This window comes from Urocitellus parryii, chromosome 10 (assembly GCF_045843805.1).
Source record: "Urocitellus parryii isolate mUroPar1 chromosome 10, mUroPar1.hap1, whole genome shotgun sequence".
Taxonomy (NCBI): Eukaryota; Metazoa; Chordata; class Mammalia; order Rodentia; family Sciuridae; genus Urocitellus; species Urocitellus parryii.
The window spans coordinates 91,159,147-91,231,235 of record NC_135540.1 but is presented as its reverse complement, the minus strand read 5'-3'; the positions used below and the strand labels follow the sequence as shown (position 1 = coordinate 91,231,235).

Genomic DNA, 72,089 nt, shown 5'->3' with positions numbered 1-72,089 from the left:
GTGACATTTTAGAACGGATATGAATTTAGCATATGAAGAAGCATGGAGCAAAACTATGTCAAGCAGAAGAAAGAGCAAATGCAATTTCATTGTGATAGGAATGTGTTTCTTGCATGTGGGGAAACTTCCCGGGGAGTTCAGCTTAGGTAGGGAAAGAAGGACGCAGACAGAGATAAATTACATCACAAAAGAAAGTGAAATACACCTTTAAAACTGTGCCAGAAAATTTAGTCTTTGAATTGAGATGGACACACTTAAGAACATGATTTAGTTTATATTTTGGAAGGGAGGCAAAGATACATTTCCTTTGACCCTACAGAAACTTCAAGGCCCTCAAGATTTCTAAAACCTTTTATGAAACCTATTATTTTTCTATTTAATGCCATTTTCTTCTAAACCAGGACTTGTGTTCATTATCCAATATGCATTTTCAATAAATGCAACAAATTCAGTGACCCTTGAATTTCAGCGTGTTTGATAAATTCTCCCTCTGGGAATCTTTAAATTTTCTACAATTCTGTGCAACCAAGAAAACTCAAATCTATAGGATAAAAATCTGCATTTTATGTTTTTCTAGGTGTAGAGTACAATGTTGCTTACCAAATTTTCTCCTACAAATCTCACATTTTCCTTATAATAAACTATGCTATTGTTACAGAGCTGAGGTCTGCTAGAAAACTGAGGTGGCATGGAGACTCCCCTTCACACCCCAGGAAGATTTCAGGCATGTCGCTCAGAGTAACAAGCTTAAGTTTATTGGAAGGAACAGGAAAGTGAGAAAGGGGACATTCTCAAGGAAGAAGAGTAGGTCCTCTCAGAGAGTAGAGGGACAGCGTGCCATGCCTTTCCTGCCCTCTCTCTAGTTTTATTGTGGGTCCCAGGGAAATTTCCAAAGAGTCCTGCCCAGGTCTTCCCTTGAATTTTTATTGACAACAGGATGACATTAGACTTTAAAGTTCCCCATTGCCATGACAACTATAGTTCACTTTGGACCATACTGAACTGTTCTGATTAGAACTTGTTCTTAGAGATTTTATGGTTGGGGCAATTGTCCTTATCTTCCTGAGTGCTAGAAACTGACCTGTGAATGGGTCACAAAAGTACCCTCCATACACACTTCAGGGTCACTTGTGTTCTTCTAATCAGCATTTCAGGCCTTCATTTCTCCGGCAGCTAACAGGTTGTTTCTGAGTAATGTGACATCTACTATTGATATAAGTCAAGGCTGCAGGTAAATTGCTTTTTAAAAGTAAAAGCATGTGGGGGATCATGACATTGGGTCTGTTTTATAGAATTATTCCCTTAACTTTATGTTGCCACCACTCATGTCTCTCTGTTACCTATTTCATCATTTACAAGGTTGTCCCCTAAAGAACAGGAGCACAGCTTGCCACTGCAATCTAGTGTCAAAAAAAGTTCTATGATGCACAACAATTACATGTTCTTCAATATCGTCAGCTGGAGTGTATTTCTTTCCAATAATTTAAGTAGATATACCATTAGATTTGTTTTTCAGTTAACTAAGATGAATTTTGGCAACAATTTGCACCAGGCTTTCATCATAGGCTAGACATGGTAAAAGTCAGGGTGGAGGAGGAACATTCATAACAAATATCACTCTAAATAACCATTCTTGAGTAGCATATTTAAAGCACCTATGAAATACCACACCTATGATATACCAATAGACCTTCAATGATATTTCCCTTGTAAATGAACACCATGGCATTTTCAAAGACCACGGTTTGGTTACAGATAATAAAATACCTATTTTACTTTATTATATAATATCAGACACATTCCTATCTATCGGTTGTCTAAAATGACCTATACTGTTCCTGAGGTTAAGACTATGAACTAGCACAGAAGTTTCCTTTTATAGTGTACTATTTCTGTTTCCCACTGTCATACACCGTCCCTGTTCTTCTTATACTGTCAAAGTAGAAACATGAGGGTAATACTGCCTACATTTTGTTGTTCTAATATCAATGATTTAAGTTTAATTATAGCTTCAAATAATTTTTATCCTCAATTTGTTGGCTGGTTAAAGTGTTGTCCTTTAGTGGTGCCTTGAAGCATTAGTGCTTAGTTACTAGGCCATGAATACCATAGATTCACCACAATGGTAACTAATCCTGCTATTGAAATGAATTAACAAGATAAAATGGAAGGAGGAAAGTTAAAAACAGAGAGAAGGAATGGCGAAAAAAGGAAGCAACTGGTTAATATTTTGAAAATTACTAAAGCTGGATTTATTTTTTAAAATTCAACATATTTTAATACTTACTGAACCCTGTATATCTTTTGTTCCATTGAGAGTATACTGGATATATATTTTTTTACTTTGCATATGACAAGAGAACATGTATCTAGGGTGATTATATGAAAAAAAAACAAGAATAATTTTAATCAAATTTGTTCTGAACTAATTTATTTTAAAAAACATTTAAATTTCAGTGTTACACAGAAAATAATTGTTATATTCAGTGTGTCAGTTCTAATATGGCATAAAAGATTCATTTAATAAACATTTCTCTATAAAATTTTAAGCAAAGTTAAAACATAAGTCTTATCTATGTAATCAAGTCTAAAAACACATGATGTGTGGATTATGTCATTTCTCCAACTTTATAGTTCACAGAGAATTACCTGGAGATATTCAAATGCATACCCTCAAGAATCTGACTCATCAAGCTGGAAAAGAGGGACAAAGAATTTGCATTTTAAACAGGCTCTTTGGTTGTGCTGATTCTGATGATCCACTGTGCCATATTTGAGTAAAAATGCAGGAATTTATGTAATTTATCTACATATTATAAATGACTTTCTGATAGTTTTGAGAACAAATAATTATCCAACCAGTAACAAGCAAGTGAATATTTATAAACGTATCCAAGGAATACAGTGATTTTTTTTATGTCTATTATAATCAAGTAGACAAGGTTTCCATTAAGGAACATGAGTACCTAAACACTCAATGAAAGGAATTTCATTCCCAGTCATAAGTACCCAGTTATTATGTAAGATATATGATACTAAGCACCTAGGGTCACTATATATATATATGAGAACAGTTTTCTCATAGAATATCCCAAAATTACTGAATTTCAGTAAATATTTGCATCTAGCATATGACTTCAAGTATTCTAAAGTCATATTCTAAAGTCATTGAGAACTAGAATGTTAAATCTATTGTTCAGAGAAAAATCAAATTGAAAAGGAAAAATGCTTTTAAGTACTTTGAGAAACTGAAGTGTATTCATTTATTTTGTAAAAATTGAGGATGAAGGAATGATTAAACATAAGTATTCTTCTACTATTTAGATAGATAGACAAACCAGCAGATAGTTAGATTGCTAGAATAAGGTAAAAAATATATTTTAAATAATGATCTATAGGAAATACATTTGAGATCAGTAATGACTCAACTCTTGTCTATTGGTTATTACATATTACAGAACGGGTAAATTTTGGTAAATGGTAACTAACATTCTTGGCATAGAATGGGATATCTTGGAAGTGATTTTGTTGCAACAGATTACATAATGATTTACAGAAATAGTTTTCATCATTTCAATCATTTCTGAGCTTGGTTTACTCCAGAATGCATTTCCCAAATCTTCACCTCCCAAGCCTCCAGTAACAGAGGGATTAACTTTTGATGGGTCCATTTGTTTCCAGGTCACTTGGTTTTTACAAACTTCTATTGTAAAATCACAATGAGTTCATACAGACAGATTTTGGACATTCTTTTTAGTTTCCTTAATATGATCTCATCCTGACATTATTTAGAAAACAAAGGTGGTATTTCAGTGAGTTTAAATACACCAGTTTTCTAGGGGAGCAAGCACATCATCCCTTGAGTTCAGCTTGGGCTCAGTGTCTCTGACGCTTCAGTCTCATCTGTGTACAGGTAATATATTCATATGATGTTTCAGTTGAATATGATATTTCAGTTGAATTTCTTCTTACTAAAACCATTTTTAAAAGCATTATTATGATGTGTGTTACCTACCAATATTTTTTCATAAAGAAGCAATTAAAAATTTGATGAGCCCATGGCAAAATCTGAATGTGAGTTTAGGATCTCTGTTCCTCTGAACTGACCTCAGAAATTGTTGTACAAAGTGAATGTTGATGAATATGGTGGGTGAGTTTCTTTTCCCTATTTGGTGGGAATGTTGCCAATTTTTATATCTTTTTGACTGGATATCTGATACAGACTTTCTGAATAATGACTTTTATATTATATTTAACAGTTAAATTCAAAGTTGGTACAAGTTCTCCCTTTCCGATATATGTATTTTGTTCATACTTTAAGTAACTTTTTCATAGTTAGTTTATTCCCATCAGTGAATACTTTACATCAGCTTTTCACAGCCTTTTTCAACATTGAACCAGATTTTTAAAATTCCCTAAAATTAACATTTTATTTGTATTTTTATGTATCATTTGTAATTTGCCATAAGACACTTCTTTGCAATTTCATATTTTTATTATTTTGTTCTTTGGGAAACAGCTCCTCATACTCCTCAAATATAAATTTATGTATGGACATTCATCTGTCCTCTAAATCTTTTTTATAGGTAGATAGATAGATCTATCTATCTATCATCTGTCTAGCAATCTAACTATCTGCTGGTTTGTCTATCTATCTAAATAGTAGAAGAATACTTATGTTTAATCATTCCTTCATCCTCAATTTTTACAAAATAAATGAATAAACTTCAGTTTCTCAAAGTACTTAGAAGCATTTTTCCTTTTCAATTTGATTTTTCTCTGAACAATAGATTTAACATTCTAGTTCTCAAGAAAGACACTCAGCTCCTTTCCAATGGCTTTATGTCCAATGGCTTATCATCCTACTTTCTAGATGCTTATTTATACTTTTGTACTCATCTGTAATGGTATTATAGAAGTCCTTGTAATCCTCAATAATCTATATGGTCGTTCTATGGCCAAACGGCCCTTCTTATATGCTGACAAATTTACGTTTTGGCCTGTTTTTTTTTTCTCTTAGATTCATTTATTTTGCATCTCCCAAAATGCCTATTACTCATCCATAATCAATTCAAAATTTACATCTCTTTATTTCATCTTCCCATTCTTTCAAATATTCATTTATGTTTTTTTAGTTATAAATAGACACAATAATTTTATTTTATTTATTTATTTTTATGTGGTGCTGAGTATCAAACCCAGTATCTCATATGTGTGAGGCAAGTGCTCTGCCACTGAGCCACAATCAGAGCCCTCATTTATGTTTTATAGTACTTTAATGTTTTCATATTAGAGCACACATTTTAGACATCAGTATTCCCTCCAACTCCTTTCCTCTGTGTAGGGCAGTGCATTTCAATGTCTTGAATCTCTAGGCTACTTCCCAGAGTTTTGGAGCACAGTGAGATCAAAAATGCTTTTTGCATGAGTGCAGGATTGAAGAGTTAACTGATTCTCACTTGTGCTTTCGCAGGACTCAGACCAATATGAGGTTCCTGGTCTTTGCCTTTCTCCTGGCTCTCATGGTTTCCATGATTGTAAGTATGTCAGGCAATTGTGAAGAATGTGTTCTCAGTAACTATCCCAGATTCTGCCTTATTTCCTGATTTCTGGCCTATCATATTGCACTTATCGGAATCTGATTTTATGAATTTTAATGATTGTACATGTTCATATTGCTTGAATACGTTTGTGTAAATTTACTAAGGACATCATCTCAGGCACTCAGATACAAATAATACAATTAGCTTTATGTTTAAAAACATTTAAAGTTGTTACAGAAATAGTGAAACTGAGAGCTTATTATATACATGGAAGTATAAGATATAAATCTTTCCAGGTCATATGAAATTAGTAAAGTTTTATAAAAGAACAAAGTCCATTAAAATGTAGCCCGATGCTTACAATATGTCAAGAGAATTTTCAAGTCAATTTTTGTACAGTCTATCTGCTCAAGTTTACAAACACTTATTCCTGCCTTGCAAAAATGAAGCTGCTGTTTTTCACCTTTAAATAAGCTGTAGTTCTACCAGCTTGTTTTCACTTACTGCTCTGTATTACAAAGAACGTCCTTCACATCTCTGGAGGTGTTTCTTGATATTCTTCTTCTTTCTTTCTCCTCTTCCTTCCTCTCCTTTACATCTGATGATGAAAATGAAGTTCCAAAAATAATAATATTACTAAAATAGCACACTAATTCTATGAGTATTTTAGACGACAAATTACTTATGAGAACATCATTTATTACATTTTGTCACAAAATAGTAGAAGGGAAAAAAATAAAATATTAAGAAGAATAGAGAAAGGTAGAATGGTAAACTATCATTCAATAAAGTATTTGAATGTTAACAGCATTTAAGCTAATTATGAATTATTCTTATATAAATAATCAAAAATTTTACTTAATAATCCAATTTTCACCTCCCATCTGTGGTCATAAATTTTTTCTCCATTTCACACATATAATATGGACAGAAGCAAATAGTCATTTGAATATATAAAGTAATTATGAAATGCCTAGGTTTCTCTCCTTTTAAAATAGCAAATTTAGTGTTTCAATCACTCAATATTTTGCCTTCATTATGTTTATTATAATTGTGGCAAATGGTGCATTTTATTTGAGAATTTTTATTTGAGAATATCTTGAATTATAAAATTAAGATGTTAATGTATTTCTTATTTCTTTTTCCAGAGTGCTGATCATTCTAAAGAGGTAAGATATGTACATTCCTGGAAAACTCTATAATCAAACATATATTGAATTTTAATATACCTTTTTTATTTTTACAGAGGCGAGACAGACATCATCATCATCATGTAAGTATTCCTCTGGTAATTTTGTAACTTTATATATTTTCTCCTAGTTATCTATTATATGGGAAAAAAACAATACATTCCTTTGAAATGAATGTTTATCATAAATGGTCAATGAACACACTGATTTCATTTGTTGATGATGAACTGAAAAAAGACCTACACATCTTGTGTGATAATTCAGATGGAAATTTAGTAACATTACTCTGAAAAATCCCATTTTTACCTTGTAACTAAACAATTTTTGTCTGATAAAAATTGCCTTGAAGTATAAATTTGTTGTAGTGCTAATTATATCAAATATAAGATATACCTAATGAAGAATAAAGACAGATAATGACATAAAATATATGATTTCTTATCTTTTGAGGTTTATAGAGTTATAAATTTAATAGGCTAAACTAAACATATTAAATAAAATAGAAAATTTTATTTATTTTACATTTATCTTAATATGTAGTTTCAATTCTAATTATTTTACTATAGCTTTATTTTTTATTCACATAGTAAATATACATGTAAATGGGATACAATGAAACTTTTAAAAAAATTATATAGAGTCTTTTTATCTTACTGAGGATGATCTCAAGCTTCTGGGCTGGCTGATATTCTCACATCAGTCTCCTGAGTAGATGGGACTGTACACAGAGCTACTAGGTCCAGCCAAATATGACTTTTCATTGCATATGTGTAATGTGCAATGATCAAATCAGGGTAACTTGTATATCTATTACCTCAGATGTTTATCATTTCTTGTGTAGAGAACATTCAAAATTTTTCTACAGTAGCAATTTTGAAATTTTTAATTATGTGTTGTTGACCATAGTTATCCTAACATACAATGGAACATAAGAATTTCTTTCACTCATTCAATTGCAACCCTGTACCCATTAACCATCCTTTCTCCATCTCCTCCTCCCTACACAATTCCCACTCTGTGGTAACCACTATTATCATCTCTATTTCTTTAAGATCAACATTTTAGCTTCACATATAAGTGGCAGATGCAGTATTAGTCTCTCTATTTCTGGCTTTTTCATTAGGTCCTTCAGTTTCCCTGTATGTTGTTACAAATGACAGAATTTCCTATTTATGTTTGGAAAATATTCCATTGTGTATGTACACCCATTTTCTATATCCATTTATCCACGGATGAACACCTAGTTGATTCTAGATCTTGAATATTGTGAATAGTACTCCACTGTACCAAGAAGTGTAGACGTCACTTTCACATACTGTTTTCAATGTCTTTGCATGTATGTTCAGTGGTGGGATAGCTGGAATATATGGGTGTTCTATTCCTAGTGTTTTGAGGCATCTCTATGCTGCTTTCCACAATGTCTTTACTGAGTTACATTTCCTTCAGTAATTTAATGAGTCCCTCTTTCCTCATCAGCACCTGTTCTTTACATTTTTTAGATAGTTGTTCTAACCAGAATGAGATGACATGTAAGTGTGGCTTTAATATGAAAGTTCCTGAGTATTAGTGATGTTGAACATTTTTTAATATTCTTGTTATTAATTTATATGTCATGTTTTGAAAAATACCTGTTGAGGCCACTTACACATTTTTTTTTTTTAAAAATCAGGTTAAGTGCATTTCACCGGTTTTAGTTCCTAACATGTTCTGGAAATTGAAAAACAAATATGCTTTCTGCGGGTTGACTTTTCCTTCTGTTGATTATCCCCTTGGCTTTTCAAAAAATATTTTGCATATGGATGTAACTGTGCACAACAACTTTGCTTTTGTTTTAAGTCATTAATCAATTTTTAATTGATTTTTTGTATATAATGATTTTTGGGGTCTAGTTTCTTTCTTCTTCATATGCATAGTGAGATTTTCAGGCCATAATTATTAAGGAGACTTTCCTTTCTGTACTACATTTTCTTCCTTCCTTTGTCAAATATTAAAATATCAGTTTGCCATGAATATTCAGATTTACTTCTGTGTTTTCTATTCTTCTCCAATTTTTTTTTCTGTATTTTTATGCCAGTATCATGATGCTCATGTTACTATCAGTACATTTTTAACCCAGGTATTATAATGCCTCCAGCTTTGATTTTGTTGTTTTCATTGTTTTTATTTGTTTGTTCAAGTTTGCTTTGTCTGTTTTGTGGCTCCTTGTGAACTGTGTAATTGTATTTTCTTGTTCTGTGAATAATGTCATAGATATTTTGATAAATTATATGGAATCTGTTTTGTTGTGTTTGGTTCTTAATCTATTCAGCCATCTAAAACATTTGAGAATTTAATCTCTACTTGAGGATATGACAGAGAGGTAGACATACACTGTCATTCTGTTAATTTGTTTCTGATAGTTCTATATGCCCTTTTCCCTTTTTCCTCTCTTGTTCATTTGTGAAATTCATTTATTTACTTTGCTTTGGGATCTGTTGTTAGAGGGTTATTGTGTTCCTTTGGAAGCATGCTATTGTTAGAGGGTTATTGTGTTCCTTTGGAAGCATGCTATTGTTAGAGGGTTATTGTGTTCCTTTGGAAGCATGCTATTGTTAGAGGGTTATTGTGTTCCTTTGGAAGCATGCTATTACCTTAATTTTTCATTTTTCTTGCATCCCCAAGTTAGTATTTCTACATCTGGTAGGTTATTTGTTTTTACTAATTTTATAGAGTATCCTTCATAGTGAAAGACTTTCTGCTATTGATGTGTCCTCCTATACCATTCAAAGATCGGCAAGGTAATGCCTTGGAGGTAATATAAAAAAGATTCATTGCCCACTTTAAGTTGTTGGCTGTAATCAATGATCCCATAAGTATTATTGAACCAAAACATTTTTAGTAACAGTATATATAAATGCTTTATCACTTTATCTTTCTAAAACTTTTTCATATAAAAAAGTTAAAACCTAAACAAAAGTTTGAAAACATAATCATATAATGGACATATAAGGCCTTATTGATTTAAATCATGTAGACTTCAATGACAATTATTGAAAAGTACTTGCATTAATGTTTCAAATCTCATTTCTCTTCCATGTATATGCAGGGAAGGTATGGCAGGGATCTGGTACAAGACTCACTATCATTACCATCATATCCAGAGAGTGCACAATCGGATTCATTTTCCCAGGAATTTCCTTACCCTCCTCCTCAGTAACCACTTAGGTGATAAAGAGGTGAGCTGGGTCCTGTGAGATAGATAGATAGATAGATATGTAAATAGATATGTAAATAGATAGATAGATACTTTTTAAACTTTCTGTGTCAATACTTACAGCTATAATAGAATAAAAAAATTAGACTTAAAATTGTTTTTATTTTTTTAAAAAATGCCCAGTTAAGAAGCTCTTCTGAAGATGATTCATCTATCTAAATGCTTCTGAGAGGAAACATCTGTTCTGCTTCTGGCTAAGAATCTGGTTAGGGATAGGGAGTGTCAGGGTAGTGGCCTGACAACCACTGGTCTGCTGACCTCAAAGGATTCTGAATACTTCCTAAACCTCAGCTCTGCCATTAACCAAATAGGGATTATAATAATACATAATCATTGTCTAAGATTGTGGCTCAGTGGTAGAGCACTTGCCTACCATGTGTGAGGCACTGGGTTCAATTCTCAGCACCACATATAAATTAATAAATATATAATTATTATATATATTTAATAAATTAATAAATAAAGGTTCATCAACAACTAAAATTTTTTTAAATAATTATAATACATAATCACCATATAGAATTAGTGAAACTATTAAAAGACATATCACACAAAAGATTATGGCTACAGGCTGCCCTGCCATTAGAGCTGTCCTGGCTGCTGTTTCAAACTTCTCCCCCTAAAATTTAATATCTAGAGCAGCTGCACAAGCACCATTTGCAGACTTGTGACAAATTTAGAACATGAAGCCACATCTAGACCTTATGAGTAAGAATCTTCATTTTAATAATATCCCCTTATGATTCATAACCCAATAAATATGAAAGTCTTACATTAAGAAATCTAGGGAGCAATTATGACAGCAATTATGACACCCCCCAAAAAAGAATACAAACAAGAAGGTATAGAAATATTGTTTTAATTTTTAGAAAATCAATTTTACCTCTTTAGATTCCACTTCAAATGTGCCAACTTCAATGAAAGATTAAATGTTTAAATACAAATTACATTCATATTTTTACAGATAAGAGAGAAATGTCACAGAATTAAACTGTGAAACACTCCATAGCATTGCTTTTCTTTTTAATTGCAATGGAATATTATTTTTAAATGATCTCCTATTGTCTTTAATGAAGGTGAAGAATTGGAACATTAGGCATTAGGTAGCAGCTGAAGATATTTATTCAGTAAAAGAAATATTAGAATATTATTTGGGGTAGAGAAATATAAAAGAAATGTCTAAGATATATGTAAGGGTGTAATGAAATATGCTGGCAATAAACCTAAACAAAGTTCAATTGTAGAAGTTGGATGATATCTTCAATTTCTTCATATTTTTACTTAATAATATTTCATTGTCGTTTCTATATGAGATATACTTTTGGACACTCGATTATACTCACTAAACTCATCTATATGTTGCTAGTCTACACCAGGCCAAAAATTGTTATTAAAGTATTATGAATTATAGAGATAATCTGTTATTTTCTATTTCTTCACAGGTTTGACTAGAAAATTCAATTACTACATGTGCTTTCTCCCTGATATCAAAGCAAGCTCCCATCATGTGTTGGTAAATTATCAAAAAAGCTACAAAACCATGATTTAGTATATTTTCTTCATCATACTTACCTTTCTAATTAATGTTCGATCAGATAGTTTCAAATTATTAATCTGGTAATGCTCATGATTCTGTGTAACAAAAATTAATTTCTTTTCTCAAATCAATAAATTTCAAGCATCATCTTATGTGTATGGTCTTCATTTATGCTTTCGTATTTACTTTAATCACTTCCTTTTCCTCATTTGGGTAACACCAAAGCAACTTTAGATAAGAGGTCCTTGAAGTCAATTAATTCCATGTAGTCTGTCACATTTCACATTCTCCAAATATTTGCTCCCCAACCTCAAGTATATTATTTGACTTAGTTATTCAAATATTCAATCTACTCATTCATATTTTTTCTATTGCATGTATCCTAAATCTCCGTGCGCTTTACACATTCTGTCTCAGTCCTTAAATGCAAGAAGATAACACCAGAATCCACTTCCAGCAGCAGGCCACACTGAGAACAGACTCTCTACTACTTCCATCAGTGCTGTCAGAAAGGAATTTCACTCCTCAAGTGTTTGTTCAGTGACACTCACTAGCTACAGGCAGAGCCTGAATATAAAACAAAATTCTGCTTTCGTGGAGTTTGCTTTATGTTTGAGTAAAGTGGATGGGAATAAATTATTATGTTAGAAAGTGATATGTGTGCTTAAAACTAGAAGGAAAGGCAGAGGCACAGAGACAGTTTCACATAAAATGGCATATTTTCTAGTATAGTGACATGTTTGAGAGCATATGGATTTAGGATTGAGCAAGCATAAAGAAAGAAAATTTCATGCAAAAGCAAGAGAAAGTGCAAATTCATTGTGGTAGAAATTACTTTGCTGAATTTAGGGAAACTTCAAGAAGAACAGAACAGGTAGAGATGTCAAGAAGTTGACAAAAATAATTTAGGTTTCATAAAAAGGGGTGTGCTGATAATTAAAGTTCTGTAGATGAAGTACAGATTGTGGGTAAGATGGACACCACTGGAGAAGGACATGATTTCATTAGTATTTTGGAAAGTAGGCAGGAGTTGAAGGAATTTTACTTATATTTTAGCTTACATAAACCTCAAGATCCTTAATATCTCCATATTGTTTCATGCTAACTATTCATTATTTATCTCACCTCTTTTTAGATAATCAAAGCCTTTATTTCTTCACTCAATAATACTTAAAATAACTGCAATCAATCACTAAACATCAATGAATCTATCTTCAAGTTTCCTATGGTCTATACTGTCTAGGTGTGACATCCTCCCTATTTTTACACAGCTCCTCTCACAAAGAAAGACAAATATTCAAATACAAGCAAATATTCATTTCATATTTTCTAAATGAGGAATACAACATTGCTTACAAAATCTTTCCTCGTATTTGGTCCTACACCTACACCTCTCATGCTTTCCCTCCAAAAATTTGAGATAATACGTCATTAATTAGGTGAAGCAGCTAACACATCTGACTCATCAGTCAACTCCAGAAAACAATCAACTTTGGACAATGAAATATGTCTTTTTGGTATGAACACTTTAAGCTCCCAGTACATTATTTTGTATAGAAATCTTCTATACAAAACTTCTCTCTCCTTGCATTCATGAGCACTAAGATGATACTCACGTGGTCAAAGAACATTTTCTGATTGATCTTTTGTTTTTCATTTTCTATATCATTCTTACAGAATTTTTTCATGAGGATGATCTTTCCAATGAAGACTATAAGGATACAAATTAAAATCGTGATGCTAAAAATGACAATGATGACACTTAAAGTTTATACTTGAGCCATTTCCACTGGCAGTTTGATTTATACACATTCTAATTTAATACTGCTATACCTATCATGATAACACGTTCCAGATAATAAAACTGCAGTTTTATGACTTTAAGCAAAATACAAGTTCACTGCAACATTTGTTTGTGGGCATTAAACTTTTCCTCTTGAAATTTCATCTACTTGGCTTCCATAATATTAATATTAATTGCTTGGAAATTCTCTTCTCCTCTGCCATTCTTTTTCTTCTCAGAAATTTCCATGGGCTTCTTAATATCCTTTCACAATTTCATCAATGCTATCTGTAGGATTTATCCTAGGTTTATTAATCTGAATTTACACATCATTCCTGGATGATCAATAATCTGGTAAATTACAAATCAGCAGCTGCAGAGTGAACCTTCTTCTCCCAATTTAAGTTCTTATCATTAACTTTCTCTTAGATTTCTCTCTGTGGTTACCTTTATCCTAGCCTGTTTCACCAATTATTCAGGAGGTTCCTCAAGAGATGGAATAGAGCTAGTCACCATGTATCAACAATGCCAAACAGTTTTGATATTATCTAAGACAGTCACATGTTATCTGTTACATTATTTTTCATTTTTGAAATTCTAGAAGGAAAATGAGATTGTTTTTCATTAAGTAAATAAATGTCATAGAATTTTTCATAAACTGTTCCCAGAAAATAACCATATTTTTCAATGGGGCTCCTACAACATAATGTATAAGATTTAATTAATAATTATTTCCTTAAAATATCTGATACCAAATTTAAACCACAGGTTTAGTTATGGCATTAGTTGAAAGATACGCAACGCATTTATAGTCCATTATGTGGTTACTTACTTCAACTTTAGAGCACACAAAAAAATCACCTGGAGATATTGTTAAAATGCATTTTCCTGATGCATTTCTAGGTTTTGATTCAGCAAGTTTGGAAAGGAAGACTAGGAATTTGCATTTCGAACATGCTCCCAGGTTGTGCTGCCTGGTATTCTCTTTCCCATGGGTCACAATCAGGTTATGCAACTTGCCTGAAGGTTACAAATGATTATCCTATATGCATTTCTGAGAATATTGACTGTTGGAAGGATGAGTATTTTTACACACACATGCTTTGATATATAGTAAAAAACTATATGTTTTTTTTTCTTTTTGTCTAATATCATGTTGACCCATGACTTACATTGAGGAAACTAAACCCCTAAAAACTTAAAGAAAGTAAATTAAATTTATAATAGAGTTTCCTAATAACTACGTGACGACACATAATGTATTAGTCATATTTAAGTTTAATTATGAGAATGTTTTATCAGCTGCCACAGATGTCCCTTCTGGCCCTGACGTCATTTCTCTGGGCACAGCCTCGGCTACCTCCAACCCTATCTCCAAGGTCACTGCCAATGACAAACGGAGGTCTCATGTCCAATCAGCTACAGCCTACATCACTACTGCCATCACTGCTGCCTCTGATGCCACTGCTGCCACCTCAACATCGCCCAGAAGTCGTCTTTCTGGGTGCTGCTGCCCTTGCAGCTGCAACCACTTGCTGCTGCCACAGAAAACACCGCTGCCACAGTCCCAACTGATGGTGACACCACTTCTGATTCCCAGAGATTGCCAGGTGATGCTGCCCCCACAGCTGCAGCCACTGCTGCTGCTGACCCACTGTCTGCTGCCAACAACCACCACCGCTACCACCATAGCCTAGAGGACTGAGGCAAGGGACACTCCAGGTTTGGTTGCATGTTGCTGCATACATTTTGGCACACCATCCAGGGCCCAGGGGCAGTGCCAGCAGGTTTACCACCACAAAGCCTCTCTCTGGGGACTCCAGCTGAGACCTGCAGGTCCACTGTAGGGATGCCTTCAGGTTTGGAGGTTCCTGAGATCCTCCTGCTGTGAGTGCTGGTGGCCCTTGTCTTGTTGCTGCATCTGGAGTTGCTCCTTTACATGAGTGTATTCCTGGTGGTCTCTCTGCTAGTAGAACCAGCATAGAGATCTTGGGACTGCAGCATGGTGGAGCTTGAGGTATCTGAAGCTCAGATCTGTGGGATAGTGACTGGGTCTGCGAAGGCTGATCTGGGTCTGGTGATCCTGAGAGACATCAGAGACAGGGCTGAGAAACATTTGAACACTGATGGAGACAGTTCAACTTTCCAGAGATATTTATTTTATTTTTGATTTGTTAATATCACTACCATATTTGGAACAGGATGTTTTTTATGCATCAGTGTGTGGAGGACAATGATATATGACTGGTGTTTTGAATTTTTATTGTATTCTTATGTCTTTAATTTTTTCTCTTTGTTCATATTCTTCCTCTCTCTTCCTCTGTTTTCTTGGATTTTCTTTCCAACATTTCTTCAACCAACAGCCAATCTCTGTTGGCACTTCTTCCACACTTCCTCTAAATTTTTGCTTCTATCTTCCCTCTTCTGCCTAGGAAACATCACGTACTGTGCTACCTCTGTTCTCTCATCCACTATTTGAAATTGTAAACCATTTTAACAAATTTTCTGTTTATACTATACATAGTTATTGAATTCATCATTTTTGGTTTAATGTGAGAAAGCAGTAGATGCCTTAGTGAGGGCTATTAGCTTTAAGGCTACACACACACTGGGTGCTATTGATATTGGTCTCACCATTAAAGGTGAGGGACACTGTAGGTCTACAGGGTAGAATTTGTGCTGCCTTAGGTCCATCCTTCTAGAAAGGAAAACACACAAACAACATGAAAAACAAGGGAATAAAGCACCCCAAACAAACAAAAATTCTTCAACAACAAAAGTCACTGACAACACAGTAGAAGAAATGTCCAAGGAGGAGTTCAAATGTTCATAGTTAAATTGATCTGTGAAGTAAAGGATAGTATAAGGAGTGAAGTCAAAGAAAAATACAGGAAGTGAAAGACTACTTCAATAAAGACTTAAAGAGTGTGTGTGTGGGGGGGAAACAAGCAGAAATTCTCAAAATGAAGAACTCAGTAAACCAAATGATAAATTTAACAGAAAGCATCACCAACAGACTAGACCACTTGGAAGACAGAACCTCAGACAATAAAGACAAAATATATAATCTTGAAAGTAAAATTGACCAAGCAGATATCCCTAGTTTTTCTGGCATTGTGAACATGAAAGGATGCTGTATTTTGTCAAATGCTTTCTCTGCATCTATTGAGATGATCATATATCAGGAACATACCTCAACATTGTAAAAATATCTTAAAAAAAGATATAATAATGATGCAAAAGGCCAACATCATTCTAAATGGAGGAAAATTGAAAACATTCCCTCTAAAAACTGGAACAACAGTGATCTCCTTTTTCACCACTTCTACTTAACAAAGTTCTTGTAACGATAGCCAGATCAATCAGACAGATGAAAGAAATTAAGGAGATATGGATAGGAAAAGAAGAACTCAAATTATCACTATTTGCAGATGATATGATTCTATACATAGAAGACCCAAAACATTCCACCAGAAATCTCCTAGAACTAATAAATGAATTCAGCAAAGTAGCTGGATATAAAATCAACACTCATAAATCAAAGGCATTTCTGTACATCAATGACAAATCCTCAGAAAGAGAAACTAGGAAAACCACCCCATTTACAATAGCCTCAAAAAAATAAAATACTTGGGAATAAACTTAATAAAAATGGTGAAAGACCTTTACAATGAAAACTTCAGCATGCTAAAGAAAGAAATTAAAGAAGACCTTAGAAGATGGAAAGATCTACCCTATTCTTGGATAGGCAGAATTAAAAATGTTGTCAAAATACTACCAAAAGCACTATACACATTCAATGCAATCCCAATCAAAATCCCAATGACATTCCTCATAGAAACAGAAAAAGTACTCATGAAAATCATCTAGAAAAATAAGAGACCCAGAATAGCCAAAGCAATCCTTAGCAAGAAGAGTGAAGCTGATGGCATTTCTATTCTAGAACCTTAAACTATACTACAGAGCAAGTAGCAAAAACAGCATGGTACTGGCACCAAAATAGACCTATAGACCAATGGTACAGAATAGAAGACACAGAGTCTAACCCACATATCTACAGTTATCTTATATTGGACAATGGCACCAGAAACATACATTGGAGAAAAGATAGTCTCTTCAACAAACCGTGCCAGGAAAACTGGAAATCCACATGTAAGAAAATGAAATTAAACCTCTATCTTTCACCATGCACAAAACTCAACTCAAAGTGGTTCAAGAACCTAGGAATTAGACCAGAGACCTTGCGCCTAATGGAAGAAAAAGTAGGCCCAAATTTCCATCATGTCAGATTAGGCCCCAGCTTTCTTAAAAAAACTCCAAGAATTAAAACCAAGATCAATAAATGGGATAGATTCAAACTAAAAAGCTTCTTCTCAGCAAAAGAAAGAATCAGTGAGGTGAATAGAGAGTGTACAGAATGGGAGCAAATCTTTACCACAAGCATATTAGATAGAGCTCTAATCTCTAGGATATATAAAGCACTCAAAAACCTAAACACTAAAAAAAAAAAAAAAATCCAATCAATAAATGGGCCAAGGAACTGAAGAGACACTTCTCAGAAGAGAATATACAATCGATCAACAAACATATGAAAAAAAGTTCATCACTAGCAATTAGAGAAATTCAAATCAAAACCAATCTGTTATCTCACTCCAGTCAGAATGGCAGCTATCAAGAATACAAACAACAGTAATTGCTGTTATATACATATTACCATTATGTATATAACACAGGAATGTTGCAAAAGTAGCTTTCAATTTTTCATTTTCCAGCCTTGTGTTATTTTTATCACACATTTTATTTCTACATATTGAAGCCCACAGAAAACATTAATTTTTTAAACAAAGTCAAATTTTAAAAAGTTTCATACATATATGATTTATATTTCCTCCACATATATGTCATTTCTAATTTGCTTTCTTTGAATAGATTTGGATTTCATTTTCTTTCTGCATGAAGGAATTCCATTAATTTTATGTCATGCAATACAATATTGAAAGATATTCTTTCAGTCTTTGTGATTCTGAAAAAGTTATCTTTTCTTTATTTTAAAAATACTTCTTCATTGGTTATAAAATGTTTGGCATTATTTTTCTTTCAGTTCTTGATTTTTCTTTTTAAAATTAACATTAATTGTACATATTAATGAGGTTCAATGTAAAATTTCAACAAATATATACGTTATGCATACTGTTCAAGTCAGATACTAATTAGCATTTCTTTTCTTTTTATAATTTCTTAAATTTTGGAGTCCTCAAACTCCTTTCTTCTACAACTTCATAAAATACATAATAGATTATTGTGAACACTAGTAATTCCACTGGCTCTAGAATGTGAGAACTGATTCCTTCTAACTGTTTTTGCTACTCATTATCCAACCTCCCTTTATTCCTCCATTACCACCACACTTTAGTAATTACTATTCTACTTTCAGGTTGACTATTTTTTTTAGCTTCTGCATTTAAGAGAGAGCATTATTTATCTTTCTGTGAATAACTTATTTCACTTAACCTAAGATTTCCAGTACCATCTATTTTGCTGCAACTGGCAGGATTTCATTCTTTATGGATTAAAAAAAAAAAAAAACATTGGTACATACACCAAATTTCTTTCTCCATTTATCCATTGATGGTTGACAACTTTGAATCTATGTCTTAGCTATTATGAATGGTGTCACAATAATCAAGGGTGTGCAGCTACCTTTTGGGTATGTTGGCTTTATTTCCTTTTAATATATTGGATATATGCACAGAAGTGAGAAAGGTGGAACTATTTTTTTTTTGAGGAATTTTCATCCTTTTCTCCATAGCTGTACTAATTTATATTCTCATCAATGGTGTATGGAGCTGCCTTTTCCCCACATTTTCACCAACACTTGTTGTTTGTTTTGTTTCTTTGATAATAGCCATTCTAATTGGGGTGAGGTGGTAGTTTTGATTTGCATTTCCCTGGTGGCTAATGATACTGATCATTTTTTCATATACTTGTTTGCCCTTTTGTTTTGGGAAGTGTCTATTAAGACCATTTGATCAAGTTTTAACTGAATTACTTGTTCCTTGTGGACATTTTTTAAGGTCCTAAGGTATTACAGATAATAATCCTTCATCAGAAAAATACCTGGCAAATATTTTCTCCCATTCTTCAGGTTGTCTCTTTACTCTGTCAATTATTTACTTTGCTATGCAGAGCTTCTTAGTTTGATATAATTCTTTTGTAAATTTAATTTTTGCTTTTGTTTCTTGTGCTTTGGGGATGGTATATAAAATCATTGCCTATAAAGACATTTTAAAGTTTTTTTTCCCTGGTTTTCTTCTAGCAGTTTCACAGTTTCAGATCTTACAGTTAAGTTTTTGGTCCATTTTCAGTGATTTGATACATGGTGAGAGGGATCGACATAATGACCTTTCTCATATCTTCTAAAAATGGATATCAAACACCATTTTTGAAGAGGCTGACCTTTCTCCAATTTTTTTGGTACCTATTTCTCCACTGTCTTCTGACTAATATTTTTATAATATCAAATCAGCTATCATTCACATATTTATTATTCTGTACATAACTATGTTTATTTTTCCTCTGGCTACTTGTAAATGTTCTCTTGATCACTGCTCATAAGCAATTTGTTTATGATGTACTTAGTTTTATTCGTGTTCTTGTACTTGCTTAGTTTTCCTAATACTATAATTTTTTAAGTTTTTTTAACCCTTCTTCTTCACCTTCAGTAAAATTGCATATGTCGTTCAATCCAGTGTACTTTTCATTTCAGATTTTATACTTTCAAATATGATATTCATTTTCTCTATTTAAACACAATATAATTATTAAGATGAGATTTTAATACCCTGTTTACAAATTCTATCATTAGTCTATTTACACTGATTGACCATGGTTTCATTATAAACCATATTTTCATTTTTGTTAAATGCCTAGTAATTTTTTAATTATGTAGAAGGCATTGAGATTTTGTTTTGGGGGGTACTGGATTTTTTTACTTAATTTAAATGTTATTGATTTGTTCTATGGATAATAATGAAGTTACTTTTGAATACTTTTGCATTTTAGAGACTGTTAAGGTTTATTAGGCAATCAGGAGTAGAGAGCCTTTTCACTTAGAACTAAACTTAACCTACTATCAAAGCAAAACTTTTCCAAGTACTCCAACAATGCTGCGTGTATTCCACCTGCATGCCACTCTCCTGTGTCAGCACAGTCTTTCCAAGTCCTCTTTCAGCTTCAGAAATTATACATCTGACTGCTTTCTAATATTCTTTCCCAAACTTCATGGATTTTCTCCACATTTACTTATGCTAATCAAAACTCTGTAGAAGATTATCTCAACCTTGTATAGGTCTCCAGAATTCTTCCTGTGAGTGATTTTCTCCTGTCTGAAATTTACTTCAATGTTCTGGGTTAACTTTACACACTTACCTCTACTAATTTCAATTATATCTTCCCAAGAGAATCACCTAGATAACCTAGTCTCTTGTTTCTTCAGGGTTTTTTGCTTGTTTGTTTGTTTGTTTGTTTGGTTTGATTCGAGTTGGATTTTTTTTAAGTTAGAAAATATCAAGGCTTTAATTTTTTTCTCATAAATAAGGTTCTGCTTGTTGGATAAGTGAGACTGATGTTCAAAGTTCTAATGAATAAAGATTTTCCTACTTTGGGTACATACAATAATGCAAAAGAAATGACACAAAAGGGGTTGAGGTATATAATGCTTTTTATGTTCACAGAAAAAAATAAACACATAACCTAAATAAACAAGAATAGAATGGATTTAATTAATCCTGGGAATTCACACAAGGAAAAGGCAATAGGACTTTAAATCAATCAATAGGGGTACTGTACACAATAATAAGTCCTATAAGGTTGAGGCCCCTGCTCCTTCTTAGCACTCTCACATGTGAGGTACACCAGTACAGAACCCACAGAGCTGGCAGTCAGCAGCATGGATTCCACAGTCCACTGAAATTAAGCAGGCAAATTCCTAAAAGACCAAATAACCTGGCTCTTCTTCATGCAGCAGTTTCATATATGGAACTTGACAACATACTCAGCATGAATCCTCTGCAAAGAAATAGAAAAAGGCTCAAAAGGGTACAATGTGAAGGCAAGGAGACCTCAAATTTTGTATCTCATGGAGCTGCTCATTAAGTTGTCTGGATCTCAAGCTTAAGCAATGTAAAGCCCCAGGCATAGAATCTTATGAGGTGTTCTCCACAAATCATGGGTTGCTCTGTGACTGACACCCACTTGTCTTCAGAGCTAAAGAGAGGTAAAACCAGATAGGAGATACCACTCTAATACCGGGTACGGATGGGGAGCTGACCCAGTAATCAGCTCACAATGTCTGTGTACTCTCTATACTTGCATTTATCATTGTGTCCTTTGAACTAGCACTGGATCTGCCTTGCAGCCTTATTGCTAGAAGCTGAGCACAGAAACTGGACTACACTGTGCAGAGAGCAGCATTATGGAAGAGATCACAGAAGTTCCAAAGAACTCAAAAGTCCATAAAAATATTTTCAAACACAGCAATCATCTCTGGAGTCACTATAGAGTATACGACAAAGAAATGTCACAAGAGGCTAGTGAGGGATTGTGAAAACACACCCTATACAATTTCTCTCAACAGCAGTATCAGCAGCAGGTCAATGAGAGATCCTAGATTCAACTGACTTTGTAGTTTACTTCTTTGATGGCTGATCTGAGTTTCCAAACTAATACCTCAAGAAGCAATCTGAGGTGAATCTGTGACCTGCAGTGTCACTACAGACCCACTGGTCCACTCAATAAACGTGGTTTTCCTCCAGAGGCTTCTTTTTCCACATGTATAGCTGCTGCAGTTGGTCAGAGGACAGGAAGGAACACATCTTGGCCATTGTGCTACCATCCTGTTATTCCTGGTATCCCAGGTATGTCAGCAGCTGGTGTTTCAGGGATTGATGAAAGGATCCTTAAAGGGATTGAACATGATTGTCTTGTCCCTTTGCATCTCAGGGAAAAGAGCCAACACAGTGTCATTCTCATAGCAAAAGCTGCCATGGTCCACACATCAGTGAACATGACTTCTGGAAGACAGTGATGGTCTTCCTCCTGCACTGACAATATAGCCAGGATGTTTTTCTAAAAGTGCAGCCCTTGTTTATGTGAAAGGACCACTTCTTTTACATTGAGTAGGAACATGTCACATAGTCATCAGTGGAAAAGTCAATGGTGTAAAGAGATTAGTCCTCTAGAGGGACCATGAATTGAAAGTCTCTGACTCATGGTTGCAATATGCCTCATAGGAAAAAAAAAAAAGTAAGTCTTCTCTGGGAGGATAGGCAGCAGAGCCTGCGATGACACACCGTCAGTCAGCAGTAAATAGACAACATTCCATGTTCAGGTGCTCACCATTGGTAAGGTGCTGAAGGACAAAAGAGATCAAAAGAGCCACCCAAGATGACTGCTGGTCATTGCCATTGGACAGGATCCCCTCCCCATCCCACTTATATCCTTACAGTAAGTAGGTCCTCTATCCCTGCAAGTCCTGGCATTTACAGATTTCAATAGATGGCTGGCCATAAGAGAAAAGCAATAAAGCAGTGTCCATTGCATAGGAAACAGGGTGCTTTTCAACGTTGACAATTGTGAAGTTGGAGAGGACTCTGGTGGACACGTACCTGGTGCCAATGGTTACCTACCTTCCTGAACTGATCCTTCATCATTCCAAGCAGTGAATGACATTTTGGTTTTGGATTTCTCAAAATGTATTATTGGAAACATGATGTTCTATTTTCACATCTCTTTCAGGTTCAGCTAGTGGGTGGAAGGCAAGGGACACCCCACCTTGCTCTGTGTCCTTCTCCTCCCACCTCCTCATTACTCTCTTTAGGCCCCATATTCCTCAGCAGCCATATGTAAATTCTTTCCAGATAATAAGCTTAAATATCATTGTATTCATTTTGTTTTTTCCCTTTCTCCCAGGGATCACTCTTCCGCATTTCTTGCTTAGTAATATCTGAACATTTTCTTATCATATATTTTGTTATTCTTGTAATTCTTTAAAGTAACAGGGAAAAATCCATTTTTCATATGCTATCAGGACTGAAGCTAAAATCCAGAATAAATGGATTTTGAAGTCCTCATACTTCTTCTAAAAGTCCTCTATTATCTGATCCATTTGCTACTCTGACTTCAGGTCCACAAAATTTCTCACTCTACCTACAATGTCCTGTTCGGTATTTTTTAAAAAATATTTCATATCTGTTCTCATTACAGGTTCTCCAATGCCTTCTATGTGCCTATTTCTTTCCTCATTTCCTTTACTTTTTTGCTCTTTTGCTCAAGGAGGGTTTTCTGGCCATAATCTAGTATTGACTCTCTATCCCTACCAAGACTTTCTATCCCCCTTTTCCAATTTGGTTTTCTCCTTAGTACTTATCACTAGCTACATATATAACTTGTCATCTTTGTTATGTCTCCCTTCTAGAGTATATCTGCATGAAGTCTAGAATTTTTCTTTTGTTCCTGGCTTTATGCAAAGTATATAGAAGAGTTCCTAGGATATATTAGGAACTCAATAATTTTTACATCAAACAGTTTTATATTGGTATATACCTACACAAAATTTTATGCATTCTCTTTATTAAGTACATAGTGAATTGGACACAAACAATATAAGGAACTGTGTTTGTATGAGATGCACAAGATATTTTTGTAGTTGTGTTCAAATTGCAAAATAATCTTAAAGGGCACATAGGAATTTATCATGCATTCCTTGTAACAATATGAAAGGGCATTCAGAGCAAAGATAAAGATTTACAGAGATGTGAGATTATTGATGTGTTCAGGAAAGTGTGATTGAGGCAATAAGAGTAGCAGGAAATTAGATCACAAATATCTGCTAGGCAAAACTTGATAATGGGAAAGTAGGAAATTAAAAAACACTATCTTGAATCAAAAAACTACTTCATGGAACAAGTGAATCTGAACTCATATTACAGATAACCATTATAGTACTACAACCTCCTTCTTTCCTGTTATCATGTTCTAAATCAAACTTTGCTAAAGTACTCCTTGGAATCCATGGAACAAAAATTGGAAAGAAAATTTCTAATCATACTGACTTCTCAGAATTTAAATGGAATTTTAGGTACTTGAAACCACAAAATTAACATATCATAAAGGAACAGGTTTAAATAGTATTAAAGTGATCCACAATAGATTATCCCACTGCCTCATCTTCTAGTCTTCCATTGGGGAAACAAGGTAACATTTTACATTTTCTTTCTCTTATACCATGTACTTATGAAAAATATTTCAAAATTGATGACATCTTCTGCACAATAAAAATAAAAATATTTGTAAAGATGTTAATGCCAGTGTATTATAAATTGCTTCATAAATTTTCTTTTAATTAATATAAGGTTGTGATTCATCTTCTATGTTTTTAAATATAGTTAATATCTAGACACTGGGGATTTCATTGTGATTGTGTCTCATGAAGTGCTCAGGTTTTATTTTGAGACTAAGATACTAAGATACTAAGATACTAAGGTTTCTAGAAATCTTGCAACTGCTTACTTTGTTTATGTTTCCTGAACCTCCTTATCATCTAAAAATTAGAGAATAAAATATTTACACAGCGACATACATGGTTATTCTGAAAATCACAGATAAGATTATGAAAAATCTAGCACAGTGATTGCCATGTATCAGTTGCTTAATAACGACAGCTATTTGAAATTTTCTTCCATGTCAAATTAATTCTCATTAAGAAGTAATAGTTTCCATGTTTTAATTTCCTACATATAGGTAAGATATGACCTCTAAGTATAATAGATTAGAAAAATGTTAACTTCAGATAATGAATGAAAGGCAATAAAATATATCTGAAAAACTTAAAGCTTTGTTATTGTAAAATATCCTATGTATATTACATGGATGAAAATATGATTTTAATTTTTACAGAGTAAGTGAATATATTTTCAACATTATGTTGTTATTATTCAGTATAAATATGAGATGTTTTATGCCAAAGATTTGGAAACTATGGTAAAATTATAATATACAAATATCAAGGCAGATAATTGAGTTCCTATATGTATTCACCCTCTATATTCACATGATTGTTAATCACAAAAAATTTAGGTATAGCTTGGGTAAAAAAAATATATGTTTTGTGAATTTTAAATATGCATATTATAAGGAGTAAAATATATCAAAATTACATTAGAATACCTTTATTTCTATTTTAACTCATCTGTAGGTGGTCAAAAGGTCTGTGGACTTATAGCCAAAGAATTAGAGGTCAATCTATCTGGAAAGTGATTTCAGAGATTATAACTAAGGTCACTTTTGTTAGATGTATTAAATGTGGCCTGGTGGAACTCAGGGGCTTGCTTAAGCTTCAGCAGTCAGAAGGAAGCCTGATTCCACTAGGGTATTATTCCCACCTGCAACTCTCTACAATTTGTAAGGGAACCTGGCTGCATGTCTTGGCTCACCAAAAAAAAAAAAATGATATTAAAAGGAATTCTGGTTAAATTTTATCTTTATGATAATCATTCATCACAAAATGCCCATCAGTGAAGATTAATCCTATTAATTGACTATATCCATATTTTAGCAAGCATGACTTAAAATTATGCACTTTAGATGGGAAAAGTCTCTTTTGAAATAAACTATGATATTCATATCTGTAGTCATGAAATTATCAAAACTATTTCCTGTAGTTAACATTCATTGCTCTTTTCTCATCATTGAGTAGAAAGATAATAATAGATAAATTAGTAACAGACAACAGACGTCAATAAATAATATATAATCTCCAGAAGATAAAAATATATTCTGTATGTTTCTGCAGGACCAAGTAGCCATGAAGTTTTTCATCTTTGCCTGCCTGTTGGCTGTTGCTCTGGCAAAGCATGTAAGTATATGGGGATACAAGTTTTTTAAATTTAAATCTATAAAAAGAATGAAGTTTTTACTACATGAAAAGGATATGAACATTGGAAGTGATGAACAGAGACCAAGTGTGTGCCTTGTAATCTGTGATCATTGATAACATGTTCTGCCTACACAGAATATGAAGGTTAAAAATTATTCTACAAAGCGTCTTTGCTGTAATGTTGTAGAGGTTAAAAATATAAGAAGAACAGGAAGAAGGAAGAAGGGATAACTTATCCTCCATGATATGTTGTAATATAGTTCAGAACTTTCTGGAAAAACCATTCTCACTTCTCATCATGTTTCTAAGGTTTAAGATAGCTCTATCCCAAAGCCAATTGTCAAAGAAATCCAAATTCCAATGAATTTACCCACAACACAGTGTTTTAAAATTTTATTGCCATTAGACAGCAGAGAAAGAGATTCACCTTGGCATTGCAGTCAATAAGTCATAAATTTGTGTTTGTTTTTTTTTAATTATGTAGGAGATAAAGCCCTGCTTCTCTAGTGAGGTAAAGCACTAATTATGAAGACAGATGCTGACAACTAATAGTACAAAAAAAGTCTCTGGTTTATCTCATTCCCAATAGTCATTTAATAATTGTGACATTAGTACAAAAATAATGATGAGCACTCCAGATTCTACAAATGCAATTCCAATCCTTCTGGAATAAGGACTCATGCCCATCTGCAACTGTATTTGGCATCAATTTCTGGATGTGTTTGTACCCACACATACATAACAGATACCCAAATTTCCTCAGGTGTCACCCAAAGAATTGGTTGTTCTCTTGATATGTATTTTATATAAAAATCAAAGATAAAAGAAAACAAATATATGCAGAGGACAATTAAAATTTTTCCTTCCATCTTTGTTGTTGACATTTGCAAAAATGTGTGATATGTTCTCACATAAAAACATTGAGAGTACAGAACAAGTTATTTTACTGGAAAGTAATGAGTTAATTATCCATGAGAGTAAAAGTTTGGCAATGTAGTCAAAGGTTAAGTATTTTATTCTGAATTATTGTATAATGGGTGTGAAATAATGCTTTTTTGAATAGCACCAAAAATCACAAATAAGGAATTAAAACTCATTATCAATTTCTTTTTCCAAGGAATCTGCCAGCATTGAGCAAGAAGTAAGTCATAACATCATATGTTAAATATATTTTAAAATAATTTATCATTTTATATGGCTGTAAAAATGGATGTCATTTATTATTTCAGAAGTGTAAGAAGGACAGAAATGTGATCTTCCAAGCAAATCAGGTAAAATTGATCTATTCATGCCTTTGTGATGATTACTTGAGATGTATTTTATGTCCATTATGAGTCATTTTTCCATTACCCATGTGAGCATTATTTTTTAATCTCTGTCAAATAGGTGATTTTTATTGTCTTAACTGCTGTGAAATAACATGAAAGATCTCAGAAAAACATATTTATATTTCAGTTGTGACCGTGTTTTCAAAGTGTCACCCATCTGAAAGAATTTTTTTACTTATTTTTTCAGTTGTAAATAGACACAATAACTTTATATTGTTTATTTATTTTTATGTGGTGTCGACGATCAAACCCAGAGCCTCACACGTGTGAGGCAAGCGCTCTACCACTGAACCACAACCCAGCCCCAAGGAATTCTTATTAATGGGCCCTCACTTTGCCTTCATTCTGAACTTTTTAAACTACCATTTTATATTTTCTAAGCATTACTTTATGCCAAAAAATGTTATTCAGGAATTATAGGAAATTATAAATAAAGTCCTCTTTTATTTATAAATAAAGACCTCTTGAATCAGGACTTTAATTACTCCCAATTTTTTTAATGTCAGTAGGCATGCTACCTTGATTTCAAGTCTGATCATATGGTGTTGTATAAGTCTAGCTGAAATTACCATAGATGAAAATGTATTCAATGTCAAAGAAATTTGAAAACGAGGAAGGAAATTGGCACTTGCCCTTCCTATTTCAATGAACAATTCAATTGAAAAATATTAATTTGTCTATAAACCAGCTAACCCACTAAATACCTCCCCAATAAGTTTCCACAAAGAACAGAGATTAAGTCATTTTGTGACTTCAATTATTTACAGTTATTAAATATTTTTATTAAAATTTTCTCTTTTAAACTTAAGTAAATTTGTTTTTTAAACAGTGAATACAGCCCACAAAATTCCTTCCTTACAGTACTTACATTTCAATTCCCAACATGTTTCTTTCTAATTGAAATTTTTATATATAATAATACATACCCACAAAAAATGAATTAATTATTATGCTTCCCTCTGTGGTAGATGGATTTTATCTTTATATTCAGCAGACTACATTTAAAAACAATGATATAAAGATATGCTAATTCTTTTAAACCAGGAAGCAACAAGCAAGATAGATGAAATGGTAAGATGCTTATTTAATCTTAACATCATTAGATTGACAGCATTTATGCTTGATTTAAAGATTAATAGTATTCCCCTTTTACTAAACCAGAAACTAATACTCACAATGGAGATACTGCCTTTGAAATAACAGATAATGCTTGTTTCTCCCATTTGTGTCTCAAAGGTGATAACAATTAGTACCTATAAAACCTGATTTTAATGTTTTTATTTAAACCCTTCTGTTGAGGTTCCATATTAATTAATGATTAGGTAGATAATTAATATGGAACATACCTAAAGCAGATACTGATATTTGAGGAACACTGTTGAAGATTCCATTTCTTCTTCTTACCAATTTTTTAAATTTTTGTTTCTATTTTTGAAGGTATCATCTCACAGTTCATCTAGTGAGGTAAGATATTATTTCCTTTGAAATAAAAAAACTTTGCTGTCAGTAAATAGCAGCTTTCCAATATTGTTCTACCTAATGCAATGATCTCTAGCAAATACATATCTGAATATTAAGGGAAGAAATGGGAACAACTTGCAAATGACTCCAGACCATATTGGGGAGACTTAAATTGACTATGTTCAGAAGAAACATCATTTATTCTACCTTTTATATTATATATATCTCACTCCATAGGAAATTGAATTTTAAATCAAGTCTGAGCGAAATCAAGGGATTGTCTTTTGCCTGAAGCATAGCTTTACTTTGGAAACCTTAATGTGATTTAGAGGTGAGGTTCTCAAACAGGAGAGTGTTCCCTGATAAGTAGCATCAGCAGCACTTTCTAAAAAAAAACTAAGTGAAAAACAAAATCTTGGGCCCTATGGGAAAACTTACAGAATGAGAAACTCTGGATTGGGGATAAGCAATCTATTTTAGCAAGGCTTCCGGTGGTACGAATACACATTAACCTTTGAGAAACATTTTTTTAGAACATTAAACAGAGTTTGGGTTAGAAATTATGCAGATTGCCAATACCTGAAACACCTCTGTTGACAGAAATAGGTTACAAGGGAGTCTTGAAAGAGCTGGCAGCAGCATCATGGATCATGGCCTTGTGACCATAAGTAACACCTAAATTCTTCATAGTCAGTGTCTTAGGAAGCATACCTCAGTTTCACCAATTTAAGTCTCACTTTACCAAGTCGGGTCTATATTGTTTCTCTCTTTTATTTATTTTTTGGGGTTTTTTTGGGGGGGTGGCAGTGTCACTTGGCCTTACTCCATAATACACAAGAAATTCTCTAAATAATATAAAATTGTTAAACTTTTATTTACATTTTATTCAAAAAGTAAACATATTTAACTCATGCTGTTATTTTGGCAGAAAGGGAATGACAAAGAGACCAAGTTTTAATAAATATTTAATTTACTTAATTATTAATAAATTACTTAATATCTTACTATATACTAGTGGGTTGAACTCTGAATGTGCTTTGAATTTTCTTGAAAAAGTATTTAGTGATAACTACTGCTATGCCTTCAAGTAAAGCTACTTCTCATATTGTTCCTTTAGGAATCTGCTGACGTCACTGAAGTAAGTAATCACAATTCAATTAAATTAATATCATTAGTAATATACTTGCTTTTTATTTCTCTTACATGTGCTTTGTTTTTTAACAGAAAAAGGAGCAGTCTGAGGAAGAAAATGTCTACCTAAAACAGCTGGTAAGTTTTTTATGCAATTTATTACTTCAAATAAAACAATATATTTTACAATTCTTTCTCTTCAAGATGATCACATCATTTCTTCTCAATAAAAATATTTAGAACCAAATTTATGATAAAATTATTTTTTACTATTATGACTATGACATGAAAATGTAATCTTAATAAATAATAATGAAAACAACATTTTTTGGAAAAAAAATCCTAAGTAAACTTAGAAGAGTTACAAATCTCAGAAAACTATTTAAGTAATTTACTTGAGCCTCCACTATTTTATCAAGTAATCACATAATTAGTCACTCAGCTTCTTTTTCTCAATAAAAAATTCATGAGATATTTTTATTCACTTTTTATTCAAAGTTTTCACAAAATAACATGATTCCGCTTCTTTTAAAAGTAACAACAAAATTGATTAGTTAAGGCCAAAAGCTATTAAGTCCTCTCATTCTAAGCCCTATGAGGTCATGTTACCTGGCTGCTGTGGACAAGAGAAATATGCAGTAAAAGAAAGAATGAGACTTCAAAGTCAGGTGATTTCATTTCTGACTTCAGGTCCCCAAGGTCTTACTTAATCTCTTTAAAACTATGTTTTCCTTAAATGAAAATGAAGCTAGTAATAATATTTCTGCAGGCTTTATAGGGTGATGTCAGAAGACATACATAAATTATATAACAGAAACCTCAAAAATTCATGAAAAGATACCAATTATTATTAAATTGACATATATGCAGAAAATGTATTCTAAATCTTTTAAAACAGAGATAGCTTCATATAGAGTAGTTCAAAACAAAAACTCTAAAGTAAAGCTGTTGTACAGAAAATTAATTTCTCAATAGTTTTTTTCCCTAAATTCTAATCAAATTCTCTTCTTGTACTACTGTCTAGCCAACATTTATGCCCAATTTTAAAAACATGTTGATATTCTACACACCACCTTACTTATCCATGTGTATGAAGCAGAAGCCAAAAATGAAATTGCCATTTTAGGTGATTCCATAATTATTACTACGGTAACTTATGGTCAAGAAGCCATTGCCAAATCAAAGTAGGAGCACACTATAATATTTATTCAGCTGGACACACATGACAGGTGCTATATAAATCATTTGGCATGTCTTTCATATAAGCTCATGAGAGGTCAACAACTAGCCCAGGGAAAGGAGAATATAAATTGAATTGTCCCTCAGTCTGAGCCCAGCCTTCTTCAACCAGATATGGGAAAAAAATTGACAAAGTGAGATGAATTTCAACAAATTCTCCACTTCTTTTCTTATACATTATTTTGTTTTTACATTTATCAAAAACCTTACTTCACTAGAATCCTAAATTATCCAGATGATTTGCTTCAATTCTGAAGTTCACTTTATTCATATTTATAGTGAATTTTATATTTAAAATGTCTTTTATTTGGTTCAATTTGGTATAATTTAACTATTATCTAAATAAAAATTTAATTCACTTGATTTTGTCCAGATATGTTCTGATCATATTCAGTACTCATAAGTACATTTCTTTCCTTCTAGAACAAAATCAAACAATTTTACCAGCAAGCTTACTTCCCCCAATACCATCAGGTTTATCATCATCAGCAGAGAGTTTTGAACCCATGGAATAGCTTTAAGAAAAATGTCAATCGTGCTGTTTCCATTCCGGTGAGATGTGCATTTTTGCTTGTTTTTATTTATTATTTTTTTAATAAGTTAACTAGAAGAAAAATATCCAGTCAGTATCAATGTAGATAGTAAAGCAAATTTCAATAACATTTTCTAAAACAAACTTTAAAGTAAACCTATTAGAAAGAACTAACAGTAATTACAATGTTTTCAACTGTCCTAAATATTCACTTACATGTCTTTAACTTGATTCTGACAACAAGTCTCTGAAGTGGATAGCAGTAAAGAATATCATCTCCATTTTTAAAAAGGAACTGAAATTTTTAAAAACTGAGATCAGTTGCCAAAGTTTTAGTTAATATCTCCCTTTAATCTTATAAAGCCTTTGGGGCTTAAGGAACTCTTTCAAACATGAGGAACAAGTTCTAGAGGAGGAAATAGAACATGAGGTCTAAATAACAACTTGAGATTTGGGTTCAGAATACTAAAGATTGGGTTCCACATTCACTAAAAGCCTAAGTGACCTTGGGCACATGCTCTTCCCCTTTCTGTGCTTCCTATTTATTGGATATGAATGGCTTTCCTAGGTATCCCTTAGAAATTAAGGAACCACCATCATTAAAGGAAATATTCTTATACTGTTAGTTTGAGCATTAGATGACTAAGGAATATTATAAAAGTCAAAGTCTGTTTTCATCAAAAATAGAAAAATAAGTAATCGCAATTCAATTGAATTAATATCACTAGTAATATATTTGCTTTTTATTTCTCTTACATGTGCTTTGTTTTTTAACAGAAAAAGGAGCAGTCTGAGGAAGAAAATGTCTACCTAAAACAGCTGGTAAGTTTTTTATGCAATTTATTACTTCAAATAAAACAATATATTTTACAATTCTTTCTCTTCAAGATGATCACATCATTTCTTCTAAATAAAAATATTTAGCACCAATTTTATGATAAAATTACTTTTTACTATTATGACTATGACATGAAAATGTAGTCTTAATAAATAATAATGAAAACAGCATTTTTTGGAAAAAAAATCCTAAGTAAACTTAGAAGAGTTACAAATCTCAGAAAACTATTTAAGTAATTTACTTGAGCTTCCACTATTTTATCATATAATCACATAATTAGTCACTCAGCTTCTTTTTCTCAATAAAAATTTCATGAGATACTTTTATTCACTTTTTATTCAAAGTTTTCACAAAATAACAGGACTCAGCTTCTTTTTAAAGTAGCAATAAGAATTGATTAGTTAAGGCCAAATGCTACTGAGTGCTCTCATTCTAAGGCATATGAGGTCATGTTACCTGGCTGCTATGGAGAAGAGAAATGTGCAGTAAAAGAAGGAATGAGACTTCAAAGTCAGGTGATTTCATTTCTGACTTCAGGTCCCCAAGGTCTTACTTAATCTCTTTAAAACTATGTTTTCCTTAAATGAAAATGAAGCTAGTAATAATATTTCTGAAAGCTTTATAGGGTGATGTCAGAAGACATACATAAATTATATAACAGAAACCTCAAAAATTCATGAAAAGATACCAATTATTATTAAATTGACATATATGCAGAAAATGTATTCTAAATCTTTTAAAACAGAGATAGCTTCATATAGAGTAGTTCAAAACAAAAACTCTAAAGTAAAGCTGTTGTACAGAAAATTAATTTCTCAATAGTTTTTTTCCCTAAATTCTAATCAAATTCTCTTCTTGTACTACTGTCTAGCCAACATTTATGCCCAATTTTAAAAACATGTTGATATTCTACACACCTCCTTACTTATCCATGTGTATGAAGCAGAAGCCAAAAATGAAATTGCCATTTTAGGTGATTCCATAATTATTACTACGGTAACTTATGGTCAAGAAGCCATTGCCAAATCAAAGTAGGAGCACACTATAATATTTATTCAGCTGGACACACATGACAGGTGCTATATAAATCATTTGGCATGTCTTTCATACAAGCTCATGAGAGGTCAACAACTAGCCCAGGGGAAGGAGAATATAAATTGAATTGTCCCTCAGTCTAAGCACCAGCCTTCTTCAACCAGACATGGGAAAAAAATTGACAAAGTGAGATGAATTTCAACAAATTCTCCACTTCTTTTCTTATACATTATTTTGGTTTTACACTTATTAAAAGCCTTACTTCACTAGAATCCTAAATTATCCAGATGATTTGCTTCAATTCTGAAGTTCACTTTATTCATATTTATAGTGAATTTTATATTTAAAATGTCTTTTATTTGGTCAATTTGGTATAATTTAACTATTATCTAAATAAAAAATTTAATTCATTTGATTTTGTCCAGATATGCTCTGATCATATTCGGTACTCATAAGTATTGATATATTTCTTTCCTTCTAGAACAAAATCAATTCTATTATGTCCAGAAGATGGCAGAGTTGAGAATCAATGACTATAGATTAACTAGTGGATCTCAGCTCTTAATCAATAAAGGAAGTGGTGACCCTGTCATGAACAGGGTAAACAAGTCAGTTAACTATCCTTCATGTTTTATGAATTATATTCACTGGTGGTGAAATGCATACATTTTAGTTTTTATTCCTGGGGATTCATTTCCCTGCCAGGCAAATCCTGAAGCAGCATGAGCAAGGTCCACAGCTAAAATGGTAAATTTCAAAGTTAGCCTTTAAATCAGCATAGAATTTCACCATTTTGCTAATAATCATCTGAAATATTTAATAATTAAGAATGCATGAAAGTAATGAAATTAGTAAGCAAAAGTCTGGACTAACATAATTAGACCACTGTTTGCAAAACAATTCTGTAATATTTATGAACATTATATTCTTGTAAGTGGAGTAATTACAACTTCAATACATGATATAGGTAAGTGATTTTTTGATAAAGAAACTATATGAACTTATGTCAACATCATGAGAATTTAATAAATTATATATAAATGAAAATGCCTAAGTAATTTTAGTGTAAATAAAATAAAAATTACTGCATGCCAATTCCAACCCAGACCCAAAAAGTAAAATCTCAGAGTTTTGCTACTTCATTTATCTCTTAAAAAAAAAAAAGAGAGAGAGAGAGAGAGAGAGAGAGAAGAGCGCTAGGGTTGTGGCTCAGCAGTAAAGTGATCGCCTAGCATGTGTGAGGCCCTGAGTTTGATCCTCAGCACCATATAAAAATAAATAAAATAAAGGTATTGTGTCCACCTACAAATAAAGAAAATATATTATAAAAAAGAGAAGATAGTTCAGTGATCAATTGGACGTATAGAACATTAGTTTCTTCTTTGATTGTACTAGTCTTAACCAACCTCTTCCTTAACTTTTTGTTCTGTACATGACCTCTATCACATCTTTTAATAAAATACTTTTATTTAACTAACTGTAAATTCCAGTTACTTGAAAGTAACTAATATATTATTATTTTGCTATATTTGGATTTTAAGTCAATTAATTATATCAAAAATGCTTGTTCAAAGCTTCTCTTTACTAGATATTAGAAGATATGTGCAGGATATTATTGTTTTCAGCATGTATTATAAAACAATGCATATTTCCTTACCAGAAAATATATAATATCTTAAAACATTGTAATACTCTTTAGCTGGTTTCCATATACAGTATTTTATATTTTTAAATGCAACAACTTAAAAATCTATAACCTAACATCTAATGCAGCTCTTAAATATAAGAGATATATTGTTATTCCCATAATTTTTGTCACATACAGAATCACGTGTTATTGCTATCATTGGAAAGTATGGGATTTTGCAAAGAAAGCTCAGATTCAGATAAATTGTCCATGGAAAAGAATGCATATTCCAGGTGGCTATTTGATTAAGCCCTAAAATTGAAACTTTTTTTTTTTACATATAGAAAAAAGAGGCACACTCCTCCACAGAGGTAAGGTACTTTCACATGAAAATAAAACCTTTGTATCCAGTACCAGATATTAAATTCTGTATAAGACTGTCTTTAAATTATTTTATGCTTAAGATTAGAGTAATAGAATTAGAGAACATGGAAATTTTAAACTGTAGCAATGTTAAAAGTCATTTTAGGGGAGCAGCCTAAAACTATAACAAAATTAGCAGAATTATATTTGTGACTACCAGACACTAGCAAAAATGTTCAATACCATCTCCTTTACTGGAAGTCACTGAATAATCATATTACTTCAGGAGTCATGGTGTCTGTTTCAGGTTGTACAAACTGACCAAGAGGGTCCCTTCTATGCTTCCAAGTAAGGACTTGAGCTTATACATTTAGTGCTAATTTCCAGAAATCTTCCTACCAATGCTTCAGAATACATGTCTAAAGGCACCCTGAATGTTACTTAAAAATTTGGTTAATTTTGTTGGGTTTTATTTTTCTTCTAAAACACCAAAAACAGCATGGTAGGAAACAACATTTGAAAAATATGTAATTATTTTTTTCCCCTAAGGAACCTACCAGAAACTCCCAAGAGGTAAGTCCTAACTAATATAATTAAATAAATTTTAAGGGTTTTTTTTAAAACTGTCATACATAATAAGCATTGTTTACTTAGCTTGATTATATGCAGTACTTAATTGATGAACTAAATTCTGTATTCCTGCTATGAGAAATGGAGATCTTATTATTTAGCAGTTTTAATTCTTATTAATTCCTAGAATTTTAAAATTTATTGTTACTCTAGCTGCTTAATTGTGTAAATATTTACCAAATATTTTTATGATATTTACTCTAACAGAAATTTTATATAAATCCTACCCAAAACATATGAATACTTTAATACAGAAATGCCTATTTAATGAAATTGTGATAAACGCAGTATTATTTAAATTCTTCTTTAATATATTAACTAAGTTAAACTTATCAATTTATTCATTTAAGAAGCATGCATTTAGCAAGTACTATTTCCCTTACATGATTTTATATCTTGAGGATTCAAAAATGCATAAGAAGGCAAAATCACACTCCATGTTACATTCCATTAAAGTCATGAATATGTGTTTTTTTCTTTGGAGAACTCAGACCTAATTTGAACAATAAAAATAAACTAGATATTATTTTTCTCAATTTTTTTTCTTGCTACATCCAAGAATAAAATCTGTCTTATCAATAAAGTGGAAACACACAACAATGTTTTTAACTCATGTATTCTTTGTTTAAGGAAACCTTAAAGAAGACTGCTAATTTGGTAAGGGTGTTTATTTATATACAACTATATTTGATTTAAAATTTAATGGGAAGAAGAAGCATGCTTACGAACTTCTTTTAATAAATAAAGACATCAGTTTCATTGCATAAAAGCACAATTTTTATTAGGCCCCTTGACTACATTTTTCTTAATTGTTCTTAATTCTCTCAGTTAAAGAGTTCCATCTTCATATACATCTTGTCTACGTTTTACACTATTTTAACAAAAAATATGGAATTTTTAATTTTTTGAAGAAAAAATACATTTTTGCTGTCCCATTTTGTCCATTAGAATGATGATCTTGTTGGTAAAGCCAAAAGTCCTATCACACTATTGTTTTTTGAAAAAAGTTTCCAAATTCAATTAACTTGCTCTTCATATTTTTATTCTTTTTATTGTTCTTTTTATTTATCAAGGACACTTCTAGTAGCTCATCTAGTGAGGCTGGATAAATGGCACTTTGTTTTAAGTTAAAGAAACAACCAATCCATCAAGAAATAACACGTTTTCTACTGCAATAATTTTTAGAAAATTAATAGCTGCCAATTTTTAACAAAGTCACATCAAAACATATAATAAAAATAACAGAAATACTACGGATAATACATATTTACAAACTTATAACTCAAGTAATTGAATATATATACATGTATATAAAATCAGAATTTTCTTCCCATGAAATATGGGAATAATTTCAAAATAAATTATCATTGTTGCTGTGGTATGAATTTCTTTAAAAATAAATAAGGATCTATTTTTTAAGAAAAATACTTTTGAGCAATTATTGATTGATTCTGGAACACATGCAAATCTCAGAAATGTGTTTTCATTTCAAATGGACTAGATGAGATTACCCATAGAACACAACTGCATTCTTACTTCTCTTGAATACTATGATATGACTTAATTTCTCAAATTGTTTTAAGGTGTTTGTCAGAGTGTCAAACCACAGGCAATTCTGTAACCAGCTCTTGTGGTCCAAAGACATACATGTCTCAGTAAAAAGACATAGGTTTATAGTCAGGCAATTTATATTCCAACTCCAGCTCTATTGCCTTTTCTATCTGTGATGTTGTTTATTGAGTATTTTTAAATGTCCATTTATTTCCCCATGAAATACAAACTGAACCCATCTCAGAGCCTTGGTATTTGTGGAAATAATTATTTGTTATATATTTAACTTTTAAAATATAAGTAGTGCTTATTGAACACTTACCTTGTGCCAGGTCATGCCAGGTGCTCTGTATACATCACCTTTTTAAATTTTTTTTAATATAACTGGTTTTAATTTATTCTTTTAGTTATACAATACATTAGGATTCATTTCAACATAATTATAAAAGCATGGAATATAATATTCTCTAATTTCATTCCCAGTACTTCCCCTGTTCCCTGCCTTCTACACTATTGATCTTTCTGCTATTTACTTATAAGGTGTTTTTTTTTTTAGATTAGTGCCTTATGGATATACATAATGGTGAAATTCCCTGTGGTATATTCATATATGTTCTGTAACATTTTTAAGTACTTAATTCCTGTTAGCTACAGTATCTTCAACTGAAAAATGAACACTATTAATTCTAAAAACTTTTTGTAATGATCATTTCAGATAATATGCAGAGTCTACAACAGAATGCTGGGAATACAATGAATGTATTATTAGCATAGGCATTGTTATCATCATTCAGCTATACACTCTAGAAATTTCCTCTAAAACTTTTATACTAGAAGCAGTATTTTCTTCACTGAAACCACAGTCCTCCCACATAAAGAGCTACCTCGCTTGGGAAAGTTCTGATTCCTGTGTAGACCTTTATGTTTTGTCAGAGTGTCTCCAGCAGCAGTCGAACCATTGTATCCATTACTTGCCATCCATTGCCATGAAGCCATTTAACAGTCATTCCCTGGGGGTTCAAAAATATCTTTCCACTTACAAAAACTGAAAATTCAACTGTAGGAAGTTAGGAGTTTAATTTTGTATTTATCTCCTACATTAATCTATGATAAAGTAAATGAAACAGACTGTTAAAAAACTTAAACATGGGGGAAACACCTTGTACATATAATATGTGACAGGGACTACTCAGAATGCTCTCTGAATATTAACTACTAGAATTCTGCAATGTAAATGATGCTTAGAAAGATGAAGCAACTGCATCAGAGTCGTTCCAGAGAGGGAAATCATGAGAAATTATGCTGAACTTCTCTGGTCCTAAAGATCAATATGGTAAAATAAATGATAAAAGGAGACACTTATCTTTCTTATTCAAAAAAAAAATTTTTCTCACCTTCTTACATACACATTTGCTTTTTTTTCCTCTTAGAAATTTTTATATGAGTGCCTGAATTAACTAGAGGATTTCTTGAACTTTATAGTCACTCTACAATATAGAAAGGTTTACAGTGACTTTTATATTAGTAAACTGCTTTCATTGGGACCTACTTGGAAATTGCCTAAGTACCTAAAGTTATAATTAATTTGATTCTCTCTAGATTTCTTGTGAACCCTGGAGGACATTTAATGTGAAGTTACTGTTAATAATTGTATTTCTTTGCAGATCAAGATCAACCAATTTCACACATTCGCCGTCCCCAAATATTTCCAGGTTTATCATCCACAGCAGATAGCTATAAATTCTTGGGCTCACATTAAGAACCTTGTCCACCCATATATTCCCATTGTGGTATGTTTGCCTTTTTTAAATCATAAAATAAAATTATAATTATTATCTTTTATAAAACAAAAACATGATGTAATGAAATGAAATAAAAATAATCCCACATTCTCACATAAAAATCAATTCAAATTGAAATAAATATGTCAAGGCCAGTAATGAAATACAAAATATATGCTTCAAATATAATGATATATATAATCATAGCAATGGTGACAGAGAATTGTACTTATATTGGAATTTAATTTCCTAAATATGTTGTTAAATATGGAGTTCATGTAATGAAATACAAAATATATGCTTCAAATATAATGATATATATAATCATAGCAATGGTGACAGAGAATTGTACTTATATTGGAATTTAATTTCCTAAATATGTTGTTAAATATGGAGTTCATGTAATGAAATACAAAATATATGCTTCAAATATAATGATATATATAATCATAGCAATGGTGACAGAGAATTGTACTTATATTGGAATTTAATTTCCTAAATATGTTGTTAAATATGGAGTTCATGTAATGAAATACAAAATATATGCTTCAAATATAATGATATATATAATCATAGCAATGGTGACAGAGAATTGTACTTATATTGGAATTTAATTTCCTAAATATGTTGTTAAATATGGAGTTCATGTAATGAAATACAAAATATATGCTTCAAATATAATGATATATATAATCATAGCAATGGTGACAGAGAATTGTACTTATATTGGAATTTAATTTCCTAAATATGTTGTTAAATATGGAGTTCATATATATATATATATATATATATATATATATATACCCTAGATAATTCTAGTGACACACAAATATCTTTAGTGAGTTAAAATATCTCATAATTTATTTTTCTTTCAGGGGAACTTCTAACATTCTTGAACTAACAGCTGCTTCTTGAACTTAGGTAAGTCCCTTTAGGCCTGGATATTGAGCATCGATTCAAACAGGATTTTCAGCTGAAAAGACAACACTAAAGAAAAATCACATTTAAAAAATTTAGTTAAACTTTTAAGTCATAGTTTTATTTGTGAAATATTTTAACTTTTTCTATGAACTTTGATTCACAGATGGAAGGTATCTGTGTAATTTGCACATGTGAGCTTTTTATAAATGTTTAAAAGCAAATTACAGACAATTTCTTTTGTGGATAGTTGTGTCCAGCCAACAAAAAGGTTCTGAGAAGAAATCTCCCTAAACATGGATGGCCAAACTGGTTCATTCTTGACAGTTTCCTTTCACCTTACACCCCTAAACTCAAATTTTTATTTTTGTCAGGGAATGCTATGTGTGCATATATGTGTATAATTTAATCCTATCTTTCATTTGGGTCTCCTGATAATAGAAAGGGGTCAGCAAATTTTCCATATTAAGTTGAGAAAAATCATCAGAATCACTAAGGATGAAAGCTGAGATTTAAGTTTCATAAATCACAATATTCACTTTAATGCTATTTAGTCTTTCACTATTTTGCAATTGCTTATCATGGACCCAACAATATAAAACACTGAAATAATGACCCAACCTTCCTTAATCTCAGTTTTAGGAGAAATAAATTTACCAAGAAGTTTACTAGGTGCAATATTTGAATTACAAGCATAATATTGTAGTAGAAAGAAAAAGTTAATTGATTAAGGCCTGAACCAATAGGAAAACCAGAAGTAAACAAAGCAAAGGATGTCAGAATACCTTAAGGCAAAAGTAAATGAAATTGGCAAAATATTTATGAAACTAAACTATAATAAAAAGGTTTCCAATCAAATGGATTGTGAAGGATTTACTTTTGAAGAGTTTTAGTAAATTTTTCTGAAAGGACATTTTGCTAAATATAATTATTTGACAAATAATTAGTCCAAATAAGTCAAGAAATCATCAATTATTTTAGAAATTAGATATATTTTATGCCTAGTAAACTACTTAGAAATTAAGAATAATTAAAATGTTCCTTCAACATTTTCTCAGAATTATATTTTCATTTAGTAGAATTATTAAATAGAATTTTTTGCATAATACTGTATAGAATTTAGCTATTTAACCATAATTTAGTCACTTGTGAAACAAATTCTTAGTAACAACTCATTTGGTACTAGAAATCATTAATTAGTGATAACTATAAGTAATTATATTAGATCTGCCTATGTGTTTGATGTATATGTATATTATATACATAAATATGTCTAAGAATTTTATATCTATATATTCCAGAATATACATTTTAGATAACCTAATATGTTCTCTTTATTCATAGGTTTGCCTAGAAAAATCATTTCTATATAGTTTTCTCATCTATCACATCATCTCCTACTATCAACATTTCTTGATGTGCTTGTTGAAAAGACAACAATATTGAACTACAAGAAGTTTGTGTGGAATATTTTCTATATTGTTAATATTCTTTTTGGTTTATGTTGGATATGTCAGACCTGGATTGTGTTCATATTAACTGTACTGATGATTGAGGTCTTTTCATCACTATTTCTGAGATATAGAACACAATAATGTTGCCAAAATATTAAAATATCAAATGCACTTTTAGCTGCGTGGTCTTTCTTCTATTCCTTAGACTTAAAGACCAGGTCACTATTACTAGAATAACCTGTTCTCTAACAACTAATTTTACTTAACTTTGAAACTGGCTTGGATAGCACAAAAATAACTTTGTATATATTTGAGGCCCTTAATTGCAAGTGTGCCTCTCATATCTGATGTACTTGAATGCTGCATATTTGGAGGCCTCAACCATAACTTACATTCTCAGCACCATTGAGGCAACTTCCACCAGAGTTCTCAAGTCTCAAATCACAACCTGTGCTTACAGATGGTAACACACAATATCACACCATAAGAAGAAGATCTAATGAGTACTGAAACATTTAGAGGCCATCTATCAAGGGTTTAGACTACTTTCAACAAACATTGAGCAGGCATTATTCTAGATGTCATATAATACAACTATGATATGCCAGGTGTATTTCTAGATGCTTTATACTGGAAAACCAAACAAAGACCCTACTCAATGGGGTTTACATTTTAATTATTGGAGGAAAAGAACAAATATGAAAAGAAGCAATACAGGAGGGCCATGTGATGATAACCACACTAAAGAATAGGCAATGGGAGGGTATTTTAGATAGCATGATCAAGAAAGACAATGGTGGCAGGTCAGAGTTTGAGCAGAGAAGTGAAATAATGTGTGAAAGAGAGGAATACAATTCCACAGTAAAAGCAAATTCACTGAGGCAAGTCCTCAAATACTGTGAAGGAAAAGTGCCAAAGAGTTGAGCACTGAGAGAACACCAGGGGACATCAGATAGAGCACTAATCTCTAGGATATATAAAGAACTCAAAAAGCTAAGCACCAAAAAAAAAAAAAAAACCCAAATAACCCTATCAATAAATGGGCCAATGAGCTAAACAGACATTTCTCAAAAGAGGATAACAATCAATCAACAAATATATGAAAAAATGTTCATTATCTCTAGCAATTACAGAAATGCAAATCAAAACTACTTTAAGATATCATCTCACTCCAGTCAGAATGGCAGCTATTATGATATAAACAACAATAAGTGTTGGCAAGAATGTGGGGAAAAAGGCACACTCATATATTCCTGGTGGGACTGCAAATTGGTGCAGCCAATATGGAAAGCAGTATGGAGATTCCTTGGAAAACTGGGAATGGAACCACCATTTGACCCAACTATCTTCTCCTCGGTCTATACCCAAAGGACTTAAAAACAGCATATTACAGGGACACAGCCACATCAATGTTTATAGCAGTACAATTCACAATAGCTAAACTGTGGAGCCAACCTAGATGCCCTTCAGTAGATGAATGGATAAAAAAATATGTGGCATATATACACAATGGAGTATTACTCAGCAAGAAAAGAAAATCATGGCATTTGCAGATAAATGGATGGCGTTGGAGAAGATAATGCTAAGTGAAGTTAGCCAATCCCAAAAAAACAAATGCCCAATCTTTTCTCTGATATAAGGAGGCTGATTCATAGTGGGGTAGGGAGGGGGAGCATGGGAGGAATAGACAAACTCCAGAAAAGGAAGAGGAGTGGGAGGGAAAGGGAGGGGACAGGAGTTAGCAAGGATGGTGGATTGTGATAGACATCAGTTTCCAAAGTACATGTATGAAGACATGAATATGTGTGAAATACTTTATATACAATCAGAGATATGAAAAATTGTGCTGTATATGTATAATAAGAATTGTAGTGCATTCCGCTGTCATTTATTTTTTTAAAAAATCAATTAAAAAATCATCAAGGATATCAGCCCCCCAGTCTGACCCTTCATGACTAAGTATGAGCATTGCCCCTGTCCTCAGCCACCATCTCTTCCACTTTTCACTCCCTAGGAAAGCTCTTTCTTTTCTTCATTATTACTCCTTTCACCACAGTCATTTATAGTGAATGTAGCATTAATGACCCTGACACATAAAATTTGCTGAGTAATTTTCAGGTGCAGTGTGACCAATATTCTATTGTCTCTATTCATTCTCACAGTCACTAATAATCACACAGTGGAGGCTATTGTAACTTATCCCAAAAGCACTACTGTATTTGGTCCTTTGTTAGAATCTTAACAGCAAAGTAATGCTTACAATTCTCTTTCCCTGACTACTTCTTCCACATATATTGAATTCACTGTTTTTTGTTTGTTTTGTTTTGTTTTATAATATAGATGTTCTATAGGGTTCTCACCTCATCATTTTTTTTCTTTTTTTTTTCTGACTGCAGCTATTTTTTTTCTATTTAAAAATTGTAGCCATACTCTGGTTTCTCTTCAGATCGAATAAATCTTTCGCCTTAAAAATTGTAGCCAGGCGTAGTGGTACACACCTGTATTCCCAGAGACTCTGGAGGCTGAGACAAAAGGATAGCAAGTTCAAGTCCAATCTCAGCAACTTAATGAGACTTAGCAATTCAGTGAGATTATCTCAAAATAAAAAATAAAAAGGGCTGCAGATGTACCTCAGTGTTAAAGCTACAAATCTTTAGGTATGATCCTGAATTTTTACCTACCAATTTGGACTAACATACCACTTCCCTCTTAGATATTTCAATTTTTATATTTCACAAATTAAAATATAATCACCTTGAGTAACATTTCACTTGAACTCCTCTTACACAAAATGCATCCCTGTGAACTCACATGTCATAAATTTTCAGGTTTATATTTTTATTATAATAAAATAAAAGAGGAATATATTATTCTATATAGATGTTTTTTGCAGATAATAAAATAGTCTTCTAGGAATTGGGCTCTCTTCTAGGACTCTCTAGGTTCCCACTTTAATCATTAGTGTAGGTTGACAGTAAGACATGTTTTTCTACTCATTGAAGTAATTTTAAAAAATTAAAATACAAAGTTAGAATAAAATCTTGGCAAATATTACATCCTGTGGCACCATCCTTATAAGACTGCAATAGCTCTTCATTATGAATTTATCTTTCTAACCAAAATAATTTTTCAGTTTCCAAGACATGGATTGGGTCATCAATCCCAGGCTCCCTTCTCCTTACCCCACTATGAATCAGCCTCCTTTTCCCCTTGTTGCAAAACAGCAGGACATATTCTTCCTCATATGTCTGCTAAAGCCAACTTTTCATGGAATATGAGATTTGGGAAAAAAAAAACAGAAAGTATTCCGTTTACTATTATTCTTCTTGTTTCTAGCTATGGATCATACTCTCACATTTTTATAGTGTGAATTAAAAGGAAGGAATAAATAATAACTCTATTTTAAAAAATAGGAATCTAGCTACATTTGCAATTGGTCATTAAACTTTTTCTTTTATAGAATAACAGTTCTTTGGAACTTCAATTCAAATGCCTCTTAAGTGTCTTTGTTTTTATATTAGTTTCTATCCAAAATATCACAAAATCTACATATGTTTTATTTCCTTGAATAATGCTTAAGGACATATATTTCCTTGAGAGCAAAGTTATTAAATTATACTTATTAAGATGCTGAATTTTGGAAAGAGGTGTATCTATTTTATTGTTATAAAGGAAAAATAATGAGCCGGGCATGGTGGCCCATGCCTGTAATCCCAGAGGCTCTGGAGGCTGAGTCAGGAGGAGCGAGTGTTCAAAGTCAGCTTCAGCAAAAGCGAGGCACTAAACAACTCAGTTAGACCCTGTCTCTAAATAAAATACAAAATAGGGCCGGGATGCGGCTCAATGGTGGAGTGCCCCTGAGTTCAGTCCCCAGTATCCTCCCAAAAAAAGAAAGAAAATGAAATAGCAAAATATAAGTACTAATTTTAATAAAGTTATTCCCCTTATCAGCCCTGAACAATTGCAAGGGTGCTCCTTATAAGCCTGAAATCCACAAAAGGGACGTTTGGGGGTCTAGCCAATGCAAGCAAGTCAGGTTACAGAAGCATAAGAGTGTAGTCAGGAGGCAGAATGCTTAGCTAGTCACAATTAGCCCAGTCACCCCAGTTACAGAAACAATGCCACATTAGGTAGTTCCATGTTCTTAAGGGTTTCTATAGCAAAAGGAAAAGAACAATTTGCCCCAGTCATGACCTTTCTATTTGGCATGGTTTTTACAAAATGGAGTTACTAAACAAAATAGAGTCACTTTGGCTTGACTATCACACTACAAGTAACGGAGATGCTTATGGAGAGAACTGAGTTTAATGATATTAGCATTAAATGCCTTTACTCCATAGAAGTAAAAATGGTGGCGGTGTAAGAGCAAACACAAATTAAAATTTAAAAGCTTAAATGTTCCTTGAAGGGAAAAAAGAAGACCTCTCCTTTTTATTAGAACATTTAATTTAAAAATCTTATATGTTCTTTCTCTTTCTTTGAAATAATGTCAATCTTTGTGTGTGAGTGCACATGAAAATACATGAACCACCTAAACATTTTACCATTATGAGCTACAATAGCAATCTTATTAAAAGCAAAACAAGACTCTTTCCAGCTCTACAAGAATAACTTTCTCAAGGATCTAAAAAGCCATCACTGGAAATGAAATTATCAAGGAACATAGTACATATCTCCCAGTTTTTGTGAGAAGATGGGAATTTAACTTTGGCCATCTGCTTCCTTCCATGTTGCAAGACCTATAGTGATAAAGATCTGTGAAGTTTATTTTTCCTTTGGCTCAATCCAACACTTTAACAAAGATGATCACCCAATTACCAAACAAATTTGGGATGAACTATATGTGAAAAAAATGATGTCTTCAAGTCTTACTTGAGGAATAGTTATTGTTTATCTTAAGAACATGTATGTAAACAGTTGTGTCTACCTGGCTCTGTATAAAGGTGAGATTTATTTGCTTTTTTTTTTTTTAAGAAAAAATCTTACTAAATTGCATAGGCTGATTTTGAATCTACTTCAGCCTCCCAACCCACCAGGACTTTGGACATGCACCATGATGCCTGAATGAGATTTCTTCTTGTCCTCTCAATTTGCTTAGTGAGTTACCTGTGATGGATTTCATATTCTGACTTAAAGTTCATTGAATAAGAATCTGTTTCCTTTCTCTTATGGTTTTATGGAGAGGTTTCTGGAATGACAAAAGATTTTGTTTTTATTTTACTTCCCCAACAACGGACAATTTTAAAAAATTTGTTCGAGATAGAGAAGGAAGCAAGCAACCAAATAAACAAAAATATTCTCATTAAAAAATGTGATCTGTTATATGTTTGACCACTTCATGAAAAAGCTGATGACTCTCTATGATTAAGAGATGGGTTCTAGAAGGAAAAAGAATCAGTCATTTATCTTGTCTTTGATAGCTACTAGCTTAAAGATATTGACCAATAACTTATTCTCTTAAACCTTCATTTCCTCATTGAGAAAAAATGGGCATAATATACTTAATCATATCAGATGGATAAGAATATTAAAAACTTTAGTACATATAAACCTTTACTCAGAATTGTGTATAATAGCAGTTTCAGGATGCCCTGCCTCTAACTGTCCATGGACATTATTTAAAGGCTTCTGTCTAAAAGGTAGTGAGTTGTTAGAGCAGCAGCACCAATACCATCCCAACAGGGAGCATATTGAAGACTCAGAGTCTGAAATCACATCCAGACCTATTGAATCAGGATCTACGTTTAACAGGAATCCCTACATAATTCACACACAAGAAAGGTAGAGAAGTCTTTTCCTAAAGTGTTCTATGCAGAAATAAAAATGGAAATTCTCAGAAAAACATAGTCACCTGCCATTTCTGTAGTGTGCTTATTGGTTTCCTTGGCTCACAGAAATTTTGAAATCTAGTCTTAAATAGAGGATTATAGCAGAAAGACTTTCAAATATAAATGCCAAGTAGACTGATATTTAGAACTGAACCTCAGTTGAGAAGTGAAGCTTATAAATATCTGGTATATATGTGTTCATTAACTATGTATCAAATACTTATTGTAACAGTTTGAGCAGCTTCCATATAACTCATTAATAGCTATGGTGCTTAAAAACATGGGGGAAAGCTTTTGAATGAATTAAAGAAGAACAGTTTTGATTCATGCTATGTTTAAGTGAGGTTTATTCCTGGGACATCAATATGTTTCATCATTTTTAAAAAATCAATAAATTTGGTTCAACACATTAGCAGAATGAAGAATGAAACTCATTCAGTTATCTCAATAGATGTGGAAAATACATTTGGCAAAATTCAAAAGCTTTTCACAATAAAACTGTCAAGAAGTTATGTCTAAAAGGAATATAACTCAACACAATAAAAGTTACGTATACCAAGGCCACAGCTGACATTATACTCAACATTGAAAAGTTAAAAGACTTTCCCCTGAGATCAGGAACAGACAAGAATGATCATTCTCATCAGCGTTCCTCAGTGTAGTATGGGAAGCCCTAAAGAGAGCAATTAAGAGGAAATGGAAATAAAAGGTGCCCTCCAAGCAGAAAACTAAGGAAAAAACTTGTTACACTTCTCACTGTTTGCAGATGACATGATCTTGTTTATAAGAAACATAAAGGCGCCCCCCCAAAAAAATTTACAGAATGAATAAACAAACTCAGTAAAATTTCAGGCTGCAAAATCACTATACAAATATCAGATATGTCTCCATACACAAATAATGAACTATCTAAAAAATAGATTAGGAAGACAATCCCATGTAAAATAGCACCAAAAATGATCAAATATTTAAAGGATTTGCCTGGAAGGTTTAATGACCTCAATAATTTCCACAAAGGAAAAAGGAACATTATATTTTATTACTAAGTGCAAGAGGAAGGCTTGATTAGCTATCAGAATATAGAGTTAATCTGAACGCAAACTTTCCCTCCAGTTTCAAATAATATGTTGATTTTTCTCTTATTTCAAAACCAACTTGTCTTTTTATTCCTTACATAAAACATGTACTTAATGAATTTACAGGTAATAAAAGTAAGAATGAAAATATGTATCCTAGAATTCTCTGATCATTTTAATAAACAATGGAAAATGTATACAATTTTCACAATTTATTTTTAAAACAATTACTATAACATCTTGCAGATGAGAAAATTACAGAAGAAAGACATTAATTTGCCCTTGACATCTCTATTTTATTCAGTAATGTTTCTCTGCTTGGTGATTCTCCTTTAACAACTTTGATTACATTTTATCCTTCAGGTATTTTCATGGACCCTCTTCTTTCTTATATATAACATTAATGTTCTGTATTATTCTGACTCCACTACATTTCTTACCTTACTAAATTTGGGTAACAAGTTTGAGGTGGAAGGGCATTTGAGTTTGTTTTCTCTATGGATTAAGGAACAATTTATAAGATATGGTTGTAATATTCTTCGAGGAGGATAACAAATGTGATGAGATAATACACTAATTTATTTTCTTAAATGCACACAACACTTTCCAATCCTTACCTACCATAATATTCAATATTTTCTATAAGCATTAGTTTCTCACATCTGATCCAAAAATAAAACTCAATTTGGGGCTACAGCACTTGCCTAGCATGTGAGGCATTGAGTGCAATCCTCAAACCACATAAAAATAAGTAAATAAGATAAAAGTATGTGTCCATCTACATTAACAACAAAAAAATAAAAAATTCAATTTGAGGTAGTTTTCACTAGACAACAGAGATATTAACTTGCAAATTTTCCTGTCAAGATATCCATGTACACGGCTGTATGTCTGTTACATATTGCTGTTTTTCAACTACCCATCAAGGACACTGAATTATTGTTAAAAATATGAAGAAAATAGGACATTATTTTGACAAACCATGATGTATATAGCTTGCCAATGTAACATGAGTTCTCAAGAAAATCAACACATAGTGTATAATGCATATTTTTCCATATTAAACTATAACTCCAACTCCAGACCAATAGCACCAATATTTTAAGAATACAGTGGAATTAGCACACTTTAATTCTCTGAAAAGAAAGTAGTTATGTTGTCTTTACTTACTGCTCACTAGTTCAAGATAACAGACTTTGAGTATAATCAGTGTTCCTAACATGTATTCTGTTGATAGAAAATAATCCCAAGATTTTCTCTCTTGAAATCAGAGCAGACATGATGAAAGTTCCTTATGCTTATACTTTCCAAGAAAAACTGGCAGAAGGCAGGCAAGGATGAGCAACTTCATGTTAATTTATTTCTGTGGAAGCAGGATCAGGAACTCAAGAGTTTTCTTACATTGTATGTTTCACTTTCTTCCCTCATTCTCCACTAATTCATTTACTGAACTTTATGGGGGCACTGTTGTAGTACATCTCTGATATTCATGGCCTTCTAAACAACAATGCTCCAAAGACACTACAAAGAACAGCATCCTACCAACATAAAAAAATGAAAATGTTAATTATATACATTTAAACACAGAAGTAAACTTTTTATATTTCCTTTGGTACCAGGATGGAACTCAGCTGCACTTAACCACTGAGCCACATCCCAGCCCTTTTCACTTTTAATTTTGAGACAGGATCTCACTTAGTGACTTAGGGTCTATGTTGCCAAGGCTGTATTTGAATGTAAAATTACCCTGCCTCAGCCATGAATTAAACTTAACTAATGTATATTTAGGTGGGAACAACAAAATAGTGGGGGATTTTTTCCTTTGTCTCATACTTCCTGCTATAAGATGTTAGAAAATACAGTTATGAATGTGGTAAACAAGAAAAATGAACTATAAACAGAAATATGATTCTTATTGGAGTTACAATTTTACTCCAGGGTAAAATCTGTGGCTGAGAACATTACTTCACATTTTATAATTAAATAAAGCAGATATCTTAACCTCTATCACTAAATGTGATGCTCTTGGAAAGTGCCATCAACTTTACTACAATGGAAAGATCACCAAACAGCTACTGCTGTACCACAGGGGTGTCATTAAATTGGTGGCTTAAGGATGCAACCCAGGAAGAATTCCACTGAACTTCCTTTCTCCTGTGTTTCTCCTCCTCTTACTGCTCCTTCATTGTGTCTGTGATTAAAAGAAGGTCCAATGCATTAACATTCTGCAATCATTATTTAACTAAACACAATCTTATTTTTGTTACAATTCCTAAAACAAAAAATTCTGTACATGACATGTATGAATAAATATGTGGCATGTCTCTTAGATGACAAAGAACCTCTTTGGCACTGGTGAACCCTGATGACTAGTTCTATTCCTTCTCTTAAGGGACCTCCTGTACAACTGGAGAAACAGGCAAGGGTAAAGCAGCTGCAGAGAGAAATCAAAGAGAAAGTTAATTATGAGTTTTCAATTGGGAGAAGGTTCAACTTGGAGCTGCTGATTTTGGACTTCCCAGATTGTTGATTAGCCAGGAATGTTGACCTAATGCAGATCCCATAAACAACATTGATGCAGTTGTGAAAGAATATCAAGAAACCCTTGAAAATCTCTGAGAAGAAAAAGATTAGGAGAAAAGAAGAGAATTTCCAGGTAATTTGTATGTTAAGGAAGCCAAAGGGGTGAAATTTCAACAAGGAAAACATAATGCCAGTGAGCAAATGTTAAATTGAATGTGGAGGTTGCTCAATGTCATTAAACTGCAGATATCACATCACAGGTGTAGTTTTATTTAAAAAAATGTGTACAAATTACATTTCCAATAAAAATACTCAGATATAAATAATAAAGCATGATCATTACTTTAACCATCAAAACCATAATTTAATTTTTGCCATTAAAGTCTTCAGAGTAAATTTTTTCTCTTTTACTTGGAATTGAGCACACAGGTATTGTGCCACTGAAATACATTTGCAGCCCATTTTCTTCTTATTATTTATTTTTATTTTGAAACAAGGTTTTGCTACATTGCCCAGTCTGACCTGAAACTTTCCATCTTCCTGCTTCAGCCCCCTGCATCGCTGGTGTGCACCATCACACCCAGCTTGGAAAGAACATCTTCCTAAAGCAATTCTTCAATAATTATGGGGAAAAAATGAAACAATGTTTTTGGACAATATGAGTGTCATGTCATTAACAATGGAAGTCAAGATTTAGAAGTTAAAAGACAAGGATTATTCTTAAAGGGTGGAACTGGAAAGATTTTTGTAATCATACCAAGTGAAAAACATCATTTTTAAAATTGGTTGTTCTTGGAATTGACTGTTGGCTGAGATGTGTTAACTGCTTCACACAATTGATGATGTATTATCAAAACTCTTTGTGGGAAAAGGGTGAGAGATGAAGATGTGGGTCCAAATAAGAGGAAAGATTTTGTAAGCTATGTTGTATTCTTCATTTAGAAAACAGAAATGGACATTTGCCGGTAGATCTGACTTTCCCTGAGAGAGGAGCCATGTAACAACATGTACAATGTCAAGCCTGGAGAATGTGCCCATGGGAACTCGTAAAGTCTGAAGTTCAACGGATTGGTTAAAATTATTTAAATTATGTATTGAATGAAGAAATAAAGGGCTTTGTTATCCAAAAAAAAAAGTGAAATGAGGAATGAGTGGTTAGCATGAAAATATATGGGAATATTAAGTTCTTGTGTGTTATGTAAGGCCAAAGTATAAGTAAAACTCCTTCAAACCCTGCATTCCTTCCAAAATATAAATGAAGTCATGTTCTTTTCCAGTGGTTTCCATCTTACCCAAATCTGTACTTCATCTACAGTACTTTAATAACCTGCACAATCCTTTTATTAAAAATAAGTTATTTTTATTGCCTTTATATTTCTCTATTCTCTCTCTCTCTCTCTCTCTCTCTCTCTCTCTCTCTCTCTCTCTCTCTCTCTCTCTCTCTCTCATAGTGGTGGTATTTAAACTCAGGGCAATTGAACTTACTAGGCAAGTACTCTCCCAGCCCCAAAAATTTATTCACAGCAAAAGAAAAAAATCAAGAACATGTACATGAATGCTACAGATGAGAGAAAATCTTTACCACCATTATCTCAGATAAGTCATTAATTTCAGGATATACAAAGAACTCAAAAAAACTTAACACCAGAAAAACAAGTAACCCAACCAATAAATTTAAAAAGGAACAAAACAAACACTTCACAGAAGAAGAAATACTAATGTTCAAAGAATATATGAAAAAAAGTTCAATATCTCTAGCAATGCAAGTTAAAATACACTGAGATTCCATCTCACTCCACTCAGAATGACAATTATCAAGAATATAAATACTAGTGAATGTTGGCAAGGATGTGGGGAAGAAGGTATTCTCATACATCAGTGGTGGATTGCAAATTGGTCCAACCAGATTGCAAAGGAGTATGAAAATTCCTTTGAACTGATTGGAATGCAACCACCATTTGACCCAGTTACCCCACTTCTCTTTCTATACCCAAAGGACTTAAAAACAGCATACTAAAGTAACACACATCCATCCATATTTATAGCAGTTCAACTCACAATAGCCAAGCTATGGAAACAACTGAGGTGTCCTTCATGAATGAATGGATAAAGTTAATGTAGTATATATACACAATGGAAAGTTACTCAGCCATAAAAAAGAATGAAATTATGGCATTTTTCAGTAAATGAGTTGTACTGGAATATCATGCTGAGTGAAAGAATCCCAGAAAACCAAAGGCCAAATATTCTTGCTTATTTGTAGAGTCTAGCCCAAAGTAAGGGAGTTTGGCAGGGGGATGATAGAAATAGATTGGACTAGAAAAGGGGTAATGAAGGGAAAGGCTGGGGAGGGGATAGGAAAGATAGATAGTAAAATTAATTGGTCATAACTTTCCTAGCCTTATGTTTGTATTCAGGACCAGGGTAAGTCCACATCAGGTATGACCACAAGAGTGGGAACCTACTGCAAGAAGTTATACTTTATGTATATAAATTCTGCCACAATACATTCTACTGTCATGTGTGACTAAAAATAAATATAAAAAAGAAAGAAATGTTATTTTTATCCACTTTGGCCATTGCTCCCTATTCTGATCTCCTGGAAGTTTGTCTTAATGCAGCAAACTCATCTCTACCACAGTGGATTTGCACTTGCTCTTGCTTCTGTGTGAAATTTACTTTCTCTGTGCTCACTCATATCCTAAATTCATATCTTTTCAAAAATGTCACTGTTTTAGTCACCTTATTTGTTCCTGTTGTAATGCCAGATTTGTGGGACCCCAATAGACCTCCAGGAGCTAAATCCGATGCAATCACACAAGAATTTTTATTGTAAGCTCAAGCCTAGATTCACAACATTTCCCTATGCAGCAGTCCCAGGGAGTGAGCCCTGGTTTTTTGCTCAGTGAGATTTTATAGGTTTTGGGGGATCCTCTATGCATCACAACATCACACAGCAAATCATTCCAAACAGTGGGAAAGTCAAACAACAATTCTTAACATTGATTAGCACATTCACTGGTGGGAACAAGTTGGGTAGGGGTGATTGGTTAGTACAAGAGGGAGATTCTTTGAACTGATTGGTTTAGGCCACGAGGGGTGTACATGCTAAACTACATGGTTTCCCAACATGTTATCAACCACCATAAACTACTGGGGGGGTCATCTGGCATCTCAGGTATTTTCTCAGTCTCATACTGATTGGAGGTTGCTAGGAGGTTGCTATGGGTCCTCACCTAGCCCATCTGAGTCAGGGACACCTGGTGCTACAGATCTCTCCTGTTATTTACAGACAAACAACTCAGCAGGGTGGCTATCTGCCTAGAAGTGCTCTGTGGGTTTTTCCAAGGACAAGGTTCACACCCCCTTCCTTTGGACAGGCTTTGAGGTAGAAATTCAAAAATGCAGTCACATCAGTTTCTCACTGTAACCAAAAGACCTGATAAGAACAATTTTAAAGGAGGAAAAGTGTATTTTGCATTCATGATTTAGAGATCTCAGTCCATAGACAGTCAACTCCATTGCTTTGGGCCCTAGATGGGACAGAAGATGATGGCTGAAGGGTATGGTGAAGGAAAGCAGCTCAGAACATTGCCACCAGGAAGCAGACAGAGTGCCTCACTCATCAGGGATAAACATGTACTCTAAAAGCCCACATGTGACCCACCTCCTCCAGCCAAATCCTACCTGCTTACAGTTGCCACCAGTTATTTCCCATCAGCTGATCAAAGCACTGAGGAGTTTAAAGCTCTCATACATCAATCCTTTCACTTCTAAACTTTCTTGCATTGTCTCACACGTGGCCTTTTGGGGTCACTTCATATCCCAAACCAAAAATCACTATTTCAGACAATACACCATCCTATGTAAACCTGTGTCTGTGTCCTTACCATTACACTCATTTGTTAAGCACTCAGGTCCCTCCCTGACACAATATGTATAATTTTACTTGTCTACTTCGTTCAGAAGTCAAGCAAACTCCACAAAAGCAGTCTTTTGGGTTTTATTCGGTGCTCTGCCTGTGTCACATAGAACAGTGGCTGCTAGTTATTGTCACTCAAGGAACACTTGCATACTGAAAGTCCATTCTGACACCACGGTTGGAGGTAGGACAGGGACTATTCTCAGTGCTTCCTGTTACTGGAAGGGGACATAGGGTCCTTTCTTTTGCACATAGGGACTGAGATAGTAAATGTGAGGAACTTGGAAGTTTACTATCCATGCTGTGGATTATAAACAAGTAAATCAAATGTTGGAATAACTATGACAATTAATCTACTTAATGTTGGGGACCATATATTTAGAGGATGTGAAGTATGAAGACCATGGATATAGCAATTTCTTTTTATATATATATGATTTTTGAAATTTGTTCTAATTAGTTATACAGTACAGTTGAATGCATTTTGACACATCATACATACATGGAATATAACTTCTCAGACTTCTAGTTGTATACGATGTAGAATCACACTGGTCATGTAATCATATGTGTACCTAGGGTAATGAGGTCTGATTCATTCTGCTGTCCTTCCTATCCCAATACCCCTTTCTTCACTCCCCTCTGCCTAGACCAAAGTCCCTCTGTCCTTCCCTAGCCCCCTGACCCGGACTTCCAGGTCCTCTTATATATAAAATTGGGAAAAGGAAGTGATTAATACAATGATTATGTCATTCAAGCCTGCAAATATGAAAATGGAAATAAAGATCATACACAACAAACTTATTGCTCCAAATTTATTGCTTTGAGAAAAGAAATGGATTTGCCTCACAAAGAATCACTAGGAAAATCAGCTTAACAGTCTGAAATTGAAAATGTCTTATCAAATATTAATTAGAAAGGCAAGTGTCACCAAGGCAGAAAATTTATCAAATCATGTTTTTACAGTTGTTGATCCTTCTGTCAAAACATGATGGAAATTCGCTGTGATAGCAGGGATGAAAAAAATCATGTAGTAACTGGATATTCTAGTCAAGCCTGTACAGGAAAAGAAAAGAACAATTTGTCCATAGAGTTTATAATGCTATTTTATAACATTAATATTCTTATCTAGCACTGAGTAGCAATTTTTAGATAATTTTATTGAATGAAACCTAGTGTCCAAAAAGTATGTCACAGAGATAACACTTGAAAATTGTTAAATAATAAATTGAATAAATTTAAGCTATCATCCACTTTCCACAAGTAAAAAATTTCCTAGATCTATATCATTCTTAGTACATCCCATTCTGAAACATAACTTAGACAGTTCATCTTATTTATTTACTCCCCAAATACTCTAACATAGCCTTGCTTGAGTCATTATCTTTAGCCACAAGACCATGTGGACTCTCTTCCACTTCACCAGTGGCAACAGAAAGTTTAAATGGAAAAAACTAAACAAATACAATTTAACTTTGGAACTACTATGGACTGTTACATGTTTACATCTGTGACATTCCTCTTTTATCTCCAAAAACATGGCAGAATTTGTATATAACTACTTAATCTTTCTTTGAATTTGGAAACTTTATAGGTTGTCTAAAGATATAAAATAGGAAACTTTTTACAAAGCAAATTTCTATACCATGTTAGAATTCCTTAATTCTCACACTGATTGTGTGAAGGATCATACAGGGATATTGTTAAAATGCTGATTGTGCAGCTACTTCAAAGATTGTATTTTAGGTGGAACAGTGTCCAACATCATCCAGAACCAGCTCTCCTGGCAGGTGAGCCTGTAGTTATACAGGACACAATCAAGTCAGGAGATTTCCAGTTCTGTATCTTTTAAAGTTTCACCAATTCTATATAGTGATTAGATATTATATTATAATACCTATTTGGTTGATGACAGAGCTGATGTTTAGAAAGCATTCAAAATCCCTCAAAGTAAACCGACAAGTGTTTGACAGGCCAGGACAAACCCAAGTATCCCCCTCCCTAGAAACCAGTCTCTTAACCAGAGCAGAAGATTCATCCTCTAGAAGCATTTAGGTAACTGAATGCTCTTCAGAAGAGTTTTACCAAGATACACTTCTTAACTGGATTGTGTTTTTATTTGAAGTTGGATTTTTGTTTTCTTCCTTTAACTGTCAGCATTCTCGGCGTAGGAAGGTTAAAACAAACAAACAAAATGTCTAAGACCCAGCTTACCTCTTAGATCAAGCACAGTGGTTACTGAGGAGGAGGGAAACGATATTCTTGGGAATATGAATCCGAATTTGTATTGTCTGAATATGATGAGAATGGTGAATCTTCAAAGCTCAGATCTCTGTGATGCCTTTTCTGCATATGCATGGAAGAAAACATGAGATATTTGAGACGATGTAAGAATGACTTTTTCAAAATAATTGTCATGTAAAGATTAGGTGATGAATATCAATAAGAAATTGTATATCCATTACAGGATTGTATTTTCACAATTTTATTAGGTTTTATCTTTTTAAAAAGTTTAAAAGTGGTAAAATGACAGAGAATTAATATAACCAGATTACTGACAACATTGTGAAAGCAGTGATTACAATCAACCATTCTGGGCATTATAGCTCCTTTAGGATGTTACCTCCAACTTAGTCTCTTGCCAATCAAGGAATATTTGAGAAAGGAGAAATTTCCTACTTCCAGCTTCTGTAGAGTCCTTCCATCTCTCTCTTTAATTCTAATGTATTTACTGGCTTTCGATTCTACTACACAATTTCCTAATCTGTTAATTATCCTCATGCTTCCTTCTAAACTTTTTTGTGGTACCATTTCAATTCCTCTATTTTATATTTTAGTAAAGAGTTAGTTAGTCATATTAAATTAAAATGATCAATCTAATAATATAAGTTACTGACATCAGAAATACGTATATGTGCCTAAAGCACTTCACTCTACGAAAGAAAGCCAATAAAAAGAAGAAAACACCAAATTGAATGAAATGTTTGAGGGTGAGTGTCAAGTGCCATGAAAATGATAGAATTATTTCATATCACAGAAGTACACGTTGGCTTATAAAGGGAAGAACACACATACTTCTACATTCATATTTCTTGAGATCAACCCTGAACCAAGGACTTCACTAGATAGGAAACAGTGAGCTGGAGCCCCCTGCTAGTCTCTATTTATGCCAGAATCACCTGAGATAGGGCATTCACCCCTGCAGAAGGTTATGGTCCTCAAAGATCCTCAATCCAATCAGGGAGATAGTAGGTTACAACATCCTTGCTTTGACTACAGAAGAGAACAGCTAACCTTGTACTTTGCACCCAGCCTTCTGGTGAAAGGTTCCATGTTGCCACCCTATCCTTCCAAGAATTTATGGAAGCAATAAGACTCTCCATCCATTAGTTCCACAGTCCTTAAGCATTGCTAAGCAGCCAAGAGATGCTGCCTCTTCCCATTGATCATGGAAATACCTGGGAGATCAACACTAAGCAGCTTGTTCTGCAAAGGCACTAAGATAAAAATTGGGCAGCCCTGTGCAGCAAGATAACAGATGCTTCCAAGAAATCCAATAACTCTTCAAGCAATAGGTTCCAAAGAAAAGTAAATAGGAAGGAATAAGGAACATAGAATATGAACTATCAAAAACAAATTAACAGAATTAGAGCATATGTCTGTCAGTCATATTTGTGAATATAGATTAAATTGTCAACTGCTTTAGATGAATTGAATAGAATAAGAACAAAATAAGGCAAAACAGATTCCATGCAATTCCTTATAAAAATGCCAGTGACGTTCTTCACAGAACTAGAAAATACAATCAGAAAATCATAATGGAACCCCAAAAGACCCCAATTATCCAAAGCAAAAGTGAGCAAAATACACAAGTAAATACATAAATAATAAGTAAATAATATAAAAAAGATAAAGCCACAGGCATTACAATACCTGAGTTCAAAACATTCTAATAATAACATAAACAGCATGATATTGGCATAAGGAGGCTATTAGAACAATGGGCAGAACAAAGAACCTAGAAACATAGCCAGATATTCATGGCAAGCTGATGTTGGACAAAGACAGGAAAAAACGTATGGAAAGTAGAACAATCTCTTCAATAAATGTTGGTTGGAAAACTATGTACGCATGTGCAGAAGAAACTAGACCCATACCTCTCATTGTATGACTCAGAATCGATTGAAGACCTAAACTTAATCCTTAAATCTATGAAACTACTAGAAGAAAGCATAGTGGAAATGCTTCAAAATACCCGTCTGGCCACCTTAAAGCATAGGCTACAAAAGCAATGTTGATAAACATTGCCATAATATATATATATATATATATATATATATATATATATATATATATATATATATTATATCTTTGAATAGCCAAAGAATTAATCAACACAATGAACCGGCAACCTGCCTAATAGGAGAAAATATTTGCAAAGTATTAATCTGTATTTCCAGACTATGTAAGGAACTAAATAACAGCAAAAAGTATGCAATCTGATAAAAAATAATAACAATAATTGGAGGATATCCGTAAGAGACATTTCTCAAACAGGATATCCAAATATTTAAAAATACATTAAAAATGTTCAACATTGTTAAGATCAGAGAAATTCATATCAAAACCAAATATTAATGACACTTCTCTCTATATAAAATGGCTGCTCTCAAAAACAAACCAAAAAAAATTGGCCTGGTGTGGTGGCACATGCCTATAATTCCAGTGGTTCTGGAGGCTGAGAAAGAAGGATCCAGTGTTTAAAGTTAGCCTCAGCAAAAAGGAAACACTAAGCATGTGTCTCCAAATAAAATATAAAATAGGGCTGGGGATGTAGCTCAGTGTTTGAGTGCCCCTAAGTTAAATGCCCAGTACTCTCTCTCCGCCGCCCCCAAAGAAAAACAGGTGCTGCTATGGAAAAGAGGACTCTTGTTCAATGCAGATAAAAATGTATTTTAGTATAACCATTATGGAAAACAGTACAGAGGTTCCTCAAAAATCTGGAAATAGAACACCCATATGTTCCAGCTATCACACTAGTGGGTATATGCAAAGGAACCGAAACCATTATGGCAAAGAGACATCTGCACTGACATCTTTCATGGAGTGTGATTCACAATATTCCATATCTAGAATCAGCCCATGTGTTCATCAATAGATGAAAGGATAAAGAAAATATGTATATATACACAATGGAATATTTTCTAGCTTAATAAACAAATAATGAAAATCTGTCTTGCATAAAAATATAAAGGGAACTGAAGGACATGATGAAAAAACCAGGAACAGAGAGAAACATACTGCATCTGTCACTTACATGTGGAAGCTAAACATTTTATCCTATCTTAGGCAATAAAAATGAGAATAATGATTAACAGAGCTTCGGATCAGTAAGAGAGATGGAAAGATGAAAACAGGATGGTTAACTGTACAGGTTTGCAATGGAATGAATAGAACAGCTATGATTAAAAACAGATATTTCAAAATTGCTTCCAAAGAAAAATTTTAATGTTCCCTAAACCAGAAGTACTACATGTCTTAGCTGATAAATATATCAGTCACCCTGTCTGATCATTACCCATATATATATAAAGGTCATATAAAGCAACAATGGTGGTTGTGCCTACAGTGCCACCTGGTCAGAAGGCTGAGGTAGGAGGATCATTTGAACCAGGAGCTTTAAATCTGCCTGGGCAACATACAAAGACCCAATTGCAAATATAAAAAGAGAAGAAAGGAAAAACCATGTTGTATCCCTTTTATATATATAATTGCTAGATGTAAAATCAAAATCAAAAGCATTTAAAACAAAGGGTCATGGGGACTACAGTTAAATGTTAAATAATGAAAATTTTAAATCATTTAATATTGTTAGTTTATAATAATAAATAATATATAATAGTATATAATAAGAAATAATAATAAATTTATAACCCCCAAATCATCAGAAGGTAGAAATTCACTACTTTCTATATGTCATTATACTTCTCTACTCTTCATTAAGCACATCTCAAATTTCATAGAATTTAAACCATTTATTACTTCAAGAAAACTATCAAATAAAAATAGTTAAATTCCAGGTGAATGTTTGGCTTCTTTTGATTAGCATTATGTGTGTCCATCTAAATTAATATCCAAGATACTTGGATGTGGACTAGGGTTGTAGCTCAGCAGGAGAGCACTTGCCTCGAATGTGTGAAGCCCTGTGTTGGATCCCCAGCATCACATATAAATAAATATATAAATAAATATAATATATATTTATATATTTTATATAAATATATATGTAATATATATATTTATATACTCCATATATATTTTATACATTATATATTTTATATATATATAATATATATTACATATATTTCATATATTTATATTTTATATATGTATATATGTGTATATATTATATATACATATTATATTATATATATATTTCATGTATATTATATATGAAATATATATTTCAAAAATATTATGTATGTATTTCATGTTTTTATATATATTTATATAAAAATGATGAAATATTCTTTTAAAAATATTTGGATCATTTCCAATGTTAATAAATTAATGAAATCTTCATTTACATTACTTAGTCACAAATAAGTCAAAGAAAGGTGTTTCTTTTTATGGAATAGACACTAGGGAGAAAATATATTTGGACTTTGCAAAATTACCAGGGGAATACTTACATAGTGGCCACCTCTGTGACTATGATGTCTCTGTAAAATGTGGGGGTAAAAAGAAAGTAAAAGATTAAAATTGAAATTATGAGCCAGATGAGCCAGATGTGGTGCACATGTATAACCCCCACAGTTGCGGAGGCAGAGGCAGGAAGATCACAAGTTTGTGAGACCAGATTCACCACATAGACCCTATGTAACTTTGTGAGACTCTCTCAAAAATTGAAAAGAATTGGGGGTGTAGCTCAGTAGTACAGCAAACCAGGGTTAAATCCCCAGTATAATAAATAAATAAACAAAGAAATAAATATCATACAAGCTGTAGTAAAATATTTTCAGTAATTGGAACTATCTTACCCTGTCAGATGGATCAGCTCCCTAGGAAGAAAAGAAAAGGAGGAATTAGCTAACATCTCAATTTTCTTAATCTAGATTTAATATAGAAAGGCATAATTTCTCACAATAATGATTAAGCAGAATGAAGGTAAAATTTTGAGTAAATGATACACTCACCTTGTTATTTTTGTTCAATGTAATTTTAAAAGGAGCATAAACTAAGCTTTTGCTATAATTAGTTTATTATATCCAAATACCTATTTTACTTTAGCCCATATTTCCAATGTGTGTGAAATGGAGAAACATTATAGCACCATAAATATGAGATAAAAATTGAAAATGAAATTTTAATATAGATAATCTGCAGGTAACTCAAAACCTACTTGTATTCAAATATTTGAATGGCTGAAAGAGTCTGCTATTATGATTTTCTCTGTTTTTCTTAGATTTTAATTTTTCCTCTTCTGTCATTTTTAAAAAATTTTGATAAATGGTAGTCTCATAAGCAACTTGTTGCCCAAAACATCCACAGAACTAGTGACTAATGTCTTTTTTAGAGGACATGCTACTAGTCACTAAGTAAAAAGAGGAGAAGAAAGGAGGAGGAATTAGAATATGAAGACAGATCTCTCTCAGGTGCAGGACTTTCTCAGTGACACAGAGCAATAAATCACAACACAGCGGGGCACTGGAACCTTGGTAGATCTACATCTTATTTAAGGAAGAAAAGCAGAAGCTTCATTTTATTTTATTTCCAAGTCTGGGAATGAGTGTTTGTGAACTTGAGCAGATAGGCTATGTGAAAAATGACTTGAAAATTCCTCTTTTGACATATTACAAAATTGGGTTAGATTTTAATGGACTTTGATCAAACTCTTCTGACTCCATATCACCTAGAGATTTATATCCTACACTTCACTTGAGCTCTCTGTTTCACCATTTCTGGAACACTTTTAAATATTTTTGCCTTTATATAAAGCAATTTGATTTGAGTGCCTTGAATAATACATTGAAGATTTATTCTATGTCCTTAGTAAAGTTAAATTGCTTAATTCAAAGAATCTAGACATATAAAAACACTCATTTTATAAAGTCAGACTCTGATCAATGCAATGTAATAGTTCACAACACAAGGAATAATTCAGAAGCATTGAATAGTCACTGAGAACACATTCTTCACAATTGCCTGACATACTTACAATCATGGAAACCATGAGAGCCAGGAGAAAGGCAAAGACCAGGAACCTCATATTGTTCTGACTCCTATAAAAGCACAAGTGAGAATCAGATAACTCTTCATTCCTGCACTCATGTAAAAAGCATTTAGCATTCCCACTGTGCTTCAAAGCATTGAGAAACATTCTAGAGATATCTGACACATGGTTGAAACACATGGCCCGACATCACAGAAGGATTGGAGGGAACTCTGACAACTAACAGGGTGTGCTCTGATATGAAAATATTAAATTACTATAAAAGCACATGAGTTAATATTTTAAATAGACAAAGATAATCAGAGTAAAATTTGAGTTGATTATGGATGAGTAGAGACTTGTGGGGAGACTGAAATGAAATAAGAGTACATGAAAGAGGGTACCAGGCCAAAGTGCAAATAGTGCAGCATGTGAGGAGGCCAGAACTGGATGCAAGAAGACCATTTCTATGGTGGTGAGACTGTGAACTTTGATAATGCCATGATGGATGGTTATAAAGGTATAATATAAAAAATTTAAAAAGTAGCACAATAAACAACAGGGACTGGCATTATAATAGAGTCAGTGAAGACAAATCAGTTTTCTTTCTTGAGAATTAGACCACTGAAGATATTGTTAAGAGAAACCTCTAACTGAAAATAGGTACAGAAAAAAAAAGTACTTTCAGCTACTTTGAGAAACTGGAATTTATTCCCATGTTAATTTAAATGGGGGATCAAGGGAAGATTAAAACTAAGTGTTTTTTATACATATAGATGGAAGAAGATGGACAGATGCATAAATAAACAGATGTACAGATATACATCTATAAGATAAGTATATACTGATACATAATTTAAGGAGTTTGAGAACATATTTCCCAAAAAACACAATGACAAAAATTTGAAATCGTAAAAAATATTATTTTATGGAAAATGGAAAATGAAATAGAAAATATAAAGAAAACAAATATAAAACACAGAGAAGTCTATTATATAGTGTTAATTTTAAAGAATTACAGATCTGTTTCAATGCAGAAAAGGGCTATATAAAGATGAAGGAAAATATTCACTGATAGAATACAACAACTGTAAAACTTACAACATGGAAAACAACATGCATTTAAAAATGAAGAACTTACATTATATTCCAATCAACTTTAAAATTACTCTCTAAGGCACATATCAAAGTCATTATTGAGAAAGTGAACATGATATATCTAGTCAAGAAAATAAGGAGACTCTGAGTAACCTACCAAACAGGAAAAAGGAACACACAGGTTCTCATTCCACCTCATTCACTTTGTACAAAGTTTGCTGAGGTCAGCACAGAGGAATTGAGTCTTGAACTCACCTTCAGATCCTGACATGAAATTATCAAATCCTTAATTGTTTCTTTATGAAAAATTATCAATAGATGATACACATGATTATTTGTATTTGATTTTAGTTTGAGAAGATTCAACTGAGACCTCCTGTTACCTCATACATAAATACATTACCTATATACAAGATGAGACTCAAGAGTCAGGAGAGCTTAATGGAAGCTGAGCTGAAGAGATGATGTGCTTCCCTAGAGAGCTGGTGTATTTAAAGACACTGAAATGCCACCTTTGTTTTCCTAAATAATGTCAGTATGAGGTCACTATGAGAAGAAAAGTCAAAATACCACCGGAAATCTGTCTCTATGGATTTTAACATCAATTTAACAATGTGGTTTTACAATAGAAGTTCATGAAAACCAAGTCACCAGGAAACAAAATGACCCAACAAAGGTTAATCCCTCTATGGGTATGCATGTATGACCATAGTATGTTTGTGAGGAGAAGACAATGGGAAACACATTCTGGAGCAAACAGAGCACAAAATGGTTGAAATGATGAAAACTGTTTGGGTAGATCATCATGTTCTCTGTTTCAACAAATGTACTTCCAAGATGGCAAGATTCTATGACAATAATATTAGTTACCATTTACCAATATTTTACCTGTTCTGTAATAAATCATAAACAATATGGCAGAGTTTGAGTCATTACTAATCTCAATTGTGTTTCCTACAGATCATTGTTTGAAACTTTTACCTTATTCTATTCATTTTAGAAAACTTAAAGTCATGCACTAGATGCAAATATTTGCTGAAATTCAGTAATTAGGGATGTTCTATGATAAAACTGTTCTCATGTAAACAGTGACCCAAGGCACTGTGTGCCATATATTTCACATAGTAACTGGGTGCTTATGATTGGAAATTTAATTTACTAATTTTGCATCCATAGGGACTCATGTCCCTCAGCAGAGTCTGTGTGTTTACATGATTACAGTGAACAAAGGAGAAAATATTCACAGTATTCATAGGAAAAATTATGCAAAAATCCACTTACTTGCTGCTGATTAGATAATTTCTTGTTCTCAGAAATGATATCAGAAAATCATCGGTAATATTTTGATAGACTATATAGCACAGGACATTTTAACTCAGATTGTCACACATGTGATCACCAGAATAAGTGCCAAATGGGAGTTTGTTTGAAATGCAAATTCTGTTTTTTGGTTTTTGGTTTTTTGTTTTAGGGCATTGCTGAATTTTTTATTGGTGCATTACAATTATGTGTAATAGTGGGATTCATTCTTATATATTTGTACATGCATACAATATAATAATATATTTTGATCTGTTTCATTGTTCCCCAATATTATCCCTTTCCCTTTTCCTCCAACTTCCTGGTCCTCTTCCTCCTTCCTCTTCCTGGTCATCTCCCTTCTCTTGTCAGGAAATTCCCCCAATTTTTTTTTCAATCTTCTCTCTACCTTCTGCATATGAGAGGAAATGTACAACCCTTGGCTTTCTGAGTATGATGTATTTCATCTAACATAATGCTCTTAGTACCATCCATTTTCCTGAAATTTCATTCTCTTTTATGGTTGAATGAAACTCTACTGTATATATGTATATAAAACACATTTTATTTTTTCTTTCATCCATTGATGGACACCTAGGCTGGTTTAATGATTAGGCTATTGTGAATTGTGCTTCTATAAACATGGGTATGCATGTATGACCATAGTATGCTGACTTTAATTCTTTAGCACAGATAACAAGAAGTGGTATAAATGAGTCATATGCTTTCATTCCTAGTCTTTTGAGAAACCTCCATACTGATTTCCATAATGGTTGTAATAATGTGCAATCCCACAAACAATTGCTGAATTAAAAAATATAAAATATAGCACACATAAAAGAGTGTAGATATCATAAGCACACTGCTCATTATAATCCATTACTATAACCAATTGGACATTTTCATCATCTCCAAACTTAGGTTCCCTTCACAGAATATTCCCTCACTATTTCATTACTATGTGGGCTTCCAAACCTGTAGTTTAGTTTTTCATATTCCTGTATTTATATAAGTGAAGTCACATACTATGTGTTCTCTTGTATTGAATTTCTATGCTCAAAGTAATGTTTGGAAAATTACTGTTGTATGTTTCTGAGATTTTTTTTTTCAGTCACTATTGCTATAGAGTATCTCACTGAATGGTGTGCACCACAATTTCTACTGTGAGTACATTGGAGTTGCTTCAAATTTGTTGTTGTTACAAATAACATTGCTGTACGCATTCTTGAAAATGTCTTTTTATACACACATACTTGAATTTCTCTGGGGACATGCCGGGGCTGGAATTGATAATTCATGGGTAGATGTTTTTTTGTTTTTTTTCCAATTTGTGTTTCCCTAATTTTTAATTAGGCTAAGCACCTCTCATAGGCTATTAGTTTTTTGGATAATATATTTTGTAAAGAAGATATATTGAGTTGTCTGTATATATTTTGTGGGACTGAAAAACTTTTATATATTGTGGACAGATCATCCTTTACATGTGTTGCAAGTAGCTTTTTCTCTGTGGCTAACTTTGTTCTTTTCTGATAGTGACATTTGATGAACAAAATTTCTTAATTTAATATAGTCCACTTTACCAACAAATTACTTAAATTTTAGTGATCATTGTGCTATTTAATAATTTTTTCTTTGTCTCCACAACATGAAGATATTTTCTTATTTCATATTATTTAGCTTTGTTATTTTTAATATACATGACAGTAGAATATATTTTGACATATATGGAGTATAACTTATTCTAATTAGGATCTCATTCTTGTGGTTCAGCATGATGTGAAATTACACTGGTCGAGTATTCTTGATCCTTTTTTCCAAATTTGATGGATTGAACTCCTGAGGCTGCCCTAGGAACACACATTTGAACTCATGTCCTGGTGATTGATTGTGAACTACAAAGTTGGAGAAACCAAATAATCAATGCATTATGTGTCTTGAGATTGAGAATTAGGGATATTCCCCAGTTGATATACAATAAATTTAAATGTTTTCCTAAATGAATTAATTAATACAGTCAAATTCAATTAAAATGACTTTTCATGTGGTATAATCATCCTAGACACATGCTCTTTTTCATTATTGTGCAAAGCCAAATGAATCTCTAATATATGTTCAGTGGAATAAAAGATATATAAGGTCTACTAAGTATTAAAATATGACTGATTTTTTTTCAAAGAAAACAGTTTATTAAAGACAATGTTCCGCTGGGTTGTAGTTCCTGCCTGCAATGCCAACACTTGGCCCAGGTCGGAGGATGTCCAGTGCAGGTAGCCACCTTCCCAAGCAGATCTCAGCAATGGCTAAGGCTCTGGCAGTTCCCCACAATCCCAGTCTCCCTTGGGGGCCCTTTGGAAAGGGAGAATCAAAGGCACAGGGAACCTAGGCAACAATGAAAGTCTGTAACTCTCTGAATTCCTCTGTAGCTGAGGGTTAGGATTGGACACTACCCCAATTGGAACATGAATGTCAAACCTACTGGCCACCAGAAATTAGGCATACTGAAAATGGCCTAGAGTTAAGGGTACCCAGTAATAATGCCTCTAGGGGAAACCACATTCCCATTTCACCCTTGCATGTCCTCTTTAGTGGGCATCCTAGTAGCCTAATAGGGTCCATGAGACCAGGGTTCTCTACCACCACTAGCGACTCAATATGCTAGTCTTATCTTCATGTGAACAATTAGCTGAGGCCAGGGTGGGCATGCTCAAGGCTATAATCCCCAGAGGACTGCAGCAATAGTAGGCGAGCCTGGACAATTAGGCCAGACTGTCTCCAAGGGCTGACATGTGGCTCAGTGATTAGCAACACTGGGTTCAATTGTAGGAACCAAAGGAAGAAGAATTAGCTTACTCTGGGGGCATGAAGTCTTACTGAGGGCTGGACGAAGGTGCAGAAGTCGCAGACATCCAGAAGTGTGGCTGTGGCAGGTCAAAAGGCACACTGGCTCCCGGAGTCCTCCTCAGACAGCAATATGACTGATTTTTAAAGATGAACCTGATTTTAGTGATTTTGAACAAGTTAAATGACTGCCTCCCTTCATTTTATTTTCTCTCAATCCATAACTTTCCTCTTTCACTTATGTTTCATTAATTCCTATAACCAGAATTATTAGCCACTGTTCAACAGACCTGTGATATTCACAACTTTGCAAACCAACATGATGCTCCAAGGATCCACCAAACAACCATATCCTACCAGGTTACAAGTGGAAGTTAAAATATTTGAAGCTACCATAAAACTAAAATGATGGAACCTGAGTTTGGAAGGTCAAAGGGTACATATTATTTTTCTCCTTTTCTGATTCAACAGTTTAGGAACAGGGATTCTATAAGATAGTGGGAAACAGGAACAGTGGGTTATAAACCAAAGGAAAACCCTGGGCTATTTATGATTTTAATATCAGTCACAGTAGTAGGATATTTTAGATTGATGGGCCAGAACATATCTGATATATTATAAGTAAGGGAAAGAGATATCTGATCATCTATAAAGGCCAGCATGGTCTTTGAAAATGCCATGGTGTTCACGGAAATATCATTAAAGGTTCACGGGTCTGTCACAAGTGTGGTATTACATAGATGCTTTAGCAATGCTACTCAAGTTTGGTATTTGGAGTGATGTTTGTGCCAAATCTTCCTCCATCACATCCTCCTTCTCCTCCTATATTTGCCTATGATCAAAGCATTTTGTGTAGTCTGTTACCACAGTCCCTCATATTTATTTTACCTAAAATTAAAACCAACAGTATTTATCTCCTTGAGTTATCAAAAGGAAAACACAGCAACTGACAATATTAAACAACATGTGACTGTGTAATGGATATCATAAAACCTCTTTGACACTGGAGGCACAGTGATGAGCTGCATTCCAGATCTTCAAGTGTTAAACTACATAATAGATTAAATAGACAGGCTGAAGGCAATTATACTACAGAAATGCAGAAGTGAGTTAATTGCATAAGTTGATACTGGGGAGCAGAACATGCATACTAGAGCTGCAGCTTTGGAACTTACCAGCATATTGATTGTATTCAGCACTCTGAACATAGAAGACATTGTACATGAAAGATGTTTCATTCAGAAGGGAAGTAGGCTGAGGATACATCCTTAATATCACCATAATATACTATGAGAGAGAAAATGAAGATATCCAGGAAAATCTATGAAGAGGAAGAGAAGAGCCAAAAGGAAGACAATATCTTGTTAATGTTTTTATCATGGAAGCAAAGAGAATGAAACATCAAGAAAGAAAGCTTAATTCCCATAAGCTAATTCTGCTGTGACCTTAAAGTTTGCTTATGTTATGTTACAAATGAGAATTGCTCAAATGTAAACTTTAGATATTATCATTATGGTTTAGTCATCATACTGTTCATTAGAAATTCCTGAATAAAAAAATCTCTAAGAATAATGGAGAAAATAAATACAAGAAGCAGTGAAAAAATACTTTGAACAATACAGGGGTCATCTCAACTCTTAGGACTGGCAAGGCATTCCCTTATAGAACAGGCCAGATTTTAGGTCTACCAGTTACAAATATTTTGTATTATAAGGAAGTGTTTCAGGCAGACTAAGAATTTCTCAACCCTCAAAGACATTCATATTCTAATTCCTAAAATTTGTGAATATGTCAAGTTATAAGGCAAAATAATTAAGGTTGGAGATGGAATTAATGTTGCCAATCATCTGAAATTGAGATTAGGCAGGTGAGCATATTGTAATCACAAAAACTCTTCAAAGTGGAAAAGGAAGGCAGAAGAATGAGAGTCATGTGATATGAAAAAAAATTCAAGCAGTCATCAATGGTTGGAAAATGAAGAAGTCAGGCACTGAGCTAAAAACTCAAGGATCCTCTAGAAGCTAAAAAAGAATGGAAAGTAGATTCTCCTCTATAGCTTCCAGGAATGCAGCTTTGTGGCTCCTTAATTCTATCCTGAAAGCATCCATTTTCAACATATGACCTACAAGTTTGACACAACAAATCTATTTTGTTTCTGGTAATTTGTCACGACAGCAAAAAAAAAAAAAGTGAAACAGGCAATTTGGCTCAAATATGCAGTGTCACCATGGACTTTGGAATCTAATAGATCTGAGCATAGGTGAATTTCTCTAAAAGTTTACTAATTATGAGATCTTGGGCTCCGGAAGCCCTTAGGGTATGCCCCCTACTACAGTTTTCTGAACTATTCCTGAGACTTCCTTTCCTCCCTGACCTAGTTTCCTTCTCTCTATTCCTCTGATCTTTCTATTTATTTCTACTTTTTGTTTAATTAGTGTCTTGTATATATGCATGAAGGCGCGATTCACTGTGGCATATTCACAGAGGAAAGTTAGGTCTGAGTCATTCCACCATTGTTCCCTTTTCCTGTCACTCCTCCCTCCCCACAAGTCCCCTTACTCTAGTTCACTGATCTCTATTCTATTTTCATGTAGTTCCACCACCCTTTTCGCTCCTCCCTCTCTTCTCTTCCTTTTTCTTTCCCTTCTTCCTCCTCCTCCTCTTTCCCTTCCCCTTCTCCTTCCGCTATCCCCTCCCTCTCTTTCTCCTTCTTTTCCTATTTTAGCCTAGCTTTCACATATTAGAGAAAACATTCACACTTTGACTTTCTAGATCTGGCTAATTTTATGTAGCATGATGGTCTCAAGTTCCACCTGTTTTCCACCAAATGCCATAAATGGATCCCTCTTCATGACTTCATTATGTACATATGTCACATTTTCTTTACCTATTCTCCATTGAGGGGCATCTAGGCTGGTTTCATAGCTTGGTTATTGTGAATAGTCCTGCTATAAACATTGATGTGGCTGCATCCCTGTAGTATGTTATGCTCAATTTAGATCTTTAGAATAAATATTGAGTAGTGAAATAGCTGGGTCATTTTCTGGTTCCATTCTTAGGTTTTTGAGAAATCTCCATAATACTTTCCAGAGTGTTCCCACTAATTTGCAGTTCCACCAACAATGTATGTGTGGGCCCCCACCCCATTCCCACCACCATTTATTA

General features: G+C 33.1%; 1 protein-coding gene and 1 pseudogene across 1 annotated transcript; one reads left to right on the top strand and one right to left on the bottom strand.

Moving 5' to 3' along the window:
• Window positions 1–14,781: 14,781 nt before the first annotated feature.
• On the bottom strand, window positions 14,782–23,171 carry LOC113192421 (DET1 homolog; annotated as a pseudogene).
• A 2,997-nt stretch (window positions 23,172–26,168) lies between these two features.
• On the top strand, window positions 26,169–51,562 carry LOC113192422 (alpha-S2-casein-like A). Its single transcript, XM_077803135.1, has 8 exons — window positions 26,169–26,219; window positions 29,006–29,032; window positions 30,147–30,167; window positions 30,254–30,298; window positions 31,823–31,951; window positions 32,709–32,753; window positions 39,640–39,765; window positions 51,425–51,562. The coding sequence occupies exons 1-8, from the start codon at window positions 26,169–26,171 to the stop codon at window positions 51,560–51,562; spliced, it is 582 nt and encodes a 193-aa protein (XP_077659261.1).
• Window positions 51,563–72,089: the final 20,527 nt, after the last annotated feature.

What these genes read in the sequence shown, in the direction of transcription:
- LOC113192422 (XM_077803135.1), top strand. Translation starts at nt 26,169, where the DNA reads ATGAAGTTTTTCATCTTTGCCTGCCTGTTGGCTGTTGCTCTGGCAAAG. An exon ending in AATCTGCTGACGTCACTGAA is followed by an intron (nt 30,168 to 30,253) that starts GTAAGTAATCAC and finishes GTTTTTTAACAG; the next exon opens with AAAAAGGAGCAGTCTGAGGA. An exon ending in ACCCATATATTCCCATTGTG is followed by an intron (nt 39,766 to 51,424) that starts GTATGTTTGCCT and finishes CCTTCTCTTAAG; the next exon opens with GGACCTCCTGTACAACTGGA.